The following is a 72,089-nucleotide window of genomic DNA, read 5'->3' on the forward strand; positions in this document are numbered from 1 at the left end:
ATGGATATTGTATTTTATTTTACTCAGCCATAACAATTTATTTTCTGTTAACCAACTTGCTGGCTGGCAGGCAGGCAGACAGCTACTCATAGACAGGCAGACAGACAGACAGCTACTCATGGAGAATTGGACAATATTGAAAAAATGAAAAAAACGATGGGTTATATTGAAGCGTGCACCTACACACGCACAGGCGCACATGTATATGCACACCTGGACCTGTAAATGAACAACACAAAAACTAAGGCACTGGTGTCGGACTTCTGGTTTACCGGAACGGGGTTCAACTCCCTGCAGTGCCCTGCTCAATGTGTTGTATTTACCGGAAAGGATGGGAAACATTAGCAAATTGCGGAGTGTTAGAAAAAAAAGGATGGCTTATAGCCCATGTTTTTTTCATTTTCCGCAATTTCCGCAATTTCCGGATAACTTTTTTGATTTGAAATTGCGGGAATTGCGGAATTGCGGAAATGGAAATTGCGGAAATTGCAGAAATGGAAATTGCGGAAATTGCGGAAATGGAAATTGCGGAATTGCGGAAATGGTAATTGCAGAAATTGCAGAAATTGCGGAAATGGTAATTGCGGAAATTGCGGAATTGCGGAAATGGAAATTGTGGAAATTGCCGAAATTGCGGAAATGGAAATTGCGCAACACTTAATTTTTCCGGTAAATACAACACATTGAGCAGGGCACTGCAGGGAGTTGAACCCCGTTCCGGTAAACCAGAAGTCCGACACCAGTGCCTTAGTTTTTGTGTTGTTAATTTACAGGTCCAGGTGTGCATACGCAAGTGCGCCTGTGCGTGTGTAGGTGCATATGTGCATTTGTGTGTGCACGCTTCAATGACCACTGTTGGACCCCATGGGGATCAAGGACCTCTGGGAGCCACCCATAATTCACAACGGTCACAGCTGTCATGAACGGACTTAACCATGACAAGAATGGGAGACGACACACAGGAGTAAATGCCAAAAAAGTATAAGTATTTATTTTAAACTAGTCAAATAATTATAAATCATACTTAACAGTTGAAAGTGGGGTGTGAGTCATCAGTTAGATCAGTAGTGTATTGCATGTGTGGATGTGTGAAAGTATAGTGTAGGTGCAAGTGCATCAACTTAGATCAAAACAAACTTAAAGGAGCAAAAACCAGACATTGTTCCCTAGGCAGGAGCCCATATCGTACGGCATACTATAGCGCGCCGTTTTTCATCATTTTTGAGGATTTGAAAAAAATGACGAAATGACAAAAACGATGGGTTATAGCCCATGTTTTTTGAAATTTTGAAAAAAAAATGTTATCCTCGTTTCTCATCATTTTGGACCATGGGCTATAGCCCATATCGTACGGCATACTATAGCGCGCCGTTTTTCATCATTTTTGAGGATTTGAAAAAAATGACGAAATGACAAAAACGATGGGTTATAGCCCATGTTTTTTGAAATTTTGGAAAAAAAAGTTATCCTCGTTTCTCATCATTTTGGACCATGGGCTATAGCCCATATCGTACGGCATACTATAGCGCGCCGTTTTTCATCATTTTTGAGGATTTAAAAAAAAAGACGAAATGACAAAAACGATGGGTTATAGCCCATGTTTTTTGAAATTTTGGAAAAAAAAGTTATCCTCGTTTCTCATCATTTTGGACCATGGGCTATAGCCCATATCGTACGGCATACTATAGCGCGCCGTTTTTCATCATTTTTGAGGATTTGAAAAAAATGACGAAATGACAAAAACGATGGGTTATAGCCCATGTTTTTTGAAATTTTGGAAAAAAAAGTTATCCTCGTTTCTCATCATTTTGGACCATGGGCTATAGCCCATATCGTACGGCATACTATAGCGCGCCGTTTTTCATCATTTTTGAGGATTTGAAAAAAATGACGAAATGACAAAAACGATGGGTTATAGCTAGTGGTGTCAAAAAATATCGATATGAATCGATAATCGATTTTAACATTAACGATGCGACTACATCGTGTGTCTGGATCGGTCAAAATAGCGTCTGCATCGGACGTTGGTTCGATCCTAAAGCTGCGAATCGATATAATTCAACTAACTGCGGGAAAAACACAGATGTACAAGCCCAAAGCGCCGTGCATTGCGACGGGTAGATAGCTTGTAGATCTGCTACTTCCAGCGCAGGACGGGCGCATGCTTATGATGACGCTCTATATGCATCAGCAGCCAGCAACAACAGACGAGCACTATAGCAGCATAAACCACTCGTTGTCAGACGGAATACACACGCAGATACGAGTCACGACACAGCATTATTGCACATCTGTGCTTTGCCTTTCATCCACGCTTCTATAGCCTTTTACATTTCATTTCCCATCCACGGGCACAAGCAACGTGATATCAACAGCTTCCACCCGATCTGGATGGTCGTGTTGTTTCTGACGAGGGTAGCAACGCTTCCACCCGATCTGGATGGTCGTGTTGTTTCTGACGAGGGTAGCAACTTTAGCATGGGAGCTAACATTAGTTTAACTCTGGTCCATATCGTTAGAAGGAGTCCTCCTTAATAACTCTATGGTCCATTCGTTCCCCAACCCTCACACTCGATGCTGCGTTTACACGGGCAGACACAAAGACGAATGGGAATATCATTTGGAGCAGGCCGAGCAGCTACTGTACACGTCTGTTTGCATCGACAGTATGACTGTATCGTTGCGTCTGGTTTCACTGTCCACAGCAGGCAGACCTGTCAAAAGAAAACAATGCACTTCCCAAAGCTCAGAGATATGCCACCACCTATAAATTCAAACCCAGAATCTCATTCCACTTTCATTTATTTTATTCCATAGTCTTAGTTTTTCTCTTATAAAGTTGTTTTTATTCGTTTTCCAATGTTCCCCTTGAAAAGCGTCTAAGTACTCAGAGAAGCATTATATAAATAATAATATTATCACTATTATTATTACTACTTTTTTAATTGCCTATTCATTCATTGATTCACTCGTATCCAAATCCATTTGAAAAAAAAGCTCACTGATCAGTGATCAGGTCAAATAGGCCTATTGATATGCGATTAAAATGTGATTAATTGAGATTAATTAATCACAAATCCTCCAATTAATTAGATGTTTTTTTTAAGTCCCAACCCTATTCTTTATAGATCTAGCTTCAAATTAAAAATCTAAAAGAGGTTAAATGTGTCAGATCGCACCGTATCGTATCGAATCGCATCGAATCGCCTCAAATTCCACAAAATCGAAATCGCATCGAATTCCACCGAATCGAATCGAATTCGAATCGTTCTGTGTATAAATGTATCGTCTCTGAATCGCATCGTAGCCCATGCATATCGATACGTATCGAATCGTCTTGTAAAGGAGAGATGCACACCCCTAGTTATAGCCCATGTTTTTTGAAATTTTGAAAAAAAAGGTTATCCTCGTTTCTCATCATTTTGGACCATGGGCTATAGCCCATATTGTACGGCATACTATAGCGCGCCGTTTTTCATCATTTTTGAGGATTTTTAAAAAATGACGAAATGACAAAAACGATGGGTTATAGCCCATGTTTTTTGGAAAAAAAAGTTATCCTCGTTTCTAATCATTTTGGACCATGGGCTATAGCCCATATCGTACGGCATACTATAGCGCGCCGTTTTTCATCATTTTTGAGGATTTGAAAAAAATGACGAAATGACAAAAACGATGGGTTATAGCCCATGTTTTTTGAAATTTTGAAAAAAAATGTTATCCTCGTTTCTCATCATTTTGGACCATGGGCTATAGCCCATATCGTACGGCATACTATAGCGCGCCGTTTTTCATCATTTTTGAGGATTTGAAAAAAAAGAAAAACGATGGGTTATAGCCCATGTTTTTTGAAATTTTGAAAAAAAAAGTTATCCTAGTTTCTCATCATTTTGGACCATGGGCTATAGCCCATATCGTACGGCATACTATAGCACGCCGTTTTTCATCATTTTTGAGGATTTGAAAAAAAATGACGAAATGACAAAAACGATGGGTTATAGCCCATGTTTTTTGAAATTTTGAAAAAAAAAGTTAGCCTCGTTTCTCATCATTTTGGACCATGGGCTATAGCCCATATCGTACGGCATACTATAGCGTGCCGTTTTTCATCATTTTTAAGGATTTGAAAAAAATGAAAAAAATAAAAAAACGATGGGTTATAGCCCATGTTTTTTGAAATTTTGAAAAAAAAAGTTAGCCTCGTTTCTCATCATTTTGGACCATGGGCTATAGCCCATATCGTACGGCATACTATAGCGCGCCGTTTTTCATCATTTTTGAGGATTTGAAAAAAAAGAAAAACGATGGGTTATAGCCCATGTTTTTTGAAATTTTGAAAAAAAAAGTTATCCTAGTTTCTCATCATTTTGGACCATGGGCTATAGCCCATATCGTACGGCATACTATAGCACGCCGTTTTTCATCATTTTTGAGGATTTGAAAAAAATGACGAAATGACAAAAACGATGGGTTATAGCCCATGTTTTTTGAAATTTTGGAAAAAAAAGTTATCCTCGTTTCTCATCATTTTGGACCATGGGCTATAGGCCATATCGTACGGCATACTATAGCGCGCCGTTTTTCATCATTTTTGAGGATTTGAAAAAAATGACGAAATGACAAAAACGATGGGTTATAGCCCATGTTTTTTGAAATTTTGAAAAAAAATGTTATCCTCGTTTCTCATCATTTTGGACCATGGGCTATAGCCCATATCGTACGGCATACTATAGCGCGCCGTTTTTCATCATTTTTGAGGATTTGAAAAAAATGACGAAATGACAAAAACGATGGGTTATAGCCCATGTTTTTTGAAATTTTGAAAAAAAAAGTTATCCTCGTTTCTCATCATTTTGGACCATGGGCTATAGCCCATATTGTACGGCATACTATAGCGCGCCGTTTTTCATCATTTTTGAGGATTTTTAAAAAATGACGAAATGACAAAAACGATGGGTTATAGCCCATGTTTTTTGAAATTTTGGAAAAATAAGTTATCCTCGTTTCTCATCATTTTGGACCATGGGCTATAGCCCATATCGTACGGCATACTATAGCGCGCCGTTTTTCATCATTTTTGAGGATTTGAAAAAAATGACGAAATGACAAAAACGATGGGTTATAGCCCATGTTTTTTGAAATTTTGAAAAAAAATGTTATCCTCGTTTCTCATCATTTTGGACCATGGGCTATAGCCCATATCGTACGGCATACTATAGCGCGCCGTTTTTCATCATTTTTGAGGATTTGAAAAAAATGACGAAATGACAAAAACGATGGGTTATAGCCCATGTTTTTTGAAATTTTGAAAAAAAATGTTATCCTCGTTTCTCATCATTTTGGACCATGGGCTATAGCCCATATCGTACGGCATACTATAGCGCGCCGTTTTTCATCATTTTTGAGGATTTGAAAAAAATGACGAAATGACAAAAACGATGGGTTATAGCCCATGTTTTTTGAAATTTTGAAAAAAAAAGTTAGCCTCGTTTCTCATCATTTTGGACCATGGGCTATAGCCCATATCGTACGGCATACTATAGCGCGCCGTTTTTCATCATTTTTAAGGATTTGAAAAAAATGAAAAAAACGATGGGTTATAGCCCATGTTTTTTGAAATTTTGAAAAAAAAAGTTAGCCTCGTTTCTCATCATTTTGGACCATGGGCTATAGCCCATATCGTACGGCATACTATAGCGCGCCGTTTTTCATCATTTTTGAGGATTTGAAAAAAAAGAAAAACGATGGGTTATAGCCCATGTTTTTTGAAATTTTGAAAAAAAAAGTTATCCTAGTTTCTCATCATTTTGGACCATGGGCTATAGCCCATATCGTACGGCATACTATAGCACGCCGTTTTTCATAATTTTTGAGGATTTGAAAAAAATGACGAAATGACAAAAACGATGGGTTATAGCCCATGTTTTTTGAAATTTTGAAAAAAAAAGTTAGCCTCGTTTCTCATCATTTTGGACCATGGGCTATAGCCCATATCGTACGGCATACTATAGCGCGCCGTTTTTCATCATTTTTGAGGATTTGAAAAAAAAGAAAAACGATGGGTTATAGCCCATGTTTTTTGAAATTTTGAAAAAAAAAGTTATCCTAGTTTCTCATCATTTTGGACCATGGGCTATAGCCCATATCGTACGGCATACTATAGCGCGCCGTTTTTCATCATTTTTGAGGATTTGAAAAAAATGACGAAATGACAAAAACGATGGGTTATAGCCCATGTTTTTTGAAATTTTGAAAAAAAATGTTATCCTCGTTTCTCATCATTTTGGACCATGGGCTATAGCCCATATCGTACGGCATACTATAGCGCGCCGTTTTTCATCATTTTTGAGGATTTGAAAAAAATGACGAAATGACAAAAACGATGGGTTATAGCCCATGTTTTTTGAAATTTTGAAAAAAAAAGTTAGCCTCGTTTCTCATCATTTTGGACCATGGGCTATAGCCCATATCGTACGGCATACTATAGCGCGCCGTTTTTCATCATTTTTAAGGATTTGAAAAAAATGAAAAAAACGATGAGTTATAGCCCATGTTTTTTGAAATTTTGAAAAAAAGAAGTTATCCTCGTTTCTCATCATTTTGGACCATGGGCTATAGCCCATATTGTACGGCATACTATAGCGCGCCGTTTTTCATCATTTTTGAGGATTTTTAAAAAATGACGAAATGACAAAAACGATGGGTTATAGCCCATGTTTTTTGAAATTTTGGAAAAAAAAGTTATCCTCGTTTCTCATCATTTTGGACCATGGGCTATAGCCCATATCGTACGGCATACTATAGCGCGCCGTTTTTCATCATTTTTGAGGATTTGAAAAAAATGACGAAATGACAAAAACGATGGGTTATAGCCCATGTTTTTTGAAATTTTGAAAAAAAATGTTATCCTCGTTTCTCATCATTTTGGACCATGGGCTATAGCCCATATCGTACGGCATACTATAGCGCGCCGTTTTTCATCATTTTTGAGGATTTGAAAAAAAAGAAAAACGATGGGTTATAGCCCATGTTTTTTGAAATTTTGAAAAAAAAAGTTATCCTAGTTTCTCATCATTTTGGACCATGGGCTATAGCCCATATCGTACGGCATACTATAGCGCGCCGTTTTTCATCATTTTTGAGGATTTGAAAAAAATGACGAAATGACAAAAACGATGGGTTATAGCCCATGTTTTTTGAAATTTTGAAAAAAAATGTTATCCTCGTTTCTCATCATTTTGGACCATGGGCTATAGCCCATATCGTACGGCATACTATAGCGCGCCGTTTTTCATCATTTTTGAGGATTTGAAAAAAATGACGAAATGACAAAAACGATGGGTTATAGCCCATGTTTTTTGAAATTTTGAAAAAAAAAGTTAGCCTCGTTTCTCATCATTTTGGACCATGGGCTATAGCCCATATCGTACGGCATACTATAGCGCGCCGTTTTTCATCATTTTTAAGGATTTGAAAAAAATGAAAAAAACGATGGGTTATAGCCCATGTTTTTTGAAATTTTGAAAAAAAGAAGTTATCCTCGTTTCTCATCATTTTGGACCATGGGCTATAGCCCATATCGTACGGCATACTATAGCGCGCCGTTTTTCATCATTTTTAAGGATTTGAAAAAAATGAAAAAAACGATGGGTTATAGCCCATGTTTTTTGAAATTTTGAAAAAAAGAAGTTATCCTCGTTTCTCATCATTTTGGACCATGGGCTATAGCCCATATCGTACGGCATACTATAGCGCGCCGTTTTTCATCATTTTTAAGGATTTGAAAAAAATGAAAAAAACGATGGGTTATAGCCCATGTTTTTTGAAATTTTGAAAAAAAGAAGTTATCCTCGTTTCTCATCATTTTGGACCATGGGCTATAGCCCATATCGTACGGCATACTATAGCGCGCCGTTTTTCATCATTTTTGAGGATTTGAAAAAAATGACGAAATGACAAAAACGATGGGTTATAGCCCATGTTTTTTGAAATTTTGAAAAAAAATGTTATCCTCGTTTCTCATCATTTTGGACCATGGGCTATAGCCCATATCGTACGGCATACTATAGCGCGCCGTTTTTCATCATTTTTGAGGATTTGAAAAAAATGACGAAATGACAAAAACGATGGGTTATAGCCCATGTTTTTTGAAATTTTGAAAAAAAATGTTATCCTCGTTTCTCATCATTTTGGACCATGGGCTATAGCCCATATCGTACGGCATACTATAGCGCGCCGTTTTTCATCATTTTTGAGGATTTGAAAAAAATGACGAAATGACAAAAACGATGGGTTATAGCCCATGTTTTTTGAAATTTTGAAAAAAAAAGTTAGCCTCGTTTCTCATCATTTTGGACCATGGGCTATAGCCCATATCGTACGGCATACTATAGCGCGCCGTTTTTCATCATTTTTAAGGATTTGAAAAAAATGAAAAAAACGATGGGTTATAGCCCATGTTTTTTGAAATTTTGAAAAAAAAAGTTAGCCTCGTTTCTCATCATTTTGGACCATGGGCTATAGCCCATATCGTACGGCATACTATAGCGCGCCGTTTTTCATCATTTTTGAGGATTTGAAAAAAAAGAAAAACGATGGGTTATAGCCCATGTTTTTTGAAATTTTGAAAAAAAAAGTTATCCTAGTTTCTCATCATTTTGGACCATGGGCTATAGCCCATATCGTACGGCATACTATAGCACGCCGTTTTTCATAATTTTTGAGGATTTGAAAAAAATGACGAAATGACAAAAACGATGGGTTATAGCCCATGTTTTTTGAAATTTTGAAAAAAAAAGTTAGCCTCGTTTCTCATCATTTTGGACCATGGGCTATAGCCCATATCGTACGGCATACTATAGCGCGCCGTTTTTCATCATTTTTGAGGATTTGAAAAAAAAGAAAAACGATGGGTTATAGCCCATGTTTTTTGAAATTTTGAAAAAAAAAAGTTATCCTAGTTTCTCATCATTTTGGACCATGGGCTATAGCCCATATCGTACGGCATACTATAGCGCGCCGTTTTTCATCATTTTTGAGGATTTGAAAAAAATGACGAAATGACAAAAACGATGGGTTATAGCCCATGTTTTTTGAAATTTTGAAAAAAAATGTTATCCTCGTTTCTCATCATTTTGGACCATGGGCTATAGCCCATATCGTACGGCATACTATAGCGCGCCGTTTTTCATCATTTTTGAGGATTTGAAAAAAATGACGAAATGACAAAAACGATGGGTTATAGCCCATGTTTTTTGAAATTTTGAAAAAAAAAGTTAGCCTCGTTTCTCATCATTTTGGACCATGGGCTATAGCCCATATCGTACGGCATACTATAGCGCGCCGTTTTTCATCATTTTTAAGGATTTGAAAAAAATGAAAAAAACGATGGGGTATAGCCCATGTTTTTTGAAATTTTGAAAAAAAAAGTTAGCCTCGTTTCTCATCATTTTGGACCATGGGCTATAGCCCATATCGTACGGCATACTATAGCGCGCCGTTTTTCATCATTTTTGAGGATTTGAAAAAAAAGAAAAACGATGGGTTATAGCCCATGTTTTTTGAAATTTTGAAAAAAAAAGTTATCCTAGTTTCTCATCATTTTGGACCATGGGCTATAGCCCATATCGTACGGCATACTATAGCACGCCGTTTTTCATCATTTTTGAGGATTTGAAAAAAATGACGAAATGACAAAAACGATGGGTTATAGCCCATGTTTTTTGAAATTTTGAAAAAAAAAGTTAGCCTCGTTTCTCATCATTTTGGACCATGGGCTATAGCCCATATCGTACGGCATACTATAGCGCGCCGTTTTTCATCATTTTTGAGGATTTGAAAAAAATGACGAAATGACAAAAACGATGGGTTATAGCCCATGTTTTTTGAAATTTTGAAAAAAAAAGTTAGCCTCGTTTCTCATCATTTTGGACCATGGGCTATAGCCCATATCGTACGGCATACTATAGCGCGCCGTTTTTCATAATTTTTAAGGATTTGAAAAAAATGAAAAAAACGATGGGTTATAGCCCATGTTTTTTGAAATTTTGAAAAAAAAAGGTTAGCCTCGTTTCTCATCATTTTGGACCATGGGCTATAGCCCATATCGTACGGCATACTATAGCGCGCCGTTTTTCATTATTTTTGAGGATTTGAAAAAAAAGAAAAACGATGGGTTATAGCCCATGTTTTTTGAAATTTTGAAAAAAAAAGTTATCCTAGTTTCTCATCATTTTGGACCATGGGCTATAGCCCATATCGTACGGCATACTATAGCACGCCGTTTTTCATCATTTTTGAGGATTTGAAAAAAATTACGAAATGACAAAAACGATGGGTTATAGCCCATGTTTTTTGAAATTTTGAAAAAAAAGGTTAGCCTCGTTTCTCATCATTTTGGACCATGGGCTATAGCCCATATCGTACGGCATACTATAGCGTGCCGTTTTTCATCATTTTTAAGGATTTGAAAAAAATGAAAAAATGAAAAAAACGATGGGTTATAGCCCATGTTTTTTGAAATTTTGGAAAAAAAAGTTAGCCTCGTTTCTCATCATTTTGGACCATGGGCTATAGCCCATATCGTACGGCATACTATAGCGCGCCGTTTTTCATCATTTTTAAGGATTTGAAAAAAATGAAAAAAACGATGGGTTATAGCCCATGTTTTTTGAAATTTTGAAAAAAAAAGTTAGCCTCGTTTCTCATCATTTTGGACCATGGGCTATAGCCCATATCGTACGGCATACTATAGCGCGCCGTTTTTCATCATTTTTGAGGATTTGAAAAAAAAGAAAAACGATGGGTTATAGCCCATGTTTTTTGAAATTTTGAAAAAAAAAGTTATCCTAGTTTCTCATCATTTTGGACCATGGGCTATAGCCCATATCGTACGGCATACTATAGCACGCCGTTTTTCATCATTTTTGAGGATTTGAAAAAAATGACGAAATGACAAAAACGATGGGTTATAGCCCATGTTTTTTGAAATTTTGAAAAAAAAAGTTAGCCTCGTTTCTCATCATTTTGGACCATGGGCTATAGCCCATATCGTACGGCATACTATAGCACGCCTTTTTTTAATCATTTTTGAGGATTTGAAAAAAATGACGAAATGACAAACTATGGGTTATAGCCCATGTTTTTTGAAATTTTGAAAAAAAAAGTTAGCCTCGTTTCTCATCATTTTGGACCATGGGCTATAGCCCATATCGTACGGCATACTATAGCGCGCCGTTTTTCATCATTTTTGAGGATTTGAAAAAAAAGAAAAACGATGGGTTATAGCCCATGTTTTTTGAAATTTTGAAAAAAAAAGTTATCCTAGTTTCTCATCATTTTGGACCATGGGCTATAGCCCATATCGTACGGCATACTATAGCACGCCGTTTTTCATCATTTTTGAGGATTTGAAAAAAATGACGAAATGACAAAAACGATGGGTTATAGCCCATGTTTTTTGAAATTTTGAAAAAAAAGGTTAGCCTCGTTTCTCATCATTTTGGACCATGGGCTATAGCCCATATCGTACGGCATACTATAGCGTGCCGTTTTTCATCATTTTTAAGGATTTGAAAAAAATGAAAAAATGAAAAAAACGATGGGTTATATCCCATGTTTTTTGAAATTTTGAAAAAAAAAGTTAGCCTCGTTTCTCTTCATTTTGGACCATGGGCTATAGCCCATATCGTACGGCATACTATAGCGCGCCGTTTTTCATCATTTTTAAGGATTTGAAAAAAATGAAAAAAACGATGGGTTATAGCCCATGTTTTTTGAAATTTTGAAAAAAAAAGTTAGCCTCGTTTCTCATCATTTTGGACCATGGGCTATAGCCCATATCGTACGGCATACTATAGCGCGCCGTTTTTCATCATTTTTGAGGATTTGAAAAAAAAGAAAAACGATGGGTTATAACCCATCGTTTTTCTTTTTTTTCAAATCCTCAAATGGGCTATAGCCCATGTTTTTTGAAATTTTGAAAAAAAAAGTTATCCTAGTTTCTCATCATTTTGGACCATGGGCTATAGCCCATATCGTACGGCATACTATAGCACGCCGTTTTTCATCATTTTTGAGGATTTGAAAAAAATGACGAAATGACAAAAACGATGGGTTATAGCCCATGTTTTTTGAAATTTTGAAAAAAAAAGTTAGCCTCGTTTCTCATCATTTTGGACCATGGGCTATAGCCCATATCGTACGGCATACTATAGCGCGCCGTTTTTCATCATTTTTGAGGATTTGAAAAAAATGAAAAAATGAAAAAAACGATGGGTTATAGCCCATGTTTTTTTAAATTTTGAAAAAAAAAGTTAGCCTCGTTTCTCATCATTTTGGACCATGGGCTATAGCCCATATCGTACGGCATACTATAGCACGCCTTTTTTTTATCATTTTTGAGGATTTGAAAAAAATGACGAAATGACAAAAACGATGGGTTATAGCCCATGTTTTTTGAAATTTTGAAAAAAAAAGTTAGCCTCGTTTCTCATCATTTTGGGCCGTGGGCTATAGCCCATATCGTACGGCATACTATAGCGTGCCGTTTTTCATCATTTTTAAGGATTTGAAAAAAATGAAAAAATGAAAAAAACGATGGGTTATAGCCCATGTTTTTTGAAATTTTGAAAAAAAAAGTTAGCCTCGTTTCTCATCATTTTGGACCATGGGCTATAGCCCATATCGTACGGCATACTATAGCGCGCCGTTTTTCATCATTTTTGAGGATTTGAAAAAAAAGAAAAACGATGGGTTATAGCCCATGTTTTTTGAAATTTTGAAAAAAAAAGTTATCCTAGTTTCTCATCATTTTGGACCATGGGCTATAGCCCATATCGTACGGCATACTATAGCACGCCGTTTTTCATCATTTTTGAGGATTTGAAAAAAAATGACGAAATGACAAAAACGATGGGTTATAGCCCATGTTTTTTGAAATTTTGAAAAAAAAAGTTATCCTAGTTTCTCATCATTTTGGACCATGGGCTATAGCCCATATCGTACGGCATACTATAGCACGCCGTTTTTCATCATTTTTGAGGATTTGAAAAAAATGACGAAATGACAAAAACGATGGGTTATAGCCCATGTTTTTTGAAATTTTGAAAAAAAAAAGTTAGCCTCGTTTCTCATCATTTTGGACCATGGGCTATAGCCCATATCGTACGGCATACTATAGCGCGCCGTTTTTCATCATTTTTGAGGATTTGAAAAGAATGACAAAATGACAAAAACGATGGGTTATAGCCCATGTTTTTTTTTATTTTGAAAAAAAAAGTTAGCCTCGTTTCTCATCATTTTGGGCCGTGGGCTATAGCCCATATCGTACGGCATACTATAGCGCGCCGTTTTTCATCATTTTTAAGGATTTGAAAAAAATTAAAAAAACGATGGGTTATAGCCCATGTTTTTTGAAATTTTGAAAAAAAAAGTTATCCTAGTTTCTCATCATTTTGGACCATGGGCTATAGCCCATATCGTACGGCATACTATAGCACGCCGTTTTTCATCATTCTTGAGGATTTGAAAAAAATGACGAAATGACAAAAACGATGGGTTATAGCCCATGTTTTTTTAAATTAAAAAAAAAAAAGTTATCCTCGTTTCTCATCATTTTGGACCATGGGCTATAGCCCATATCGTACGGCATACTATAGCGCGCCGTTTTTCATAATTTTTGAGGATTTGAAAAAAATGACGAAATGACAAAAACGATGGGTTATACACCATGTTTTTTTTTAATTTTGAAAAAAAAAGTTAGCCTCGTTTCTCATCATTTTGGGCCGTGGGCTATAGCCCATATCGTACGGCATACTATAGCGCGCCGTTTTTCATCATTTTTAAGGATTTGAAAAAAATGAAAAAATGAAAAAAACGATGGGTTATAGCCCATGTTTTTTGAAATTTTGAAAAAAAAAGTTAGCCTCGTTTCTCATCATTTTGGACCATGGGCTATAGCCCATATCGTACGGCATACTATAGCGCGCCGTTTTTCATCATTTTTGAGGATTTGAAAAAAAATACGAAATGCTAAGACAATAACTGAAATGTTTCCGTGCTGCAAAGTGCTACTGTTTGTAGAATCGTCCTCAGGTCTAAATGGGTTAACAATCCCCATTTCCTGTCAGCCTACTTTCTATCCCTTCATAAAAATATATAAAATAAAAGGCGAAAGACAAAAAAAAAAAAAAAAAGAAATGGCCTGTCTTGGTTTAAAGCCCACTCACCACGACAAGGTGCAGGCCGAGAGTGGGGAACACAGCACAAGAACACATAATAATAATAATATTTTTTTATTTATAACGCACTTTACATTTGAAGCAAATCTCAAAGTGCTACAGGCAGAAAAATGTAAAAGAAAAATAAGAATAAAACAGTTAAAACAGCACACACTTTATGAGCAGTCCAAGTAGCATGACTGTCATTAGCAATAGTGGTTAGGAGTCAAGATAGGTAGCATCATCTGTTGTAGTATGTGATCTGTCACTTAATATATAGCTTCAACCTATAGGCTCTGTAACCCTGAGAGAAAGAAAGAGAACAAAACAAAAGAAAAATGCTCATTATTAGCAGGTTGTTGTTCTTGCTTACTGTAAATTGTTCTGGATTACGGGCCTCTGTTAAATGCTTAAATTGTACATTGTTGATAAAATATTATAAATATATACAGACCTTGCTGTGTGTGTATATATTTAATATTATTTAATGTACAATTAAGGCATTTAGCAGATGCCCTTAATCCATATAGTAAAGGTAATAGTTACCTTGCCATGATGGGAGTCAAATGAATGATGGGAAATTAAATGAAATTCATGGATTGTCTTGAAGAAATGAAATTCGTCAATTGTTTCATTGAATGAAACACACGCACACACTCTCGTATACACGCATGCACGCGTGCATTAACATCCACACCAACACAACGTCCTAATAGCTATAGGGTAATACGGTACAGAGCTGCACTACGGTAATTAATATGTTAATTATGTCACTAGAAAAGTGACACAAATTCAACGTTTGCCACCTGGAAAGTACTACAAAAGGGGGTTAATCAAACAGAAACTACAACATTTGGCCAACCTGGCGGGAAGGAAAGTACGGGATAGGGAAAACATTTGGCCAACCTGGCGGGAAGGAAACAACCTTGGGAAGGAAACAAGATATTCAACAGTTGGTACTTTGAAGAGATGTGAAGAGATGAAATCTGAAACCTGAAACTAGAGAAGAGAGAAAACTAGACTAAAGACCTTGGTACGGGAGGACGGGTAGCAGAGCACAATGGACGGGGGTCGCACGAGGGACCGCTGGGTACGACCCGGTTCCTGCACAACCCAGTTCCTGCACGACCCGCCTGTCCATTATGCCTGATTATCCCAGATTCAACCCATACCCCGGGGAGAACTACACTATAACTGACGTAGATCCAGCGTCGTCCAGCTCGTAGATTCAATGTTGTCAACGTCGGGCCCCAAATTCAACATGCTCGTAGATTACACGTCGCGTCGGGCCAATCAAAAACAGATTCAACACACACACGGCAAACACATGCACGCACACAGACACAGACAACCCCCCCCCCCCCCCCACACACACACACACACACACACACACACACACACACACACACACACTCACACACACCCCCACACACCCCCACACACACCCTTAGGCCCATCACAATTACTACATAATAAGTATTTGTGATAATCGCAATACTTTTGGGATAATAGTCATAATCGCTCCCATGTTAGAAAGTAGTGGAAGTAGCAGATCTAGGAGCTCAAAACTGTTTTGATCTCATAGATCTGCTACTTTCACAATTCATGTATTTGTTTTTGCAATTTAAATAATTTATTAATACTTGTGACAGGCCTAATGTACCTCAATGTACCAGCTTGAGCGGTTCATTTGCATGGGGATTCCAGACAACATAGCGCGCCCACTATCGTTGACCGGGCGGGGAGACCCCCCAGGCATCTCGACCCTATCCCCGGCGTTCGGAGGTCACTCCCCTGGCGTTCCCAAGGAGCATTCCAGACATCAAGGACAGCCGGCATAATTTTCCTTAATAAATAATGCCTATAAATAAATAAACAAAAAAACAAAAAACAAGTGTTAGAAATGACTACACCTGTACGTGCCCATCGGCCTACTTGAGAACGATGCAACTAGGGAACCTAATAATACCCGTTGTCAACTTGTCATAGCACCCGTTTTAACAGGTCCCTTTTGTGCCCATACTGTATATGGAGGTCTCTACTGTATCTGTCTGTCTGTGCCTGAAGAGTGCAAACTGACTGGAAAAAGTGGACTGGTTAAGTAATCAATTGGCAGGTGTGGGGTTGCCATGGCAATCAATTGGCTGAGGCAGAGGCTGGAAATTGCACAGGTGAGGCCGGGGACTGATTGGGCCCACTGGCAGAGCCTGACCAGGTGTGCTATGACAAGTTGAAAATAGCCGATCTACAAGCTCACAACAGCTCGCAGTGCAAGGTATTACCACTGCAATGCTGTAGCTGTAGCTAACAGCAATGATGAATACTATTTAAAGGTATTCATAAGCAGTGTTGGAATAAATACTCTCATTTCTGACTTGAAGGACAACTTTAGTTGTTTTCAAACACGGTTCATGTTTTAGGCTGTGATTAGAGAAAGTAAAAGATTAGTGTTCATTTGTTCATTTAATTTGCTTTCTTTCGTTTTAAATTCAAACATGGGGCTACAAAATGTTATGATGATTTCTTTAATAATATTTACTATAGTCCTACTAGACCCCTGGAAATGACATCTGGCCTCAGAATATCACGGGATCAACTGAATGTGAAGGAGGATACTGGGGGGGGGATGCCATACTGTGTGTCATAGGCTCAATATGTCAGTTTGTCACCTCACCCATGACATTCAACAGATCCGTGATCTTTTGTGGCCAGATGTAATTGTATGGGGTCTAGTAGGACTTCACTATAGTGTAGGAAAACAAATCGCTATAACATATTTAGCCCCATGTTCGAATGGCCCCCGCCCATGTCAAAAATAGGTAAAATCGCTAAAACGAAAGAAAGCAGCAAATGAAAGAAAATGTATGCTCATCTTTTACTTTCTCTAATGACCTAAAAAACATGAACATTGCGTGAAAAAATAGTCCAGAATTGTAAATGTACAAAATATTTGGTTTTAAAAATGTACATAAAGTACCAAAAGTAGAAAGTATAGTAATTCTACAGAATGTCCCATTACAAGTTTTCAAATGTGAGCTTGTAGATCGGCTACTTTTGTATACATGTATACAGGACTGAAGTGGTTAATGCATGTTTTGTAATACATATTTTAATAAATCTGCAAAGTAACTAGTAACAAATGTTTTCAAATAAATGTAGTGGAGGTAGAAGGATAATATTTGGATCCGAGATGTAGTTGTAGAAGTAAAAAATATTGGGGGAAAACTTTCAAGTGCAAATACCTCAAAATGTAAAGCACAACTTTAGTTTTTTTCAACCAAGGTTCATGTTTTAGGTTGTTATTAGAGAAATTAAAAGGTTTCATTTGCAGCTTTCTTTCGTTTTAGGGATTTTAGCAGTTTTTTACAGCGGGGCGGGGGCATTCGAGCGTAGGGCTAAATATGTATTTTTTTACAAAATGTTATGGCAAACACAGGATCTACTGAATGTGACTGACATATTGAGCCAATACACACAGTGTGGCTTCCCCCAGTAGGCTACCTTCACATTCAGTAGATCCTGTGATCTTCCGTGGCCAGATGCAATTTCCTGGGATCTAGTAGGACTATAGTAAATAATAAAAAAATAAATCACCATAAAATGTTGTACAAAAATACATATTTAGCCAACATGCTCGAATAACATTCATCTTTTACTTTCTCTGATAACCTAAAACATGAACCTTGGTTGATCAAAACTAAAGTTGTCCTTTGAGGAATGACCGAAGAACTCAAATTCCCTGGAAAACTGTTTTTGAGTGGTGTCACTCCCTTGGGTGGCTGTGTCTGAGCACAAAAACAGCATGGTTTTTTTTCACCACCTGTGCGCAGCCTAACGCACACACAAACACACACTCACGTATTAACTGTAAATATGATGATTTCGGGTGTGCCAGTACAGTACAGTACAGTACACATTAGACTAGAGACCCCCACACGGTAACCATTTCGGACACGGGGTGGCACGCGGGAACCGGGCCGGCACACTGGGTGCGTTGCTGTAGGTCTGGAACTTTTTGCGCAGTGAACACTGTAATAACTAGTGATCGACCGATATGGATTTTGGCCGATATATCCGATCACCGATTAGTGGACAATCAAAAAGCCCGATAGCCGATATTATGACCGATTATGAATAGTAAAAAAAAAAAAAAGTAAAAAAAAAACATATAAAAATAACATAACTTTCAACACAAGAATTCCTTTAAATGTATTGGAGAACATTTATTGCTTAGCAAGCACAAGAACAACAACATTGTGTTCAGTTACTTCAGTTACTTCAGTAACACTCCCCCCCCCCCCCCCCCCCCCCTGTAGCACAGTAGCAGCATGGGACATTCAACACAGTGAGTAGTACAGTATGAACAACAACATTGTATTCAGTTACTTCAGTAACACTCCCCCCCTCCCCCATCAAATGCATTTTTTAAACAAGTGCATTTTTAAACGAGTGCAATGTACTGTAGCACAGTAGCAGCATGGAACATTCAACACAGTGAGTAGTACAATAAACTAAAGTGCAGGCTGTGTTTAGTACAGCAACAGACTCCAACAGAGGTTTTTTGGTTATTTTTTTTCACAGCAACAATTCTCATAAATAGCTACAATTGTCTTTACAGCAGTTATACAACAGTGAACATTAAATCACATAAGGTCCAATGTTTCTTTTCTTTACACCAGCATTCCTCAAACCACAAATGGTTCCAAGAAGTAGTAGTTACTTTACTTAAAGTATTTTCTTAAACAATTTAACTCTAACTCTGCAGATTGTTGTGCCTGTTGCTGATTTTGTGAAGTAGTCCCAGACTACACTTCTACGCCGTCCTGGAGGAGCCATCTACAATAACAGGAGGTTGAGAGAGTCAATGATTATTTTTTTGTAATAATAAACATTTACAAACAAGTACATAAATACTGATAATGGCCCTCTACAAGCCTCATTAAAACATTGTGAGCTTGTAGATTGGCTATTTTTTATTTTACTATATTTTAATTAATGTATACCATACTATAAATGTAAAGTACTAAAATATGTCTTTGAGATATTGTGGGGCAGCCCTAAATGTCCAAAAATGCTAAATACAAATATGCCTACTGTGATTTCAGCATGGGTCAGGGATTCAAATGTAATCATGTATCACTATTCCGTAGTCTTCTTGTATTCTTACGTAGCCATGTAGTGTTACATAGAAAATGTTACCCTTATATAAATGTGCTACCTGGGGTAGCACATTTATATAAGGTCACATTTTATATGCACGACCGGCCGCACATTTCATGTATGCGTCGATAATAATCATGCGTTTATAAACAAAGCAGTTCAGTAAAGTTATCTTACTTTGTGGAAGAAGAAGAATGTCCGTCTCCTTTCACTCCGTTGATGGCGGTGGAACTGTAGCACACCGTGCCGTGGCTTCCCCTCCTGTAAGACGAGATAAAACATTCGGAAGCGAGTCAGCATGCAGTCAGACACATAATGCTATTATATTTTACATGATCGTTACATTACAACGAACGGATTACCTGAAAAACAAGCTCCGTGTTGCTTCTTGGAGAAGTTGAACTGGTGAGTGTTTAAGGCGGAATGTGATGTTTCATGGCTGGAAAGTTTTCTACATGTCTCTTTGAGAGAGAGAGAGAAAGCGAGACAGACAGACAGTTAATTATTTCCGAGATAATAATAAAGTGTAAATGTATAAGCACGCTGTGAAGGGTTATACAATTGTGTCTATCTTACTTGTAAAACAGCCAGTTTCTCCACGACAAAGCGGCAGGTGAGGGTGTCCCCAGCTCTGTGCACAACATGCTGCAGTGTTTACTTTTTTCTGTGCTCAGCACTGCAGACGCACTCGCAGAGGATTCATTCGTTTCATTGGCTCATGATGTACGTTTTCAACCAATCGAAGGATCTTTTGGTCGGCACATTGTTAGTGAGAGAGGTTGTTGCGACAATATTTGCGCATGAGAAAAAATAAAATAATCGGCCTCGATTATTATCTTTTACCACCGATACCGATATTAATAAAAAACATGAATATCGAAGTGCATGCTGATCACTAGTAATAACATAACTGTAACAGCGTAACATCATTGTAACAACACTCACCGGTCTGCCGGGGCCACAGGCCGGGAAGAGGCAGGGAGCCAAATCTGTACCTCTCCCCCACCGCAGTTCTGAGGAGAGTTCCCGACAAGGGTTCCAGACAAGGGTTCCAGACAAGGGCTCCAGGCATCGTTTTCCTTTAAAAATAAACAAAGAAAAAAGGATTAGACCTGAGGACAATTCTACAAATGCCTTCTAAATCCTGACAGTTTTCTGAAAAAACTCATGTTTCTATGTCAGTGGTTCTCAAACATTTTCATGTCATCTGAAAATATGCTGTTCCAAGGACCCCCCCGCCCCCCAGAAGCAAAGATTTGAGTTAAAAACGTTCGCTCTGAAATTATATATTTAAAGATTTGTGCCACATTTTCCAAAAAATAAAAAAACTACAAGCTCATCTACAAGCACATGAGCTTGTAGATCTAACATATTGCTTAACACCAAAAGGGATTCCCGCCCTCAATGTGTGAAAAAGAATCACACCTGTGTGAAGTGAGGGGCCATTTGAGCCACGGAACCACCATTTGGCCTCTCATACCCAAAACTAAGGAATATTTTGGTGTCGTTGGAGAAGATGTTGTGCATCATTCCATGCTGTATTGATGTTGGTACCATTATTATATTATATACTGTATGTATGTATGTATATATATAAATATATATATATATATATATATATATATAATTATACTGTAGGAGATATAGCAGGCAGATTATCAAAATAACAATTCTTTTACATTCTCTAATTGGGTAGACTTCTTGTAAATTAAGTAATGCAGATCTAGTTTAACAATAATTTAACTCTTGAGTGTAAAATTAAACCAAATATTTGGTTTCATTTTACGCTCTCAAGAGTTAAAGATCTATAGAGCGTCGCAGTCCCGCTCCCTCGAGAGACCCGGAATCTTTTTTTTTTCCCTCAGACTTTTCAAAAAGTATTCATTTAAAGACGTTTACGCCGTGGACAAAGCCAATTCGTCATGATTTCTGAACACTTGAGTTGGCTCTGTCCGCGCCTTTAACAGCTTTAAATAAATACTTTTTGAAAAGTCTATGAGGGAAATGAACGTTATTCTTTTCATGAAAACACCCTAGTTTGACATGTCACATGCTACTTAAAGCAAAAGGAAAATTTGAAATTATTTGCCTTATATACAGGATGTCTATGGTGGCCATACTGTACAGGCCATTTTCAACACTTTCCCCTCAGACAATTTCAGGCAACTTTTTGTATGTTATTCAGGACATATGTAAGATACAAAATCAGCTGAGTTTGGGTTTTTTGCAATTAGTTTGAGGTCAAATTACATTATTACTGGACTATATGGGAAGTTGCACTTGCACCTCACCATTAACTTATATGGTAAGATGGTTGCACCACTCAAAAAGACTAAACACCAAACAAATAAGAACATGAACACCCCTCTACAGTGCTTTGGCACCTTCCCAATCAACAGGATAGCCAACAACACTGCAGATCAGACAGGCCAGTGAACCCACAAATAATTTAGCTTCCGCACAGTGTCAATAAATGAACACATAAAAAAAACATTGTAGTTCTCTCGTGTTGTTACTTAAACATGGTCTATATGTTGTACACAAGGAACGAAACGTATGCAACACAACACAACGCTTCCAATCCAGCAGCTGGTGATGTCAATTAGTCATTTTGACTCAGGTGTGTGTGTGTGTGTGTGTGTGTGTGTGTGTGTGTGTGTGTGTGTGTGTGTGTGTGTCCAATCCAAATCACAATGGTGCACATTAAGCAATATCAAGATTTGTATGAAATGCATACAAATAGCAGCTCTACAAGCTGTCCAAATACACCTCAGTAATGGCTGCGCCCAGGGCACCCCTCTGTGAATTAGTCTATAGGAGTGGTTGCACAAAATCACACCCGTGTGAAGTGAGGGGTGCTCATCATCATCGTACATAATCATCACGAAAGGTGGTCCCTAGTGTTCCCGACATCTGACTGGTTAGCGGATTTGCTCGTCTACATTGACGTAAATTTTCCCTTCATTGTCAATGTTTAATGTTTAATGTTTAATTTACGTCATATTTGGCGGAAATTTGACCTAAATTCTCCTTTCATTGTCAAAGGAGTGAGCGGTGCTCTGGTCTTATCATCGTACATCATCATGACGCAACTTATGTCGATTTGCTCAGACACACATGATGTAAATTCTCCACTCATTGTCAATGGGAACTGGAAAAAAAACAAGACAAGTGTTTGAATTGATTTCGGGCCAAAATTGGGCACAGCTTCGCCGTCCAGAAAAAACGTGACGTTACTCCTTTAAAGCAGGGATATACCATTCTGGCACGATAGTTACAAACGTTTAGACGGATGTTATATAGGAAGAAAACATAAGTAAAACAGTAAAAAAAGAAAAAGGGTATTTTACATTTACTTCACTTTTACCACTACATCTCAGAGGCAAATATTCTACTTAAACTTTCACTTTTAATTTGAAAACTTTTGTTACTGTATGTACATTTAGATCAGTGGTGGTTTTCAACCCTTTTCATATCAAGGCCCATTATTTATTGGGCATTTGAGCCACGGAACCACCATTTGATGACATTTAGCCTCTCAGACCCATTTGAGCCACGGAACCACCATTTGATGACATTTAGCCTCTCAGACCCATTTGAGCCACGGAACCACCATTTGATGACATTTAGCCTCTCAGACCCATTTGAGCCACGGAACCACCATTTGATGACATTTAGCCTCTCAGACCCATTTGAGCCACGGAACCACCATTTGATGACATTTAGCCTCTCAGACCCATTTGAGCCACGGAACCACCATTTGATGACATTTAGCCTCTCAGACCCATTTGAGCCACGGAACCACCATTTGATGACATTTAGCCTCTCAGACCCAAAACTAAAGAATATTTTGGTATCGTTGCATTAGATTTTGTCCAACATTCCATGCTGTGTTGATGTTGGTACCATTAGGAGAGACAACAGGCAGATGTTGATCAAAAACACAAGTCTACACATTCTCTAATTGTGTAATGTAAAATAAGTAATGCAGATGTTTGACAATAATTTGTACAGGTCCATTTGGTTTCATTTTACACTCTAAAGAGTGGTTGAGGACCACTGTTTTAGATCATTACTACGAAACACACAGCCATATTAAGCCCTATAAGCCTATATACACTTCGGCCATTTGAAAATTGCTGATCTACAAGCATGCATTGTGACACATTGCGAGTTTGTAGATCTGCCATTTTCAAAATATTTGTATACAATTTATACATTTGAAAACGTGTCTGAAATGGGACATTCTGCATAATAATTGCAATTACTATGAAAACCTGTAAAACCCGTCTCTCCGTCAGTCACGCCACCATATACGGGCGTCAGTCCGTCACACCTCGTGACACAAGAAGCGAGAACAGAGCGACACAGAGGCTGCCATGACACTCCATATTTAGGCATTGCATTGGGACTCCAGAAGCCCTGAGAATTAAGCCATTTAGACCGAGGACGATTCTACAAATATCTCCTAAATCCAAGCGTTTGTTTCATAAAAAAACACTGTAGACATGTTATGAGCTGCTTTCTGTCAAGAAATGATCTGCAGATGATTAAGACAAGTGATGGAGTTTGGAAGCACTCGTTTTTATTAACGGGTCGTGCTGCTGCCTCCTGCATTATGTACCAATGCTCAACAGGTGGTACCCAGGGCCGTTCAGTGACTTCAACGAGTGCTTCCAAACTCCAACAATTAGAAAGATAATCACCTGCAGAGAATTTCTTGACAGAAAGTAGCTCATAACAACATGTCTACGGTGGATTTTTATGAAACAATTTAAACCAACGCTTGGCAGATTGAAAGAGGATCTTGCCCTACAGCTGCAATGTTGGTGAGTTTAAAGTCGTTTAATACTTGAGCAGATCGCAAAAGCAAATTGGATGAATGGGGAGTCAATGGAGGGTATTGCAACTCTAGATTCATCCCATTATGCCCAAAGCAAATCACAATGTTGCACATTAAGCTACATCAACTGTAGACCCGTGGAGACGATTTGTATATAAATAGCAGATCTACAAGCTCACACACACACACACACACACACACACACACACACACACACACCAAACAAACCAAAAATAGCCTCTGAGAAGTGTATTTTCAATGCATTGAAAATCTGAAATACTCCAGTAAAAGCTTCATATGTGATATGACACATCACACAAAACAACAATGCTTCTATAACTCAGTGGTTCTTAAAGTGGGGTCCGGGGACCCCCAGGGGTCCCTGAGGGAGTTCCAGGGGGTCCCCAGCTAAATGATAGTTTGGAACCAAATGGACCCTAATGGGTATGTAACTCTTAAGTATCCAAATGTAACCAAATGGATCCATTTATACACTCAGACTGAAATAAACATTGTTTTTATAATATAAATTGGGATAGAAATGCCATTAAATGGGGGTTCATAGACTAATATAATTAAACGGGTTGAGAATCACTGCTAGAGAGCCATCAAAATATTCTCATGGGGGTCCCTGGCATATTTTTTTCAATTGGGGGGTCCGCGGGCTAATTAGTGTCAATTTGGGGGTCCTTGGTATGAAAAGGTTTAATTGGGAACGAGTGGTCTAACCAACTATTCGCTGCTACATCAAAGTGAAATTACACGCAATTCGATGAATTTTGATGGATCCATCAACTCCTTGATATGATATGATATAAGCAGCTAAATAGCTAAGCCAGTCCACCATGAGTGGTTCCAGGTGGTCCCCATGTAATGCAGCTATGGAGTTTAACCAAATGGACCCTTATTAGATCTTTAACTCGAGATAGAATGAAACCAAATGGACCCGTCAAGAGTAAAACAACATTGTTAAATATACCTGCGTTAGGCTAATTAATTTACCAGAAGTCTACACAATTAGATGGAAATTAATTTTGATCAACGTTTGCCTTTTATCTGTCCCAATGGTACCAACATCAACACAGCATGGACCACGTGTGGACAAACTCTCTCCAACGAGACCAAACTATTCTTTAGTTTTGGGTCTGAGAGGCTAAATGTCATCAAATCAAACTTTATTTCTAGAGCACATTTGCAAAGACCAGAACAAGCTCAACCAAATTAAGTGCTGTAGGCTACACGATCATGAAACAAGCAAATCAACACAAACCGCATAATAAAACAACATCAAAGCAACACAAATATTACACAGGTTAATTAGGACAAACATCATTGAAAGCCAGGGAGGAGATGGGATTTAAGACATCAAATGGTGGTTCCGTGGCTCAAATGCCCAATAAACAATGGGCCTTGATATGAAGAGGGTTGAAAACCACCACTGGCACTGATCTAAATGTAGCCTACAAACTAACATTACAGGAACGAAGTTTTCAAATGAATGTAGTACAAGTAGAATATTTGCCTCGGAGATGTAGTGGTAAAAGTGAAGTAAAAGTCCTGGAAATTTAAATACTCAAGTAAAATACCCCTTTTCTTTTTTACCGATGAAATGATTAAATAATGGGCCTTGATGTGTAAACGGTTGTAAAGCACTGAGCTAAGCTAACAGTAACACCTGCACTGCAAACACTCACCTGGCTGAGTTTGATGATCAGCTGCTGGACATAAAGGCCTACTTCTGATTCCACAGCTTCTTGTAGAAGCGTTTCTTTTATTTTTGTCTATTTTTCTCACCAGCCTGATAAAAAACACCGTCGACTCTCATTAACTCCATGTCAATGAAAGTTACATTCCGAGGTGTTTAATATTAAAAGTAAAACAAATGGCTTTCTGTAACTCAAGCCCACCACACACCGGCTGCGTCCCCCTCCCCCTGGCCAGCCTGATGGAGGGGAAGAACTGGTTGGAATAACGCGTTCCTTCCGCACGCTACGTCCAACCAGGGAAACTCCCCCCCTGTCAGGTGTAAAGGAGCAACTTGGACAGTTACAGTCTGTGACTAAGAAAGACCATGTTTCCCGTTTAGTTTGCCTCTTCAGAAATGTTTTCGGAACGGGTCGGGACCGGTAAAATGACACACTATTGCTCAGTGGGATGGTCAAAAATGATGAAAAACGAGGATTAAAAAAAAAATCAAAAAACGATGGGCTATAACCCATCGTTTTTTTAGCCCTATAGCCCATGGTCAGAAATGATGAAAAACTAGGATACTCCTTGAGTTGTTGCAAGGAGTTGCATTGGCATGTGTTTTACTCACAAAATGTAGTGGTTTTTACACCATGCACACAGATGAAGCACTTGAGATGCAAGTATAAGGTGGCAGAGAGAATGTTAGGAAATGATGCAAATTTGCAATCATGGAGTACTTTGATGTTTCTCTATATGCTTGAACTGTAATGAGAGCTTTTCTTATCAGATTACTTATTTCGGTTCCTGTTCTCGATACGTTGCTGATGGCTATGGCTACACACACACCACTATGTCGCTACGGTTTCCTGTCACGTGTCCTTTGGTATAAGATGATGACAGGAAACTGGTGTCTGGTTGTGGCTGTGAAGTAATCGTCCCTTTGTAACGGTTAGCCATGCACACTCATTCTTCAGTGTTACTCAGTTCATTCCTTCGGCTTAATTCTGATGCATTTTGTTGAATATCATGCACGTTTACTGAAATTTGAAGAAGTAATACATTTATATTTACCAGGAATGTAACTTAGTGCAGGCTAAATTGAATTGACACAAACAAAGCAAAGCTTACATTTTCTATATATTGAACAATATTGGACAGTGCATAAATACAAAATGCTCAAATTGTGTTGACACTACAGTTTTACAGTACTATACTGTAAACCAGTGGTTCTCAAAGTGGGGTCCAGGGACCCTCAGGGTCTGAAAGGGTTCTAAATGGACCCTTATACAGGTCTGTAACTCTTGAGAGCATACAAATACTGTATTAGTACTGTACTAGTGTACTTTTGTACACTCTCACATATGGAGTTATGGGGGTCCTTGACAGTTAAACGTTTGAGAACCACTGACTGCTGTAGACTGTAGTCTAATGTCTTCTCCTGGTAGGCGTTTTGAGCAGTAGGTCAGCATCGTACAACACTGTTGTACGATAAATGACATGAATTAGGCCTGAAGCCCTAACCACACCAAAGGGTTGAGACGGCTTTAGCGTTGTCCCAGCGGTGTGATATGTCCTGTTGCACGTTGACGCACGTCGTCCCAAGTCATTCAACGGGTTTAATTCAATGGCAAAAAAAAACCACACCAAAGGGTCACCATGCAACTCCTCGCAAACCGTTTGGAGCCAAGGAGTTGCATGGCAAACCTTTGGTGTGGTTTGGGCTTTTCTCTGACTGCACATTTGCTCTGAATAAGACTGTCTGCTCAATGCCTAAATTGTAACATCTGTAATTAATCTAAATTATTCACAACATCGATGTATGTATTCATTAAGGCACTTACCACGAAGATTACACAAATGAAGACAAAACCATATACATAACGGTGAATGTCATCTTTATGAGCATGCAAAATATAACAAATATTAAAGGAAGGCATTCCACATTTTACAGAGATTCTCCAATTACATTTTTCTTGTGAGATGCGGAGATTAAAAACTCCTCATGAAGAAGACGTGATTTACTTATCTTTGTACAAAAGAAATACGTGCTGATGTATCCAAAAATGCATATATACTGTACCACATTATCCTGACTGCTGAACATTATCGCAACAGTCAAAAGCCATAGGACAAGCTTCTTTCTGTTGTCAATAATCAGCTTTTGTAGAAGAAATGACCCCTGCACACTGTCTTCTCCATAAAAAATAAAACATATTGTTGGGGAATGGGAATGTTTCGATACATAGACCTTCATCAGATGTCTGAAACGTTGTTCCCGTTACAAATTAATATTGTCATCGTGTGGCCCTGTGTACAGTATGTACAAAACAGTTGCTTTTCAGGAAATGGAACGGATTTCTCATTTCAGAAATAGCAGATCGACAAGATCGCAATGCACAGCGAATGGGAAAGGACTGGGAAAGCATCTGTGCCATTTTAGATTGAGCTAAAAAGTATTATTTTATATACTTTGGCTATTCAAAAATATCAGATATGCAAGCTCATAGCAGTCACTTATTGCTGCACTATGAGCTAAATAATTATTTGTCAATATAATAATATTATTTTAAAGTGAACATTTTTAACTCCAATCTTTGGGGGAGGCTGCCAAAATGCCGTGACATGGGCTGCCTTGACATGGCCACGTTTGAGCACCACTGACATAGAAACATAAGTTTATCCGAAAATGCTGAGGACACGGCCTTAATGGGTCTGCTTGACAGCGACGATATACAGTATTAGTATTTGCAAGTGAAGAAGATGGGGTGCAAAAGAGTCCTTTAGTAAACCTATGGTCTTTTCCTGTTGATATGTAGGTGTGCAAAGGTTCTGCTCTTACTAAACAAGTTAAAAGTAACCATCCATACATAGTTAATGGATGCATTAAACATAAGTATAGGATTGATACAAATTATGAATCATTAAAATCATTGAAAATAATGATTCTGTCCATACACGCACACACGCACTCACGCACACACACACATGCATGCACACACGCTCTCACGCACGCACACGCACACTAGCAGAAAGCAGAAATTATCATTATAATGCAGGCACTGAACACTGTACACTGTAGCAAAAATCCCTGGTTGTAGTTAACAAATATAGTTAACAAAATAGTTTTAACACAGACAACTTAAGTAACTTCAAATATATGTTTTGTTTATTAGTGAGTAGTGGTTTTGTGTAGCCTAAATAGAGACCTTTTTTTGTCATGCCAATAAGTGACACCTGGGAATGTCCAAAGACATTCGTTTTTATTCCTAGATTAGATTCATACCTAACATCACATTCACTTTTCTTATTATTAGATTATTCAGATACTGTCCTCTCTAATTCTAATATTGAGCCTAAAATGAAAGCAGTAACATGGCGGGTGGGTGTTCCAGTGTTTGAACACAAAACACAAAATCAGAAAAGTGTGAATCCCCGCTCATCCAGGAGGAGATATTTAGCGAATGAGCTTCAGGCAGTACTGCTTATCAAGCGGTGGGTGGCGGTCCTACCCAGACGTTTCTTCACCAAAAAGAGGAAGAGGCAAAAGGAGAAGAGGAAATGAAATAGTGAGGAGGCACAGGATGTGAGGGTGGAACTCATACGCTACAGTATACTGAATAGCAACGAGAGCAATAACAATGTTGATTGTATTTTATGCAAATATCAGAAGATAAACTATCTTGTGTGTACTTGATTCATTAGTAATGGACAGGGTTCGATTTGTAAAAAAGAAAGAACAAAGAAACTGAGCGGGGGGGCATGTTCTTAATTTAGGCCCTATATACTCCTCTATAAATAGAAACTCACAACGCATCGAATCACGATGCGATATAAGCTTGTAGATGTGCAGTTTACTTTTAACACATTTTTACTTTAAAATGTGCCCAAAATAGGGATGCCAGCATTAATGTGGTTAACATACATTTGAAAGGAAATGCATGTATTTAGTCTGAAATGAATGTCCAGAGGGAGATAGGCATGGTTCCCCCTCCGACCCCCGCAGCAAATCTAACCCTGCCAATATAACAGTTACCTTCAGTTTGACCTCAATCAACTACAACGGACTTCAACTACACAGAGAAACGTGTCGGTGTTGTTGGAGGTCTTTATGAGGCGTTACGTGAAGGCTTACTGCTGAATCAAAGTCTCGGAGTAGAAAGCTCTGTCGTCGTGAAAGAAAACTTCACAGCGCTTCCATAATACCTTAACTAGAGAAAGAGAGAGCTTCAAATACAATTCATCACACTTTGCATAGACCTTAATATCCCCCAGAGGCTCAGCCCAGGGGGCTCCAGCTCAGGGTGCCCATGGAGATGAGAGTCTGACAGGTGCTGGAGGGCAGCCAGACCGACTCCATCAGGCTGAAATGGAACAGGCCGAGGGCGTAGCCGCACACCATGTCCGTCAGATGGTGTCTCCCCAGCATCACCCGCGAGACGCCCACCAAGAGGGCCCAGAGGTACAGGAGGATGCGGAGGGGCACGGCCAGCACCAGGTGAGACAGCAGGAACTTGGAGACCATGGCCGCCCGGCTGGCGTGCGCCGCCGGGAAGGAGTAAATGTCCATGGAGACAAAGTCGAGGAAACCTGGCGTCATCTCGTAGGGCCCTTTGCGCTTGATCAGCCTCTGGACTCCGGCCACGGTCAGGATGTCAAGGAGGAGGGCTGTCGGGGGGGAGGAGAGGAGAGGTGTTGATTTGTTAGATCCCACACAGGTAAGACATAATAATGATATTAACCAGGTGTCATCAATATGTCCGTAAAGGACAAAATGTGTCCATGGCAAAGACTTGGTCTTGTCCGTGGCAAATGTTTGAATTTATTTTTTACACCCAATTACTGAATGCCAAGTCTCCAGGATATGTATGACGTTGACGACACTTATTTACTATGACACTATGGCATATTAGGAGTCCAACTAGGACTAGTGGTTCTCAAATGTTTTATTTGCAAGGACCCCCTTAACCTTTGAGAATGTACATAGAGAACCAAATGAACCATAAGAGTTACTTACAGACCTGTTGTGGTCATTCAGGCAGGTAAGTAATATTATTGTCCATTGTGCAATACTATTGTCCGCTAGCTTTGTCCACCACAAGCTAGCATGGTGATGCACCCTGATAACATAACATAACATAACATAACATAACATAACATAACATAACATAACTATTTTCAAAGTCTCACTTCTCCCCAATGTCCCCCATAAACACATCGCAATCTCTCTCAGAATGTCTGCTTATATTATGACAAGCGAATTTGTCTTAAAACAAAAGGTTTCACTATTTCCACACAAAAACACTGAAATTGCATCTCGCACTGAACTGAGGGAACCCCTTTTGGTGTTAGCATCATGTTATGCTTTAGCTATTGAATAATAGCAGATCTACAAGCTCATAGCGCGCCACCGAGCTTGTAAGTCTGCTATTTTTGAAAAATCGAAGAACCACTGACATAGAAACATAGCTTTTTCAGAAAACTGCCAGGATGTAGAAGACATTTTAGAATCTGATCTCAGGTCGAAATGGGTACAATGTCTGCACCCGCTTAAACTCAGACCTCTGTTACATGACGGGACCAATTCATTTGTACATATCGGACTGAGCATCATGATGAAAGTCATGAGAACCAGCTCTGCGGCCTCAGTGATGCCTGACAGAGGGAAGGAGGACAAGAAAAAGCGTGTTTGTGTACAGTATGTGTTACCAAACCCCACCCCCCATCTTTCATGGTGCATGATCTGGAATGAGGACAGTATCTGTTTATACAGTACTATTCAGCGATGGAAGTATGTAGTTAGAAAAGCTTATACGGTAATCAAGTGGATGGTTCGTTTGCCACACACACACACACACACACACACACACACACACACACACACACACACACACACACACACACACACACACACACACACAGTTAGTGGAGTATATAATGCTGAGCAATACTGCTGGTCTTGGCATGTTATGGCGTGTCTATCTTTTTATAGTTTCTACATATCCACTTTCAGGTGGCTTTTTATACACAGTGAAATGAGCAAGTGTCTCTGGGAGTATATCAACATGGCCCAGTAAGAACCCATGCTTTATACACTCTCAGAGTTAAAGTAGCATGTGTAGCTCCATTGCACTGCTAAAAATACCCTGACAATCACTAGCCTTCACTTCTGCTCATGTCTGTCTGTCTGTCTTTCTGTCTGTCTGTCTCGACCTCTGAACCCCACTGTACACAAGAAGGTTGTCAGCAGTCAGGCAAAAATAAGACTATGCTGTCCCCTTATGCCAAATGTATACAGATCATAGCCGTAGCCGATCTACAAGCTCACATCTTGTCAGGATGTAGATTGACTATATTTTGTACAAATGGAACCATTTGCTTCCATCTGTATAGTTTTGTACACTAGTTTTGCGTAGCCAGATGAGAACCAATGAAAAGATTTGTAAATCCAAACCTGATAACACAGTCCTTCCAGCAGTGTTAATTTTGTCGACTTAAACTGTGATGAAAAATGTCTATCGACTACCCTTTTTCACTGACGGAAACTACATAAAACAATATCGTCAACAAATAAAAACTAGACTAAAATGTTAGGGGGGGGGGGGGGTGACGACTAGTGGAGAAGAGATTCAGTAGAACAGACAAATCATGTTATGATTTGTTGCACTCTGAGACTAGTAGATCTACAAACTCGAGCTTGTATCTGCTATTTTCAGCATGCGATCATTTGAAAAATCAGCCATCAACGCCATGCCAAAACTACATTTAGTCGACTAAAATCTTATATTTATTTGACTAAAACTAATAGATGACTAAAATATGAACTGAATTCAATTTTATTCAAAAGACTGGCAAAACTAAATCAAAGTTTGCTGTCAAAATGAACACTGCTTGACAGTTTTCTTTTAATCTTTGGAAATTGCCTGCATAGGTGGTTTATAAGACATTATTCTGGTGTGTGACCAACTGAAAGAATACATTATGAATTATTACTGCTTTTCGGACAAAAAAAATAAAGATAAAAATGTCACCATTGTGGGTGACACAGCTGTTGCCTCCTCAGCAGTACTAAAGCAGAATAGGAGCCAAGTGATGACACATCACATTGTAAACTCAAAAGACAGCTGGTGCCCTTCAAAGGAACAATCAGACAGAAAAAAACACCTGCCAAGTTTGTTTTTGTTTACAAACGTATCACCTCAGATAGACTCAGCTGCTTCCTTCCTAAACACAAAAACAAAATGCTCTAATTTCACGTGTGTCAATCAAGTTGTAGTTGTTCGTTGTCAATTTCATGGTTTACTGTAGATAGTAGATACCACAGGTTAATGAGCTTAGTCAATGTTAAAATTAATAATAATAGTAATAACTAAAATTAGGAGATAAGCTGTTTTCGCAGTCAAACTCAGTGGGGGTGTTAGGGTGGCACACTTGAACAGTTCCTGCCCACCACTATGGAGCCTGGAGTTCACATCCTCCGCAGTGACCAGAGGCTCCATCAAACACAAGGATAGGTATATGCATAGCAGCCATTTTGGAAAGAACTCTTCCTATTTCCAGTCAAGGAAGCTTTGAGAAGGAAAGGCAATGGTCACGTGACTGGGCTGTGCCATGACACTTTCATGGACACTTTCATGGGAGCAAAACTTCACCCGGAAGTTCAGCAGAATGCACTGGAGTCAATGAGAGCTCAGTGACCAGCTCATGAACAAACACTATTTATACTTTTGTAAAGTAATCGCTTCTGGCAAATAACAGAAGACATTATTGTCTGCTGTGTTGCTTTTCGATGTGTACACTGTGTAATCTTATAGAGGTATGGTATCTAAAGAGCACAAGGTACCTTTCTGAACGTACTACTACCAAGTATCGCAAGACTTCCCGTCGTTTCCTGTCTGGCAGCCAAATCTCGCGATACCTCCGCCAATCAGCGGAAATGTTTTCTGGAATCCAGGAAATGTTTTGACTGTTTGGTCTTGTTCATCTGTTCACTGAACTGACTGCCGGGACTCGGCAACGGTGGAAAAAGCAAAATATTTAACCAAGCAGTCTTGGGTGAACGAGCGGGTCCATTTGGTTACACTCCCAATGTTAAATTACCGTCTACAGACAATCTACGCGCGACGCGAGCGAAGGCACTGAGTGGCTCTGGAATTGCATGATAGCAAAAATGGCGTCGGTGACCTTACCTTCTTTTTCATATACCTTGCCCGGAAGTAGGAAGATATTATTCTGTGTGCTGTGCATTTATACCCTAATACCCTATTGGCCCTGCTGGGAAGGAATACTTTGAAGATTTTTCTTTGATAAACGCGGTGTGTTGAACTTGTGATGGCCCCTTCTGTCATCTTGGACTGTGTGTGTGTGCGTGACTCCCTGGTTTCTCTGCAGGTGGCTCGTTAGAATAACCTGGTACACCTGAGGTACCCAGGTGCACAGCTATTACAAGGGAAGATCATGGGCATGTCCACTCCACCCCACCCATCACTCCCCAGACCATCTTTGAACAAGCAGTGGTGAGACAGGCTCGGAATATTGTATCTGACCCCTTGCATGTACTGTACCGAGAGTACGAGCTAATGCCATCCGGTAGGAGGTATAGAACTCCACGATGTGTATATAATAGATTTAAACACTCTTTTGTTCCCCTGTCAACTAAAATGCTCAATCAGGGATTGCCGAATGCACTTTAACGACTATAGTTGCACTTTATCAAGGGAATGTGTGCAATATCTCTGTTTTGTGTATGTGGGTGTTTCATGGTGTTTTTTTCTTTTCGTATGTGAACATGTCTGTTATTTGTATGCAGCTGTGACTCTGTCTCCAAGACAAATTTCTCCCAAGGGAGACAAATAAAGATAACCTTGAACCTTGAAGGGCGTGGTATAGTGTCGATGTCTAGTTCACTTCCATTCAATTCAATGGGATGCGGATGGAGCATGCAGCCGTTGTGGCATTTTGACACGACACTTGCCAATGTATGTTCAACAATGGTTAACTTTACCCGGGCATCAACCAATAGGAAATAAGTGCTGTGGTTGACCCACTTCAGGCATAGTATAGTTTTCTTTCATTGAGCTTGACTATACTCAGAAAACTACCAGAAAATGGCAATGAACACAGCCTGCAAGACAACATCCAAAATTGACGTATATGATGCCTCGGCATGCGTTGGCACCAACAGCACTCATGACTATTATCGCAGCGCATTGTGGATGTTGTGCATTGTTGTGCATGGGCTTGTAGGTCGGTTAGTGTCAGCATGCGATATCATCGAAAGACGAATAGTTAATCAGGTTTAAGGCTGACTGCTGCACTAGAGAGTATCTCTGGACTTCTGGTCTTCAAGATCCTAGAATAGATGCTTCTGTTCCCAAATACTTGCTTAATAAGCTGCCAAGAGAAGGGTGCTCACGGGTACTCAACCAGGGGAAGATTATCTGATCTCGTTCCTCCCAGTTTCGGGGCGCTTAAGATGGAGCCACTTGAGGTCATTCTTATATCTTGCAAGAGAATTTAGGGATTTCGGGGCTGAAGTGAGGGCATTCCACAGAACACGCGCGCGCGCACACACACACACACACACACACACACACACACACACACACACACACACACACACACACACACACACACACACACACACACACACACACACACACACACACACACACACACACACACACACACACACACACACACACACGCACACACACACACACATGCACACACATGCACACACTCTCTCTCTCTCTCCCCAAATGTTAAAACACAAACAGCCTGTTTCTTTATACCTAAAAATGAGTATATTTAGAGGTCCCATGACTAATCTATGTCAACACACTTTGAATAGACGCAGTGGCCTACTTAGGCTGTTGAAGAAGACTTTGCTATAGCTTAGTGACCAAGTTTGTACATTACATCAGTGGTTCTCAAATGGGGTCTGGCGACCTCCAGCTATGGGTCCTCGAGGGGTTTCCATGGGGGTCCCTGAGTGTGCTGACCCCTGCTAATTTGCTAAATGATGGATAGCTATAAGAAACCAAAGGTTCCCATATACATACAGGTCTGACATGTAACTCTGAAATGCTCACATGGTTCCACCTCTACACAGTTATCTGTAGTGTGTGTGTGTGTGTGTGTGTGTGTGTGTGTGTGTGTGTGTGTGTGTGTGTGTGTGTGTGTGTGTGTGTGTGTGTGTGTTATAGTGCAGTGGTTCCCAAAGTGGGGTCCAGGGCGGTCCCCAGCTAAATGATAGTTATAGGAACCAAATGGACCCTTATGGGACTGTAACTCTGAGAGTGTAATGGAACCATAGTTAAATTAACTTTGATTCAAACTGGGGGTCCATTCGAGTGTCAATTTGGGGGTCCTTGAAATGAAAGCCCATGGGTATCGAGGGTCCTTGACATGAAAAAGTTTGGGAACCACTATTATAGTGTGTACACCAACCTGGTGTACAAAAAATAAAATAAAAAAAAAAGTTTGAAAGCCACTGCATTAGCCTACGTTTTAAAAAAACAAAAACAAATTAAAGCAAGATGAACAACAGATCAAGTGCATTATATTTACCCAGCAGCAGGTTCACCAGCACCTCCTGTCCTGCCAGCGTGTTGCTTCGCGTGAGACACACGATAGTGCCAATGATCCACGTGATGCCGTGCCCCGTAACCGCGAGCAGGGTCACCATGGATCGGCAGCCGCCCCAGGGCGACGACGTGTAGGCGCAGACCCCCATGCGCTTGGACAGGCTGATGTCGATGGCGAGCAGCGAGCCCAGGACGATCCCCTTGAACGAAGGGTTCAGCTGCATGCAGTCCTCCTCCGGCATCTTGGCGCCGCCAGCTCCGCCGTCCGGCTCCTTATTCCTGTCCTTGCTGCCGTTGCCGGTAGGTTCCTCCTGGCTCGACTGGGCTTTGGCTTGGCCGCGGCGCCGGCCCGTGGCGCCGCCACTGGCGCCGCCGCCCCGGCCGTTGTTGTCGCCGCCGACACCACCGCCGCTGCCGCCGCTGCCTCGCAGGGGTTGGTTCAGGGACATGAATTCGGGCCTGGTCAGGACGTTTCGGTCCCGCGCCCTGGGTCTCGAACTGTGGGTCGAGGGCATTCTGGTGGGGAGGGAGGTGGGGGCGTTATGTATCAGGCCGACAAAAGCCAAGTATTTTATTAAGCAGATAACGGAGATAAAACTGGGGATAAGGAGATAAAACTGGGGTATCTAAGGCTCTAAGACACGCGACGGTGAGAAATGTCCAAAGATATCAGCTGCAGGCTCTCGCCCCGTCCTTCCCCTCCCGTGGCCCGAATAAGATATATTTAGACGGGCTGGAATGTGCGCTGATGGCCCGGCTGGTTATAATACCACCAGGGCGACCCCCATGCAGGCATGGAGAGGGGCTTGGTGAGTGGCATCTGTTTCGGCCAATCCAGTACAACGCGATCTACACAGTGGGGACATAAAATGACATTATCAGCATCTCTGTGACACCATTAACGTCGCACACAGTCACACACTGCGCTGTCAAAATGACAGGTGTTGTGTTGCTGTAGCCTATTGCTGCGTGAGGCTATATGCTGCAAATAGCTCGGCATTAGCTATAGGCTATACTCTCCCTCCATATATCCAAGGAAACGTATGGCCTATATAATACACACACGCAATATTAAGGCGAAGACAACATAATGAGGCTAATGTCATCATCTGTAGCCATACCTGAAGGATGCGATGCGAAAGTCATCACTCAAATCTCTCTCGTGCGCTCATTGCCTGCATTAATATATCCCCGTTAAATTCAAAGAAACTTCGTGAGGAATTCTATTCACCGACATTCCTAAAAGCACAAACTTTGAAGAAGCAGCGTTAGCAGCCCCACACACTACTGTATTATAGGCTATTATTATTCGCGGAGGATGAAAGGAGCCGACGGTTCTTTCTGTCTGTGCCGCATCTGTTTTCCTCCCCGTAGATGACGTAGTTTACGCACAATCCCAATTCAAGTGCCCGGGCAGCGTGCGGCTTTTACGCAGTGCACGCACGGGACGGGAGTTGTCCAAGGTCCTTAAACCGAACGGACAGCGACACTGACTGGAGTAACGGTGCGCTCAGCAGCTCCACCTGGACAGAAAGAGCCTTGCCTGAGTCATGGGTCCTCTGGGATATATATTAATATTTGGACTTATATAATGCAACGGATGTGAATTGATACCTAAGTTTATTTGCCATTATGCCATATCTAATCTGGCGAATGGCAGCGCAAAGCGTAGGCCGCCGCCTAAACAACGTCCACAACATTTATAAGTATATAGCCTAAATGAATGTCATATTATATGGCTTACAAAACATGCGTTCCGTTGTTCCTGCAGCATCCTATATCTACTCTTCCAGTTTGGCTATCATTCATAACCACAAACTGTGATCAGACCCCCCCTCCCTGCCTACAATTCCCAGCAGCCCACGCACGCAGAGCGGAAGTGTCGTCTCAAGGGTACTTCTAATAAAAGAGCTGGCTGGCTGCTCGATCCGCTGATAGACCGATGCATGCGTGGAGGGAGGGAGGGAGGGTGAACCTGCCGCGGCCGCGATGGGACGACAAGAGCACACAGAATGACAGTGTGTCCGTGCAGGAATCTGGGCTAGGTAGATTGTTTCACACACAAAGTGAAGAGTCGAGGAGGTGTCGGGGGTCCGTTGTCGAATTATGTGACAACTCACAGCAGCGGCAGCATGCAGGGGGGCTTTGCGTTCATTTAGGCTAAAGCCCGGTCCATTAGAATATATAAAGGCATGGACCCCGGCGTCGGAGGGACTAAAGTTGACCCGGTTGCCTTTGGATCAACTGACTGACTGTCTGTCAGCGTTCGTTTTACATTATTATTATTATTATTATTATTTATTTATTTAAAATTAGAAGTCGAGCGCCGGATCATTATCCATCCATGCCGTTTGACATGCTGCCTCTGTGGGAGTCGGACCTTATTGGAGTGATTTACGGCGACAGATCGAGGCGGCATGCAGTCTGTTATACGGAACGGGACCGAGGAGATATGAGGGAATAATGAGCCGTCTCTGTCTGACTACCACGCAGGCACGCAGCTAGGACTGGAGGAACTGTCCGAGCCGCGGACCGTTGCCTCACTCAGATGGTGGGACGCGAGCGTCTCCGAGGATTGCTCCTAGCCGCGTGAAATTGGTGAATTCCCCGTGAATTGTTTATTTACTTATTATTATTATGATTTTTTTTTTTTAAATAGCTTTAGACTTCTTTGCATGTTGTGATTATGGTGGCTAGACATCGAGCACATTTGGAATTCGTGACCCTTTTACTCCGCACATTTTTGTAATGAATCGAGTTAAGAAACGAATACCAGCCTTTTTTTTGAGCCAACTGGCTCATTGGAATTAATACATTACAACGCTAGTGTGGTTTGAATTTGCAGTTGAAAAATGCCACTTTTAGTAACAACATAGAAGCTTTTTTTTTTGTCGTAAACATCCCTGTCCACACTGGAGAATATCTGAGGAATATATATAACTCACTGGAGAGAGACTGATGCCTTCATTGTCCTATAGCAGGCCTAGCATGACATTATTAACATTCGAGATGACAATGACATGCACTATAAACTGAATGACCAAATAAATATATACCTACGACGTCAAGATAAAGGCCTATAATGTAGTTTCTGAAAATAGTTGACTCAATTAACGTGGCTCTTTAATTAAGCACAAAGTCAAAGAAGTGCTGAACCTACACCCAGTTCCCAAGATATTCAACGTTGTCAAAAAAGGTCGAGGGACCTCACACAGCCGAGTGCACATCTCTCTCTCTCTCTCTCTCTGTAGTCTATACGCGGAAAACAAAAGTTGCACCTGCGCTCCCCCCCCCCCCCCGACTGAGAAGTGGCATTTTTACAGCCCGGAAAGCATGCGACTGTGAATGTCATGATGAAGAATCCCGTTCTCTTTTGTATTTGAGCTTTTAATTTCTTCCGATGTAGGCCTATATCGGATTAAAGAGACGGACGGGTTGCAAGAATGCATGGCTTTTGATTGAAACATGTCTGCTATGCCTATGATGAATCACACACATTTTTGATTTTTTTTTTGGACAACCATGTGGACCCATGAACTCTGGTGACTTTAGCTGCTGTGTTTCTCCATATGCGTCTCTCTCCTCCCGCAGACCTCGGGACGTTGTTGTGGATTGTGTTGCTCTTTAATGCAATGGGCTGTATCCAGAGTATCAGGTGTAAGCCCAAGAGTTTCCGAGAGAGTATCGTCGTGCTTGAGGTGAACTCCTCCATCGACTCCAACCCCACCAGCATCGACGAGTCCAGCAGCGTGGTGCTGCGCTACCGGACGCCGCACTTCAGAGCCTTCGCTCGGGTACTGGTGCCACCCGTGGCCGGGAAGGAGACGTGGACCATTGGCTGGATTCAAGCGTGCAACCACATGGAGTTCTACAATAAGTATGGAGACAAAGGGATGTGAGTATGATATGATTACATTGGCATCTTCTCTAGCCTATACGAATTGCATTATGATGTCAATAGTGATGCTGGGATGATGATGATGATGATGATGATGATGGATGGAAGTCTATCAGTCGAATTCGATTCATTGATTGATTGATTGATTGATTGAATGAATGATTAACAACACGTTTGTTAACACAGTCAAACAGGCAATGCAAAGGGTATCACAAATATATCAAAAAAGACAAAAAGCCCCAGGGGCTTGTTTCCATTGTTGTCCATGATTAGTTGATATGATTGGTTGTTGTTGTTGTACAGTTCTCAAACATTTTCATGTCAGAGACCCCCAAATTATATACATTTGTCCATCCATATAGTCCAACACAAACATTAAATTCAACAATGAATGTCATACAGTGTGTGTCTGAGCAAATCGTCTATTTTCGTCCTATACACAAACATTCAATTCCCATCGACAATGAATGGAGGGATTTGTTGTTGCTTGTAAATGGGCTATAATCTATTTTTAAAGTGTATGATTTTAACATTATGAAAGTGTGCCCAAAAGAGGGATGCCATGGTTATATGCAGTCATTGCATTACAGTATACACTGTCTACACTCTACAGTATGTAACGCAGAAGAGAGAAACGTAAAGTAAAAAACATAACACCCTGAAACTGTCAAAAAACAAAGCAACCATTGTGTGGTCCTGTCACAATTAGTGTGACTTCTCTTGGTCTTTATTTTTAATACATTGTTGATATCCCAGTGCCCACCCCACCTTGTATTATGTCTTTCTTTTAGTTTGAGCTAATCCTTGAAGCAATCCAAACAGTCACTGAAGGCCAAGCTAGAATACTGTCTCCTTCATTGGTAGACATAGCTATACTACAGGTTGGTACTGTAGGTTTATACAAATATAAATAAAAGAAGTTGGTGTATTCGTGTGCTTTGACTGTAGAATCAAGGAACAGAATACATTTTGGAGTTTATCCACGTAAACCCTAAATTATCTGTTGATTGGGGTTCCCCAGGGGTCTATTATATGTAATACCCTCATTTCCCCCCTCTATACCAATCTCTTGGCCAAAAATATCTACAAATCACTCCGCTGGTGGGCGTAGAAGCATATCCTTGGTCAAAGTGGAGAGTGACCCTGGCTTAGAGTGCAATCAGTAGCCATCAGGTGACTTTTGATTTGATTTGATTTGATTTGATTGGTGACCTGTCCTATTGGTGACAGGCATATTATTTGTAGGAAGGGCGTCAACAGTTAATCAAACTAATTTAACCGATTATAAAAAACAAAATAATCTATTAATAATCTATTCCCATTTTGGGCATGTCATTATAGGTGAAAAACCTTCCAAACTTAAAATAAATAAATGAACAAATAGTGAATAAAGTGCCTGCCCATCCACCGCGGAGGTTGTGGGTTCGAATCCACTGTGGTGCATCTGGCTTGTCTATAGCGCCTTTATCCAAGGCGCTTTACATAGATTGTGCATTACATTCACCCATTCACACACCAACCTGACAAACAGGAGCAATTAGGGGTTCAGTGTGTTGCTCAAGGACACCCTCGACACTAACTCAGGTGGAGCCCGGGATCTAACTGGTGCCCTCACGGTTCCCGTCCGGCCGCTCTACCCCTGAGCCACTGCCACCCCTACACGAACACAATTGGCCCATGTTCAGAGTAGGGAAGCCGGGCGGGGAGGGTGACAATAGTCACGGCTAGTAATCCTACGGGATGGGGCGACACCTGTTAGCAGGGTGTGGTGAGAGAGAGGAGTAGAATGAAGGCTCTACGTCCTCCCGGTGGGGGCTTCTCACTGGTACAGTAGGTGAGTCAGTAGGATACAACAGCAGTGAACACAGAAATGTTTGTGGGGAGGAATCAATTCACCCTTTGTCAGACTTCTGATTGGTCCCTGACTGACTAACCAGCAGGCTCTTTCTGACTTGTTCCGCCCTGGTTCCGCCTTGTTTATGTTGAATTTGCTATAACATCATTTTTGGAAAAAACTAAAAACAAACATGATATGCCTGCAGTCACCATGCTGTGTCTGTGATGTTCCTTTTTACTGACACCAAGTTTAAAATGAGAATTGAACGCACAGAATATCAATACGAAGCAACTGAAAAACACGTTATTTCAATGGTAGTGGATGGAGAGAATGGATTTTTGGAAACAACAACCAAAGAAGAGCACAACCATGGGCTTGACAAAGGGTGAATTGGCATAACGACTAAATTGGGGAGAAAAAAGGGTAAAAAATTGCTGATCTACAAGCTGCGTTGCCTTGTGAGCTCTTATATCTGCTCATTTCACTTTTTTCCATGACACCGTTGAGCGACAGAAGTATATCATGATGCTTAAGTGGTACTGGTTAACCAATTTGTTGATATATTAAATATATATTTTTATGTTTTTAAATGTACTTCTTACAGAGCCCCGGAGAGGCCATTTAGAGAATAAATATATAATAACTTGTGGCCCCTTAAAATAGTATTTTCTTGCCTCGAATTCAAGTAAATTCGTGGGCACGAGATAGTATTTCGAGGCCACGAAATAGTATTGTGTGTGTTCGCTAGTTTACTTCAAAATCAGCCCAATGTTATATGATCAATATCTTGTTTTCTTATTAAGTATTGAACTCAATAGTCTAAAATTTCTGTCTCTGGCTTTAAAATCTGAAGTTATAATTTCAACACTATGGATCACACTGATCACACTATCTTCAGTACAGGCAGCAGGTGATGTAGAGCCTGAAAAGATACATTTCCACCAGGCTAGCACTAATGGACCCACCTGTCCACAGGGTATGCATGTCTCAATAGAAGAGAAGGTTAACGTTTTATTCACTAAAAACAGTTATGGAATGGCAGTGCTAACCTTTTCAAACGGCTGCCAGCCCTATAGAAAAGATCAAAACAACTCCATTGTCAAGTGCCTTCCTATAGTGTCCTAATTGTCTACGAGGTCACCCAGCATTGTTTTCCAATTACCATGCAAAGAAACCCTGACTTACCCTGACATGGTCTCTCGTAATACAAACTATACTATACAAATGTTGGTGATGGTGTGTGAAACTTGACAGATGGTGGTGTGTGCAATTTGTACTCATGTTACACAATGCCATACATCCTGTAGTGGGCGACCACAAGTTGATGCATGTCCAAAATACACCTTATCTACATCCATTGCAACAGAAGATGTTACAGGGCTGCACATCAAAGATTACACACACTGTTCCCTCCCAACACCCCCACCCCAGTCTAGCTGTGTCTATTTATGAGAGTGAGATCGGAAAACTGAGAGAGAGAGAGAGAGAGAGAGAGAGAGAGAGAGAGAGAAAGAAAGAACCATATTTCTAAATGTATACAAAATTTCCAGCTACAATTGGACATACTGTATGTCTCTCATGGTATTGAATCCTAGAAAAAGAAAACCGGTGTTTTAGGAGCTTCGGCCTAAAGAAAATGATAGTAGGCCTATACTGTAGTAGCAGTCTTAATATTGTTCAGATTTCAGACATTTCGTTTTGAATGATAACAATGCTTGTCTGCCCGCGAAATTGTCGGACAAAATCACAAACCCTTCCATAGTCTACAGTACACTATGTCCAGTAATGTCTACAGCTGATGTTCTCAAAAATTCCCATTATGATTTATATTGTCTCCATCCAAATACTGCTATTTTGTTTGCCTATAATGACATAATAGAGACTCTAGGGTTCATGTTGTTATCAGAGTCAAGGAAGTCATCGTTGCTGCCAGACATACGTGTCCATCCGGCACGTATGCAGCAAAAGTTTAAGCAGGCAGCAGCAGGTGTGTGCAGCAGCAAGTAAGCAAGCAGATTGAGCAGTGAAAACTTCCAGTTGAAATAGCCGGTATGAAGATGGAATGAGTGTGCAATTGGATGAAGTGAATCATGTGAATGAGAACGTGATGCTGAGACAGCAACTGCACTGAGTTTCCTGACTGAACTTGCTCTGCCTGTCTGTGACAGGCGCGATTGCTCATTCTTTGGTATGACCCGGGGATCAAACCCCAACCTCCCAGTTTCAAGGCGGACACTCTAACCCCAAGGCCACTGAGCTGGTGCAAGTGTGGGGACGTGGCCTAAAGACTAAATTGGAGGAAAATAAATGCATACACTAATGATTACGGGGAAAAAATGTGTACAGTTGGATACAAGACGAGAGTGCTGCCATCTCTGTTGGGACTCTCATTCCACGGACGTAATGCCAGTTTATTTAAATGAAGTAAACTTTCAGGATGCTGTAATAAGTGTAATTGGACAGAATGGCTCAGGTTGTTTCTGTGGATGATTTGTCAGTTGGCTCTGAATACGTGTCCTGACTTCAAAGCACACCATAAACACTGAGTTCCCTTCTCTCTGTGTCTGTCTGTGTGTGTGTGTGTGTGTGTGTGTCTCTCTCTCTCTCTCTCTCTCTCTCTCTCTCTCTCTCTCTCTCTCGTGCGTTCCTCCACTCTTAATGGACCACTTCACCACTTTTCAACCTATCTTCATATAATAGGTCCTCACTAACTAATAATGATAAAATGGCATTTTTTGGCACCACAGAAACCCGTCCACCAGTGACATCATCAATGGGGAATCCAAGCTAATAGAAACTGCAGGCTTTCTAGTCCTGAAAAGTTGCAATGCAAAAATGGAAGCCATCGTTCTCATGATAATAAAAATCTGCCTAATGATGATGTCACTGGTGGACGGGTTTCTGAACTGCCCACAGCCCTCCTATGAGACTCCATTTTTATCATGATTATTAGTGAAGACCTATTCTCCCTTTTTTTAGCCAAATGGGACAAATATTTACCAGGTTTATCCCCCGATTCATATATGCGTTGTTTGGCAAATTTAAGACTCTTATCTGATTGCAAGGACAGCATGGATTCAAGAGCAACACGAGCAGCAGTCACTTCCTTTAGCTTGTCACCAGAGTGGTCTGTCAGATAGCTGTGCTTTGCCTCTAATAGTAGTGAAGACCTATTATATGAAGATAGGTTGAAAAGTAGCCTCGGAAAGTGGTCCTTTAATCACTTGAACTGCAGCGTCCATATTCTGGGGGGAGCATTGACCTTCAACAAGATTTGGAGAAAATAGCAGATGTACAAGCTCTTAACGTGGCACAAAGTGACACGCATTGAGCTTGTAAATCTGCTATTTTTGAATAGCCAACGCTAAAATAAAAAATGACGCAGTGGTTAAATAGAGCAGCTTTGTTGTCAGAAGGTTGTATGTGTGTTTGTGTATGAGTGAATTTGGAACACATCCACAGGCACACACACGCACACAACACAAACACATGTCATGTACACGCACGCACACACACACACACACACACACACACACACACACACACACTCACAACACAAACACATGTCATGTACACGCACGCGCACGCACACACACACACACACACACACACACACACACACACACACACACACACACACACACACACACAGGCTCAAGGATGCAGTGAATAACATGCCCTATCTCTAGGCCAACCTTCCATCTCAGTGTCAGAGTACCTCCACTCTTATACATTCACCTCACACACTTTTACTTATTAACGCAGAGGGTCTGTCTCCCTGAATCCCTGAAGGTGCAAGACAAACAACATAAATACAACTAAGGTCTGCACACTGGTAAAATAAGAAACACTTGTTTTTCTTTTTGTTCACAGTGCCAGTATGCCACACAGGGGGGCAGTCAGACAGGTATTTTGTGAAGCCACTAAGGAAATCGGGACTTCCTGAAAGTTCATATAATGGCCTGTTGTGGCGCTGGCCCTGTTGTGGCAACTTCACCTAGACTGTATTACCTTAATAAACATGGTCATGGATACTTTCTGCTTCCAGTCACTAGTTTAAAGTCTCATTTCTCATGTCATAATATTCTTTTTGGAAAATTATTAAAAAAAATGACCATAAAGTTGCGTATGTTCTGAGGGGCGTGGCTACCGTTACAGTCTATGATCGGGAGCCACCCCCCGTTCGAGTCAAAATAAAAACCAACGAAGAAGAAGGGGGGAAGTCCCGCCTCGTTGTCTGAGCAAGCCAATGGCCAGCTGGGCCCAAACGGATCTAGAAAGATGGCGATTTACAATTCAAGGACTGACTGGCTTCATCTTACGTCCATATCAGACCCGAAGAACGCTTTGTCCATATTTTTTTAGTACCTCCTCCAATCTTCCCAACTTTTCAAATATTTAGCCACTCGAGAGCCCCAGCATCCCTATTCTGGGGGGAAACATAGCAGATCTACACACTTGCTTGACACAATTTTGACACAAGTCTACACAATTTTCTTGTAGACGGAAAAACATGACAATTCAATCACATTTGTGGCTATGGTAGTTTTTAGCCCAATGAGTGTTTTTTGTGCAAACCGAATGCTTATATTGGTTGTAAATCCCCTAAAGTTCCCTAGGGTGGTTGAATAGAAACCAATGTGGCATATGTTAGTAGACACCTTTACAAACACATTGGTGAAGAAATTTCTTTGGTAAGAAATCTATTCCCAGATTTAACATTATTCTGACACATTTCTAGGAGTCCCTACCAGTGTGGTTTGGGCTTAAAATCTAAATATTCTCTCTCATAGGAGAGCATATGATTTGAATGGTACTATTCAATGCTTTTGTTATGTTAAGTGCATTATGTAGTATGCAGGTAATCATAATTATCATACGCACATCCACATACAAGCTGCTAGCTGAGAGAAATCATCATTTACTTGTCAAGTATGAACTAGGCTTTAGTCAGTTCATATTATACTACTCAGTCACTACTCATTGTTTTGTTAATTGAGCACTAAATGTAAGCGAATGGACCTTTACGGGTACATTTGGTTACATTTACATTTGGTCTTTGATACACGTTCTTGTTTTCTCGTTATAGGGTTTGGTTGAGGTTGCTTTTCTTTCCATGGAAGTTATTCTAATGAGTTCCTCCCAGTGGGGTTTGCTCAGCAGCAAAGGACTGGGGAGATGCTCTTTACATTTGAATGAGGGAGAGGGGGGGGGGGGGGAGAGAGAGAGAGAGAGAGAGAGAGAGAGAGAGAGCTCATGTTGGTTGGGTATTTTATAAAATTGATTGAAGAACTGAATGATTTATATCAAATTTTAGGTGTTCATGAGTGATGAATAATTGAACGTATTCTGCGGCAGAATCTGGTGCTTGCCAGGTGGGAGTCGTGAAGTCCACATTTTGGCACGCTGTCAAGATAATGCTTCAGACAAACCTATGTATGAACAAGATTCAGAACTAACTAGACAATATACTATACTTTATATGCCATTTGAAGACTGCATAGGACATTTTGGAGATCAGCCCTGAGGGTCAGCATTTAAAAAGAGACAGAAAATACAGACAAAAAGGGATTGATTCAGAACTAGACAAAGTCGATCTCCAGAATACAAATGCACACGTATATATGTACGTAAAAGGCTAGTTATTATCATGCTTATCAATTGACAGTATCCATATTTGAACTCCATTTGGTTACATTTACACTCCGAGTTTAATTTACCCATTGAAACCAGGAAAGCACCCGTGTCATTTTAAGATTTTAGCATTGGCTGCGGGCTTGTACACCCGATATATCTGAACATTTTGAACATGAAAAACCTTGAAAGTGTAAGGCATCCTCAGGTCTTAATGGCCTCTGAGGATTGGCTACTGTGCGTGTGTGCACGTGTGCCTGTGTATGCGCGTGTGCGTGTGTGTGTGCGCGTGTGTGTGTGTGTGCTGCGCTGAACCCGGTTGAATGCATACATTGCGGTGCAGCCTCAGACCAGGCAGGAGGCATGTCATGTGATCTCACCGTTTTCTCCTCCATTCTGCTGATCGCACAACTTCAGCACAGGAAAGGTCATCTCCTGCGAGTCCTGCCGCTGTAGAAATCGATAGACAGACCGGAGCGTTACACGGTTCCCTAGCTGGCTCTCCGGTGTCTTAACAATGTTCTAAGCAGTTTCATTTTTACCCATTTTTACTCAGATCTGTCTGTCTGTCTGTCTGTCTATCCGTCCATCCACCCATGGCAGTATCTAAAGGCAGTTTCATATTTACACTCACAATGAAAAGGCAGTTTCATTTGGATACTCTGCAGTATCTTGAATTAAGCTACAATCAGAAATGATAAATGAATTTGAGCCAGGGTCGTTTTAATATAAATGAGTGGCATTCACTGAATAAATGCAGGCTTTGTTTGGACTACACAAAACAAAACAAAAGCACATATTCTTGATGACTTCAAGTTTGTGATGAATGTGTCGTTTCTTCATACAAAATACAATTTTCGGCTAATCTGCTTATTTTAAGGCTTTAGTGAAGGCGGGTCATAATTTAGACCCGCCTTTGGGACAGTAATGTTAACCCTGAGAATTTCACACTGTAGATTAAATTTTTTGTATTGTTGCGCAAAAAAGCCTCACCTTCCGATTCCTTTTTCCATCCTCCTCCCCAACCAGGTCGAGCTGGGAGCTTCCCGACCTGCGCGACGGCAAGATCCTGGCCATCAGCGACTCGGACGGCGTCAACTACCCGTGGTACGGCAACACCACGGAGACCTGCACCGTGGTCGGGCCCACCAAGAAGGACTCGCGCTTCACCGTGAGCATGAACGACAACTTCTACCCCAGCGTGACGTGGGGCGTGCCCGTCAGCGACAGCAACGTGCCGCAGCTGAGCGGCATCCGCCGCGACCAGAGCTTCACCACGTGGCTGGTGGCCGTCAACCAGGCCAGCGCCGAGACGCTGGTGCTGCAGACGGTTCGCTGGAGGATGCAGCTGCACATCCAGGTTGGCACAATTGGTTTTTACTCATTGGTTTTCCCTCCCATTATAGTTTAGTTTGAGTTCGTTTTGACTTTTTTTTTTCTTTTTCTAATTCAGTTAGTTTTTAGTTTTTTTAAGCCCAAACCACTGCACCAATGGGTCACCATGCAACTATGCGTACAGTACAGTACAGTACAGTACAGTACAGTAGTTATCGTGTTAGTTCTTTTATGGTAGTTTGTCATTTTGTTCGTTTTCGTCTATAACTATATTAACCCATTCTGGGCGGGAACCCCTTTTGGTGTTAGCATTATGTTATGCTTTAGCTATTGAAAAATAGCAGATCTACAAGCTCATAGCGAGCTTGTAGGTCTGCTATTTTTGAAAAATCGAAGAACCACTGACATAGAAACATAGCTTTTTCAGAAAACTGTCAGGATGTAGAAGAATCTGATCTCAGATGTGTGCCCATGCAGGTGGACCCGCAGCGGCCGCTGGGCCAGCGGGCCGCGCTGCGCGAGCCGCTGGCCCAGGATCAGCCCCGGATCCTGGGCAAGAATGAGCCCATCCCCCCCAACGCCATGGTCAAGCCCAACGCCAACGACGCCCAGGTGCTGATGTGGCGGCCAAAGATCGGCGACGCCATGGTCGTCATCCCGCCCAAATACTGACCCGAACCTATTGTTCTTCTAATTATTATTATTATTATTATGTGACTGATTCAAACTGACCAGACTGGCCTTGGATACCTCGACGGTATCAGCCTCGCGGATTTATTTTCTTCTTTTTTTTTTTTTTTTAATCTTTTCTGTCGTTCCTCTTTTTTCACCTCGTTACTCTTTTCCTTTACCCGCTTCCTTTTTTTTATATTCCTTCCTTTTCATGTTTTGCCTCTGAGTTTCTCTCACTGCTCTCTTCTGCATTATGGAAAAGCCATGGAGAGAGTAAAGGGCTCGACGTGCGTGATTGTGTCACGTGCGACGTTGCGTACCGAAGACGTCGGGACGCAGTGTGAGCTTGGCTTTTTTTCCCCCTCCGATCTGCGACACCCCGGCGCGTGGCTGAGTATAACTCTGGCTGAAGAGAGAGATGTGAAACCAGGAGTGGAACTGGAGAATAACTGGAGTAAACAAACTGCAACCATTCTACCTTCAAATTGGGTCGGGCCTCACTGTGCTAAAGTATTGCAAAAATGAAGAAAAGAGACTATGATTTATGTTTTTATTTTATTATATATTATTATTATTATGGGTTTTTTTTGGGGGGGGGGATCTAGGGATCCTGCAATTAGGGAGTGTTGCTGCATTTAAGAACAATTTGAAGTATTTATATATGACCATGTCTATGTACAGTACCTATTGTACATGGTTCATACATGTACATGCACAAAGTTTGCGTTTAGGTACGAGTCGCAATTTTATTATTTATGGGCTGGGAGAGAGTGCATTTACCTTTGTTTCCGTTTGCTGTTGTTGTTGTTGTGAAGAAGAAGAGGAAAAAAGCACTACTACTTGGATGTGCTCCACACGAGGCAATACGCATCGTGTTTGATGACGTCGTTTTCTTTTTGTAAAACATGCAAGACATTCACTCCATGCTGCCTTAAGTTTACATTGCTTCCCAACTGCAAACTTTTTTAAATTTGTTTGTTTTTTGCCTTAAACGAAGTGCAATGCAGTATCTAGGCCGTCTGTCTCTTCTCCTCCAGACTGCTGGTGCTTGTTGGGAGTGGACGTGTTGGTTGCTTGTGTAGGACAGAAGAAGTAATTCCACAGAGGAATGCCTGGCTGCTCCACAAGCCTTCGCTGAATTGTAGTCGAATACATTTCTCTGCTCTGTCAGCTGACGATCTGTGTCCACGCCATTTTGGGCCACTTCCCTACTTCACAGGTGTTACAGAGGATACTAATGAAGGCTCGGTTCCATTCTAGTCAAACCAGAGTCAGGGTGCGGCTATTGTGCATAACAGACCCTTAATTAGTATCATCGGTGACACCTGTGAAGGAAGTAAGGAAGCGGCCTGGAAGTAGGAATGTTATTCTGTGTGCATAGAGCCTATTGGAACTAGGCCTTAAAGAGTCCTGCAGTAGGTCATACCAGTGGTGGAAGAAGTTTGGGAAGTGAAATTCCTGTATTCAAAAATGTTACTTCTGTTACTAAAGTTACAGAGGTATGGGCATTAAAATGTACCCGCCGTTCCAAAGTGAGAGCACTCAGATTGTCACAATGTTTTGAAAATAGCACATCTGCAAGCTTGCAGAACAGCTGTTTTTGAATAGATGAAGTATAAAATTGAGCTTAATTTGTAAATATATGTTTTTGCAATAATCATCTAAATCTGCAAAGTTAAAAAAAGAAATCAAGTAAAGTAAAAGTTGTACAGTAACAGTACTCGAGTATACAGTACTTGAGTAAATGCACTTAGTTACTTTCCACCACTGTGTCAAACCAAGACATTTTCATGATATTAAACCATGATATTATCATTATAATGTTCCGGAATTGTCATTTGGTCATTATAGAGAACAGTTAATGGAAACTGTGGCCCATTTTCAACCTAAATCCCTTTAGGAGATTGTGTGAGGAGAGCTTAATACGAGGGTGACAAAAATAGCTTTGTTATGTCTTCTGTGTATTCTACATGTCGCACAGAAAGAGAGTTCAAGACATTTCAACTCTTCTGTGTATTCTACATGTCGCACAGAAAGAGAGTTCAAGACATTTCAACTCTTCTGTGTATTCTACATGTCGCACAGAAAGAGAGTTCAAGACATTTCAACTCTTCTGTGTATTCTACATGTCGCACAGAAAGAGAGTTCAAGACATTTCAACTCTTCTGTGTATTCTACATGTCGCACAGAAAGAGAGTTCAAGACATTTCAACTCCGACATCGGGCGGCCGTGTGCGTGTGAGACAAGCACAAATTCGAGAGTTTCACAGGAGTGCGCCTGCTAGTCGCTTTTGGGCGGGAATCCCTTTTGGTGTTAGCATTATGTTATGCCTTAGCTATTGAAAAATAGCAGATCTACAAGCTCATAGCGTGCCACCGAAGAACGACTGACATAGAAACATAGCTTTTTCAGAAAACTGTCAGGATGTAGAAGAATTCATTTCTTTGAATCTGATCTCAGGTCAGAATGGGTTAAGCCTGTCAGATTGCTCCCAATTGCCTCTCGTTGGAAATTAATTGCGTTCCGCGTCAATCTCTCCCTGTGAAAAGCCCCTAAATGTGTCCTTTCATGTCATGTCAATGATGCTCGATGACGTGAACAACACATCACATGTCGCAGTGAAATACACCAAAGACAAAATAAAGAAATATATATATATATATATATATATATATATATATATATATATATATTGCCACACGTTATTATTGATGTCACGTCAGAAGAATGGGGGTTCAGGTTGAAAATGGGCAACGGTTCCCCTTTAATTCAAGCCAAGTCATTTCAAAGGCATTTGAAGTTCACATGTTCGTGCAGTAAGAGGCTATTGGTATGGTGGAGTCTAAAAAGTACTGTTTCTTTCCTTCACACGTTATTGTGCATGTGGTTGCATTCAGGACTCTACAGCCAGCCAGTGGATTCAACCATAATATACAGTATATACACATGGATAGATACAGCATTGGCCACGGCTGTTCACTGGATCAATGTGTCGACACGTACGGGTCGGAGCGAGCCATGCGTCCTAATGCATGTATGCCCCGTGTACTGAATGTGTATTGAAGCAGGACGGCCTCTCCACAATTGTTATCATCATAACTTGCTGAATTTCCAACCGATTTTCAAGTGGTTTGGTTTGCTACAAACGTCAGGCGTGTAGTTATGCTATGATACAGGGTACTTAGTTATATTAAATGTCAGTTTTCACAACAAAATATCTTAACCCATTTTGGGCGGGTAGTAGTTGGTGTTAGCATTATACAATGCTTTAGCTATTGAAAAATAGCAGCTCTACAAGCTTGTAGGTCTGCTATTTTTGAAAAATCGACTGACATAGAAACATAGCTTTTTCAGAAAACTGTCAGGATGTAGAAGACACTGTTAGAATCTGATCTCAGGTCAGAATGGGTTAAGTAGTTACAGTAATAATGGCTATGAAACAGGAACAAAGTTTTAGTCTCAGGTATTTATTATATGACTCCGGCATATCTCTTGCAGTGAGTGGACGTACAGGCAAGTTGGCCCTACCAATATGGCGGCGACATGGACGTACAATCCCTGTGGCCAGTGCTATGTCTATGTATGTCTATGTATGTCTATGTATGTCTATGTATGTCTATGTATGTCTATGGTTTCAACAACCTCACAGTGCTATGTCTATGTATGTCTATGTATGTCTATGTATGTCTATGGTTTCAACAACCTCACAGTGCTATGTCTATGTATGTCTATGGTTTCAACAACCTCACAGTGCTATGTCTATGTATGTCTATGGTTTCAACAACCTCACAGTGCTATGTCTATGTATGTCTATGGTTTCAACAACCTCACAGTGCTATGTCTATGTATGTCTATGGTTTCAACAACCTCACAGTGCTATGTCTATGTATGTCTATGGTTTCAACAACCTCACAGTATAGTGACAAAACCAGTGCTATGTCTATGTATGTCTATGGTTTCAACAACCTCACAGTATTGTGACAAAACCAGTGCTATGTCTATGTATGTCTATGGTTTCAACAACCTCACAGTAGAGTGACAAAACCAGTGCTATGTCTATGTATGTCTATGGTTTCAACAACCTCACAGTATAGTGACAAAACCGAAGCCTGATTTAACCACTTAAATAAACCCCAGCATCCTTACTGGGCTTTCACAAGAAAAGAGCAGATCCGACGCGTATTTTTGAAAAATCGCCTTTTCAGAAAACTGTCAGGATGTACAAGACATTTTTAGAATCTGATCTCAGGTCAAAATGGGTTAGAAAACTAAAAACTAACGCGAGCTTGTCGGTCTGCTATTTTCCCCGCGAAAACTTACCCCAACAATAACACAAAGCGGGAAAGACACTGGTATTGGTATTGAGCACTGCGGTTACCCATATGGGGTTTACGTAAATGGGCTCTATATGCACACAGAATAACTCTTCCTACTTCCAGGCCGCTTCCCTATTTCCATCACAGGTGTTACCGATGATACTAATTAAGGCTCTGTTGCATTTAGTGTGCAGTGGTTCTCAAACTGAGTGTACAAATGGAACCACATGGACCCGTACACACCTGTACGGGGCCATTTGGAACCCGCTCAAGGACACTTTGAGATCGACTGTAGCACCCTGACTCTGTTTGACCAGAATGGAACAGAGCCTTCAGTAGTATCGAAAGAAAAAAAACAGGTGCGCTTCCTCTTGAAACTGCTCTTTGTTTAAGGCAGTCTGTGCTCACATTTGAAAATAACTTATAACTCATAAACCAACTAAATGGAAAAGGCGGCACTCCAAAATAAAAGATGCAAGATCTCATGTTTATTCGAGAACGCTGACGTGTTTCGGCAGAGCCTCCTTCAGAGCAGACTAAAAAGTCTTCATTGGTATCATCGGTAACACCTGTGAAGGAAGCAGGGAAGGGGCCCCAGTTCTTTCCAAAATGGCGTGTGTGCATGGAGCCCATTTATACTTTGTTGTGCAGCACAGCGCCGAACGTCCGGAGTGTAAACACAAGTCTTCCATCCTGTTTGTTTTTCTGAATCACTCCATCTCAGGGGCCCTCCTATGCGCTCAATGTGCAGCTTTATGTCAAGAAGACCTCTGTCTGTCCACCTCTCTGTCTATATGTGTGTTCTCCATGGTTTTTACCTCATGTCGTCTCTCCGAACACTGTCCGTGGCGACGGCATCGCTCGCACCTCACAATCAATAAAGTTGTTATCATGCAATCCAAGTACCGCCGCGGCCAGAAATGCATTCATTGTGCCTTTTTATTACAACTGGGGGGAATCACAAAGTAATTGTTCCCATGAAATAAAACATATAAAAGTTGAGGTTTAATCTACTCTCCCTCTCTCTCCCGGTGTGTGTCAGTGTGGGTGTGTGTGTGTTGTGTGTGTGCGTGCGTGTGTTTGTATGTTGCGCGTGCGTGTGTGTGTGTTTGCGTGCGCGCATGTGTGCAATGCTTTGAAATATCTTTCTTCGCGGTAGCATCGCTACTCCTGTCACTTCAGCCCAACGTCCCACAAAATGTGCAACAATTCATTTCATACAACGCTCGCCCCAAAACACGCTCTCCCTGGGTCAAATCCGGAGACCTCGGAATGGTCGCCAGTGCCATCAGGTATTCTAACCTCAGTAAAACTATGCCTGGCTAAACCTAACCTTATTACTCCTCTTAACCTCAGTAAAGCTATTCCTAAACCTAACCTTATTCCTAAACATAACCTCAGTAAAGCTATGCCCAAACCTATACCTTATTCCTAAACATACAAACAAGCGAGCCTAAAACCAACCAAGTTCCTAAACGTAATCTCATGAGTAAAACTAGGCCAGCTGACCTATAGCCTATAATTCCTAATCAGTCAGTAAAACAAATTCAAGAACTGCTGGAGGGGTTGAGCCGTCCGTGGAAAAGATGGGGGGCGAGTGTGTTTTGGGGGCGAGCGTTCCGGTTTCCTCTGAGAGTAGAGAAATATAGGGTCGTCCGGACAATGATAAAGACGTGAGCATCCACACTGACCAAAGCTCTGTACAGTACAGTGTACACATGTGGAGCATGACGTCCTGTAAATTCGGCCGGATGTTGATTGGATGTGAATGTTTGTGTAGTTCGACAACTCGCTCTGAAAGTGCCCCCCCCCCCCCCAAAAAAAAAAAGTTATGAGCTGTGAGCTTGTATGTCTGCTATTTTTGAACAGCAAAACGCAAAAAAACGCAAAACTCTAAACTGATGCTTTCCCGTTCTCTTTGTGGTTCTCAAACATAATGTGATATCAACGACCCTCAAATGAATAAATATCTGACCACAGACCCCCCCATCTGAAAATAATTTGTGTCAGGGATCACATACAAGATTTGTGTTAAATATTCCAATATTCACATTTCTTTTTCAAATATCCAATGTGAGTGAAAGTGGTTAAGCTGATTGTGGTGCTATATTAACCCATTCTGACCGGGCACCCATTTTGGTGTTAGCATCATGTTATGCTTTACCTATTGAAAAATAGCAGATCTACAAGCTCATATCGCGCCACCGAGTGGCGCGATACGAGCTTGTAGGTCTGCTATTTTTGAAAAATTCGAAGAACGACTGACATTTTTAGAATCTGATCTCAGGTCAGAATGGGTTCATCAGACCAGTGTGTGTCCAGTGGAAACCTCGTATGAATCTGATCTCAGGTCAGAATGGGTTAACACATTTTACTGCCGACCCCCCCCAGGATCAAAGAACCACCCGACTAAGCTACGGCCGCGCCCCAAATTCACGTAAATACATGATCCATCTTTGTGGTGTCATTTGAGCACGACAGCTCAACACATGGTCTGAATAGTGAATACCGGTACGTAGATTTAAGGGTTTATAACTCACAGTGTACAAATGTAACCAAATGGACCGTTACGGGTCCCCTTGTGTACACTCTCAGAGTTACATTTTACAGTGCATTCTCTCTGGCATTGCACACACACACCGTCCGTTTTTTCTTTTCGGGTGGAGGAAGGGCAGACAGTGGGCATGGTCGGCTGCCTGGTTGGTTGGCATTATACTAACTAGATGACCCACTTCCAGATGTGTAGCTCTTGCAGCACCCCTCCACCCCCACCCCTTTTATTTCATCACCACCGGCGGCCATTAAACAAACAGGAAACACACACACACACACACACACACACACACACACACACACACACACACAACATTAGGTGTACCAGTAACAAACTACTTGAGCCCTGTTTTCAAATCGTATAAATAAATTGCAGGTCTACATGATGCTGTTGTGAGCTTGTAGATGTGCTATTTTAATTTTTGAACATTTCTGGAATTGTTTTTAATTCTTTTTTTTCTTTCTACATTTTAAATACAGCAATGCATTGATATACAAAGAAAACGTACTGTGTATTTACTTGAGTATGGACTACCACTGTATGTGTTACACTGATTAAGCATACAGTATTGCACATACATACAGTTACAGTATGCATACAGTATATTGCACGCACACAGAGCTCGGGTGGTACAGTAGCTAGGCTAAATACCCCTGGAAGCGAGATGTTGCCCAGTCAATCGTTAATCTTTGGGCCGGGCAGCAGAGAGAGGTGGTAGGGGGAGGGGAGACTGAATTTGGCATCTGGGCCTTTTTTTTTACATTTAAATCCGCCGTGGCGGCAGACGAGCAGGTTTATTTTTTCACATTGGCAGTTTCCAGTTCTATTTTTAGACTTCTCTTTTTACTTTGCTTTATTTGTTCTTAAAGGGGGTGTTAAGTGTAAGTGTAAGTAGTTGTGTACTGTATACCGATAGTAGTCATTGCTATAGTATATTATAGAGCACTGGTTCCCAAACATTTTAGCACGATGACCCAAAAGAGAAATCTGATGTCTGCCCTGCAGGACCCAAATATAGCGAAAATAGCAGATCTACAGTTTACACTACTTCTTGTTTTGATGTCTGCCCTGCAGGACCCAAGCTAGCGAAAATAGCAGATCTACAGTTTACACTACTTCTTGTTTTGATGTCTGCCCTGCAGGACCCAAATATAGCAAAAATAGCAGATCTACAGTTTACACTACTTCTTGTTTTGATGTCTGCCCTGCAGGACCCAAGCTAGCGAAAATAGCAGATCTACAGTTTACACTACTTCTTGTTTTGATGTCTGCCCTGCAGGACCCAAATATAGCGAAAATAGCAGATCTACAGTTTACACTATTTCTTGTTTTCTAATTTATGGATTTCTTTTTTCTTTTGTCCAACCAAGAGATAATTCAATACAGGATACGCCCAATGAGGACAAACAAGTGCAATTGGGAAGTGATGAAACAAATAAATGAGCACACACACACGCGCACGCACGGAAGTGGAACACACATCAAAGCTAAAGTTAAATGATCTTTGTGGGGTTCTGTCTCCTGCTGAATGATGAATGTTCTGTTTACTAAAGAGCTGGAGAGAAGGATTACTGAACAGACACTATATATTCACACAACGATTAGGCCTACTATCGGAATATGGAGCCTTTGACTTTTATTTTATTAACAAAAACATCACTTACATCAACTTTAAACACATTATGCGTGTTTAACGTTTAGTGTGTGTTTAACGTGCGTGACTGTGTGTAGAGCTCAATTAGTTTGTATGAATATCTACGTTATTTAAATGACAAAGATGTATGAGGTATTACATTGCTGCAATATTCGCTGTCTAAAAAGGTCTATAGCAGTCTAAATAGATGTATTTTTCCATCTATATCCGTCCATACACTTACTGTATGTATAAGGCAATCATACTTTTATTCAAGACCTTACCATGACTTAGCGCGCCCCCCACCAAGACCTTAAATACCACTAGCTTGTCTCTGTTTGAACCCATATACATCACTCAAACTAGAATGAATGAATGTCATACACTGTTCCTCATACTAAAACAGATCAGATATTCCGTGGCTTTGCAGAGCAGATTGATCCAGCTATATTAAACGATGATTCAAGCTGAACCAGAGCTCAGATGTCACAATGTCAAATGTGCACATTAACCGCTGGAAGCCATAGTGCTTTCATGACATCATAATTGCATTTCAGGCTCACATATTAGCCAAATCAGATGCCCCCATTTGTTCTGGTTTTGTGTGTAGGATCTAAGTTTTCCTCTGGGCTCAATTATTGGGCATGGAGAAGGAAATATGAGATGGGGGAAGGGGTCTGGTTTTACAGTGGTGGAAAGTAACTAAGTACATTTACGTACTGTACATTTAAGTACTGTAGGGCTACTTAAGTATAATTGAGATATTTACGGACTGACAACGGACAACGGACTGACCTCAACGGACTGACCTCATGCTTCCTTACATGCATGAGGAGTCCAAGCTGCTTCTTTTCACCTGACAGGGGAGGGTTTCCCTGGCCAGACGTAGCACGTGGAGGGAACACGTTTTTCCAACCAGTTCCTTTCCCCTCCATTAAAGGCTGGCCAGGGGGAGGTTGTTTAGAGACCAGGATTACTGCATGTTTTTGTGAGGTATATCCTAGGACCTAGGTGACACAGGGAGAACATGTGAGGTATATCCTAGGACCTAGGGGACACGGGGAGAACATGTGAGGTATATCCTAGGACCTAGGTGACACGGGGAGAACATGTGAGGTATATCCTAGGACCTAGGGGACACGGGGAGAACATCTGAGGTATATCCTAGGACCTAGGGGACACGGGGAGACCATGTGAGGTATATCCTAGGACCTAGGGGACACGGGGAGAACATCTGAGGTATATCCTAGGACCTAGGGGACACGGGGAGAACATGTGAGGTATATCCTAGGACCTAGGGGACACGGGGAGAACATGTGAGGTATATCCTAGGACCTAGGGGACACGGGGAGAACATGTGAGGTATATCCTAGGACCTAGGGGACACGGGGAGAACATGCAAACTCCGCACAGAAAGACCCTTTTGCCAAACCCACCAGATCTGCTATTTTCAAAAGATTTTTTATACAATTGAAATTATGGGACATTCATGCATAAATAATTCTACTTTAGGTACTTTATGTACATTTTGATACCAATAATTTTGTACTTTTACTCAAGCTAAATTTGAATTCCAGACTTTTACTTGTAAGAGAATATTTCTACATTGTAGTATTGATGCTTTTACTTAAGTACTTTTTCCACCACTGCAAGTGGTTTATACTTGCGTGTCGCCAGCTGAAGATGAAACAGCTAAATGTACAAGCTCTAGATGGGCTGTTTGTAGCCGGTGACACACAGACATGCAATGAAAGATTAATGTGGTAAAAGAGGGCCTTGTGGGGCATATTGTCACCATCAGATCTGTACTGTAGTGTACAGTAAGGGCTAACTGGAGTGATACATGAGATGTCACTGAGGTCAAATAGCAAATGTCAGAATGGGTGTGTGTGACCGTGTGTGTGTGTGTGTGTGTGTGTGTGTGTGTGTGTGACCGTGTGTGACCGTGTGTGTGTGTGTGTGTGTGTGTGTGTGTGTGTGCGCGTGTGTATACGCGTATGCATGTGCGGGGGGCTGAGTATTGCTCTCATACTGCCAGAAAATCCAAATGGATCTGGGGGAGGGGGTGGGGGGGGTGGTTGGGAATGGGCGATTGGGTGACACATTTTCAATCCATACTGTATATACAGTACATACATACATCATGTACAGTCGTTAAAGCTGGGTTGAACCGCCAACGCAGTTCAACTCTTTGGAAAAGGTTCAACTTCATGGTATTTCAACCACAAATATTTTATCTGAAATATTTGTGGTTGACTTTTTTCAAAGCACAATCGCACGACGAGCGATTTTGTTCGAACCGAGAGTTGCATTGATGTGGTGTTGGTGATGTTGTTGGTAAGTTCTCTCTCTCTCCCTCTCTCCCTCTCTCTCTCACACACACACACACACACACACACACACACACACACACACACACACACACATACAGAGAGAGATCAGACAGACTGTATAGAGGAGGTTATGTCCTTGTCATAAAACAGGGACAGAGGCACCCCCAGGGGGGAGGTGCAGCCTTGGTGTGGCTCAGTACAGTACAGTCTATCTGATTGTCACAGCACTGTCACACTGGGAGAGTGAAGTGCAATTCATCAGTAGCACGTGTGTTCACTGCCTGTGTCACATAGGCTATTACTATACTGTCCTACTATACCATATACTGTACACCTGTTTTTACAATTTACAATTGAGGCATTTAGCAGACGCTCAAAGATTTACTTTGACTTTGATGTCAGTGCTTGAAAATCAATTAATGCATGGAACTCGTTTGCATTTCCAGAGGCACACAATATGTAGCCTACACAGCAAAATACAGCATTCATTTAACTCCTTTTCATACATATATGAAATATTTGATTGTCCCCAGGGGGGAGGTGAAGTGACTTTTACAGCTTCATCCAGCAGATGGTTGCTCAGATGGCTTTGATGAGTGCACAGAGGAGGAGGAGGAGGGGTTAATTGTCTTGCTCAGGGACACTTCCAACACGTTGATTGGGTGAGCTGAGGGTGGAACCGTCCACCTCCCTTCCAGATGGCCTGTCTGCCCATTCTGCTGCAGTAGAACCATGATGAACCGTCCACCTCCCTTCCAGATGGCCTGTCTGCCCATTCTGCTGCAGTAGAACCATGATGGATGTGAACCGTCCACCTCCCTTCCAGATGGCCTGTCTGCCCATTCTGCTGCAGTAGAACCATGATGGATGTGAACCGTCCACCTCCCTTCCAGATGGCCTGTCTGCCCATTCTGCTGCAGTAGAACCATGATGGATGTGTCCACCTCCCTTCCAGATGGCCTGTCTGCCCATTCTGCTGCAGTAGAACCATGATGGATGTGTCCACCTCCCTTCCAGATGGCCTGTCTGCCCATTCTGCTGCAGTAGAACCATGATGGATGTGTCCACCTCCCTTCCAGATGGCCTGTCTGCCCATTCTGCTGCAGTAGAACCATGATGGATGTGAACCGTCCACCTCCCTTCCAGATGGCCTGTCTGCCCATTCTGCTGCAGTAGAACCATGATGGATGTGGCTGTCGGGTGTGACACACGAAAGCATCAAAAGAAGCAGATCCACAAGCCTGTAGATAAGATAGATATAGAGCCTGTAGATAAGATAGATATAGAGCCTGTAGATAAGATAGATATAGCCCAGCAAGCCAAATGACGTCATGGTGGCATTATGATGTCGTCCTCCGTTGACTCCGGTGACGTTCAGGACTAGGCCAGATCACAGCCCATATGGGGATGATCTTTACGTTCAGGACTAGGCCAGATCACAGCCCATATGGGGATGATCTTTACGTTCAGGACTATAGGCCAGATCACAGCCCATATGGGGATGATCTTTACGTTCAGGACTAGGCCAGATCACAGCCCATATGGGGATGATCTTTACGTTCAGGACTAGGCCAGATCACAGCCCATATGGGGATGATCTTTACGTTCAGGACTAGGCCAGATCACAGCCCATATGGGGATGATCTTTACGTTCAGGACTATAGGCCAGATCACAGCCCATATGGGGATGATCTTTACGTTCAGGACTAGGCCAGATCACAGCCCATATGGGGATGATCTTTACGTTCAGGACTAGGCCAGATCACAGCCCATATGGGGATGATCTTTACGTAATTTCCAGGACGTCTTCACCAGTTTAAATAATATAGCTTATTCTGGGCCAGATCTGACTAGTTATGATGTGACTTAAGTTGATCTGGCCTGCCCTCTATCGGACTCTCTCTGATTCATCCAGGGGCGTATCAGGTGATATTCTGGGCCAGATCTGGCTAGTCTTGGTTTGACTTGATTTGGCCCCAATAGAGCGTTACAGTCCCTCCCCCTTTCAGAACAACGAGTGGCCCAGGAAATGAATCCCAATGCTTTTGTCCCATAGGCATTTAAAAACGTATTTATTTAAAGATCTTTTAAGCGCCGTACGAAGCCAACTCTCTACTTTCTAATTCTTTGTTTGGCCCGAAAAATTGTGTTTGTCGTCATGTTTCGCTGCGCACGATTCTGCATCGATGCAGCAATATGACATAATCGATAATCGAAGCCTAAATATAATTATAATATATAATTGAAATACTGTATTTAATATTATATGTTGTTCAGTATATCTGACTGTTTGTTGTGTAGTAATATTTCATTATAAAGTGTGATAAAGAGCGAATCGCTTGATAGTGGTATACCCTACGGCTACGCGCTCTACTAGGTGAGTATGTGTGTGGATACTTTTGCGCATGAGTAAAATACTGCGATATAGAAATACTCTGTTAGAAGTAAAAGTCTGGAATTCAGAATGTACTTGAGTAAAAGTATTGGTATCAAAATGTACTTAACGTACCATTATGTAGAATGTCTCATTTCAAGTTTTCAAACGTATAAACATCTTTTGACAATAGCCGATCTACAAGCCCACAATGCGTCGCATCGCATGCACTCGCTATAGTGAGTTGGGATGCGCGCTGAGCAAGGCTTCACTCACACCTTTCGATCTAGCATACAACATTGATGCATGCTAGATGTAAAGAAAGGGTTTGTTTACATCTTGCCCCCAATGCATTTCCAATGGAAGTCACATGGTTTGACACAACATTTGTGTTGTACGGCTTTCGGCTGTGTTTCGACTGCCCCCCCCACCCCCTCATACAACACAAATGTTGTGTCAAACCATGTGACTCCCATTGGAAATGCATTGTGAGCTTGCATCAGTCAATAAGTACATACAGTACAACAAGCATACATCAATCTGTTGCGAAGGTGTGAGTCAGGCCCAAGAGTGCACAATATGAACATCCCCAAGGCTATATACTGTATAGTAACAGTTGAATGGCCATGCTGTGCAGCCACGCACTGTGACAGACACACACACACACACACACACACACACACACACACACACACACACACACACACACACACACACACACGCACACACGCACACACACACACAGCTGAGCATTAAGTTGGCTGGATTGCACTGGATGATGCAAGCCTTGCCTTTCAAACGAGAAGCCCGAGAGCACCAGAGAAGAACAAATGATTGGAATAGAAAACATGAGAGACTATCAAAGCCAACAGACAAAAGATGGGTCGGAAAGACATGCGGAGCCGGAGACACGGATCATTCCTTTTCCATCTTGTATGATTCAGAGAACTATAAAGTATGACCTGAATTCTAAATTATTTTATCCTCTTACAAATGTATTTTATTCATGCATTGACTACTGTATTCTCTCTAATAAAAAGGAAACTATCTGCAGCCAGTTCAGAATGCAGCAGCTCTACTTTAAAAGTGTTTAAAGTATAACGAAATGTTATACTTAATTATCCAAAGAATGAACTAGTGAGCTTCTCTTCTTATTTCTTTCTTTTTTAAGAAAAGTTAAATAAATAATCCACAATAACAGTGTGACTCCAAGTGGATTTCCTAGAAGCAAAGAAGGTGGACAAAACATACACCTACTTTACTTTACTGTACACTGTAGTGTACAGTGTACAGAACCATGATTCTGTATCCATGTTTTGGTTTAGATTGTAGGACAATGAACATGTATGTCACCTGTGAGTGGGGAGTGTTGGCTGATGAATGAATATCAACATCCTAATACGTCCTGATACACCCCCCCCCCCCCCCCCCCCCGAGTCTAAAAACACGTTGTTTGAAATAGACACTCATGCTTTCCAAGGTGTGATTTGGGCTGGGAGGAGGAGTAGGACTAAGGCCCTATACGTCCTCTCTGGGGGGGGGGGGGGGGGGGGGTGTACTACCTGTGAGTGGGGAGTGTTGGCTGATGAATGAATATCAACATCCGATTCCTAATGCATCCTGATACTGGGGGGTCAAATTATGACATATGTACAGAGAGAGAGAGAGAGGGGTGAGAATAAAGGGTGGTATATTGACCACTTAGGGAAACGGTGTGCATTTGTTAATGAGTCCACACTGTCATGTGAGCTGTCTACTGTATATGAACGCAGCTCTGAAGCAGAAGCATGTCCCACAGCAAATCCAGCCCTCATCCAAAACGCTCCATATTGGAATGGACATCAGCACGACATAACTGACACCCTGTGGTATCAGTGACTTTGTAGTGAGCAGAGATAAAACAGTGTGGCTGCGTGGCTTGTCTGTCTGCTGTGTGACGAATATGCAGCATGTCTGCTATACTTTTGAGCTGAAGCAAAGCCGAGGCACAGAAACACACCAGCGATTCACAGCCTGTGAGCCCATTGGTGGTAGGTCGTGTGGCCCCCCAAAGATTGCTATGATATAACATGAATCTAAAAAAATATATGCATATATTCAGCTATAGTGTAGATTCTCGTCTTACACAAACATCAAATTCCCATTGACAATAGGAATGGAGAATTGTACGTCATATGTGTCTGAGCAAATGGGTATTAAATTCCCATTGACATACGATGATAAGGGCGCCCCTCACTTCACATGGGTGTGATTTTTAATATACTATGTTAGTTCCATTGATCCAAGCGGGAACACAATCGATGTATTGATCATCGTCACAATTTGCAGGTGTTCAGTGTTGAAGCTGCACTGGTCCGTCTGTTTGTGTTCATGTGACATGTCAAAGTGTGCTGTGGTGACGAATACACACAGGACCACAATGGAACTTTTTGTGTTATCCTTTCAGCACCATTGTATAATCGTATACCACTGTACTATTTGCAAACCGCTAATAAAGTATTCAATCAATCAATCAATCAAAGTCTCTAAAACAAATTAAAATTGTGATTTTTATAAACACTTCACTAATAACAACAAAAGTCCTTCACAGGAACAATGTTGATGAAATTTGTTCAACATGCAATGCATACAATATCACCTTACAACCCAACTTTCACTTTCAATATTGACCACTTGACTCTGACTGAGTGGTCAGTTGGGTCGGCCGCGAAGGATTGGGAACCAGTGCCCTGAGAGGTTGTTAGTGCAGGGGAGATATGGGCCCTGAACACACGCATCATGCTCTCAGACAGGTGTTATTGAGAAGCCCCTTGATGTTCCAGTGGTCCTTTGGCAAGCTGTCTCTTCCTGTCACTGCTCTGCTCTGCTCTGATAGCAGGGCCAGGGAGAACTGACATGGAACATGAAACCCCACAGGTGCCAGTCAAAGATGGCCCCCTTTCCCCCACTTTGACTAACGGTCAAAGTGGTTAAAATCTAAAATGACAGATGCTTTCCCTGTTTGGCACTAGTTTTTCAGGCTGCTATGTGGCTTTCAAATCTAGACCTACACTACAGTATATACTGTATATTGCGATGATCGGAGGCGGAGCAATGGTTATGGAGTCAGGTTTGGTGTGGATTGGAGCAGGGTGTGCCTGTGGGCCCTGGGTCTGCTGGGACCATAGATATAAAGCTAGATTGCTCAAAAAATTAAGCAGATAAGCGTCCTGAATCATAGCCACATCGACAACGTTTGTAATAAACCAACCCGTTTGTTTGGGGGGCGTGCACTATGCTAGCGGCACTTTTAAACTCTTTCCTCACTCGGAACACCCCCGATAGCACTATTTAACGACATTCCGTGGAGAATTAAGATTCAGATAATTACATTTGAGAGGCACATGATATCCAACCATCTGGGAATACACATTAGAACACATTAGAATAATACAATACACTGGCTAACACTGGAAGTGCGGAATCAGCCATTTATGCTGCGACTCTCTGAGGAATTGTAAAAATCAATTCCGTAATGGCCTATGGAGACCTAGCATATCATCCCATTATGCACACATAAAGAGGCTTAGAATAATCTCTAGACCACAGGATAAGCAGAGGACTGACACTCTGGCTTCCAACACAGAGCTTAAGGACACTTCTAAACCTCAAGATCCACCAACATTACATTAGCCACTTTCAATGTCTATTTTTGGGCATGTCATTATAGGTGTGGATAATTTATTAACTTTTCTTTAAGAAAAAATAAAAAATAAAAATAAGAAAAGCTCACAAGTTCATTCTTTGGATAATGAAGTATGATTGGGATAGAGTGGCAAATGAGCCCTGTTGTGCAAAGAGCATTAATATCGTTAAACTTTTTTTTAAATTTAAAAGTAAATGCCCTACTTCGTCATACAAGAACACTACACTACATCTACAAGTTCACTACACTTGTAGATTGGCTATTTTAAATCGTTTTCTTTTTAAAATAATAACAAAACCGACTCGACACCGGGCACTGCACTCCCTGTGATGGTGTGGAACGCATGTGTCGAATTTGAAGTCGGGTGGGGCGAACGGTTCTCGAGTTACGTGGATTACACACGTACAGACAGACAGAGACATGGTGCATTTATAGATAGATTATAATTATTCTTATCATCCAGGCACACGTTTACAATTCTAGTTCTAGTACTGTACTACAAACATCAAACGTCTCTGACACGAGTAAACATTGTTAGGGAGCTCTCCATTATATTAAACCTTGTGGACCATGGTCAGTCTGGCTAGAGTAACCCTGGATCAAGCCAATTAAGCTCTTTCCTATAGTATGGGATCTCTGGCCCAAACCTAGTAGGAGCCTCATTAGTCTATTCTGTGCTGACTGCAACTTGACCTTGAGAAGCGTGGCTGACTTGCTTTTTGTTGCAATAAGTACAGTACAGTACAGTACATGACTATCCTTGCAGTGCAGCACATGACAGATGTCATATAGGCATATAGAAAGTGCCCCAAACACTGGGTCGGGAAGGGGAACCATGTTTGGGTTGCGGACCGATTTTTATGCGTCCCGAGGAAATGTCTCTTTTAAGTATTTTTTTTTAATTAAATTAAATTAAAGTAATTTCAAATGTTCTTTTTCAACAGAATTTCATAGTTTTCAAGTGAAATGAAAATAGAACTGCGTCGCTTCACGACGAGTTGCGAGCTTATAGCTAATTTCACTATTTTGGGTCCCAGGGAGACTAAAACGTTTGGGAACAACTGCTATAAGGGGTGGTGGTGGTAGCCATATGAACAACTGCTATAAGGGGTGGTGGTGGTAGCCATATGAACAACTGCTATAAGGGGTGGTGGTGGTAGCCATATGAACAACTGCTATAAGGGGTGGTGGTGGTAGCCATATGAACAACTGCTATAAGGGGTGGTGGTGGTAGCCATATGAACAACTGCTATAAGGGGTGGTGGTGGTAGCCATATGAACAACTGCTATAAGGGGTGGTGGTGGTAGCCATATGAACAACTGCTATAAGGGGTGGTGGTGGTAGCCATATGAACAACTGCTATAAGGGGTGGTGGTGGTAGCCATATGAACAACTGCTATAAGGGGTGGTGGTGGTAGCCATATGAACAACTGCTATAAGGGGTGGTGGTGGTAGCCATATGAACAACTGCTCTAAGGGGTGGTGGTGGTAGCCATATGAACAACTGCTATAAGGGGTGGTGGTGGTAGCCATATGAACAACTGCTATAAGGGGTGGTGGTGGTAGCCATATGAACAACTGCTATAAGGGGTGGTGGTGGTAGCCATATGAACAACTGCTATAAGGGGTGGTGGTGGTAGCCATATGAACAACTGCTATAAGGGGTGGTGGTGGTAGCCATATGAACAACTGCTATAAGGGGTGGTGGTGGTAGCCATATGAACAACTGCTCTAAGGGGTGGTGGTGGTAGCCATATGAACAACTGCTATAAGGGGTGGTGGTGGTAGCCATATGAACAACTGCTCTAAGGGGTGGTGGTGGTAGCCATATGAACAACTGCTATAAGGGGTGGTGGTGGTAGCCATATGAACAACTGCTCTAAGGGGTGGTGGTGGTAGCCATATGAACAACTGCTATAAGGGGTGGTGGTGGTAGCCATATGAACAACTGCTATAAGGGGTGGTGGTGGTAGCCATATGAACAGCTGCTATAAGGGGTGGTGGTGGTAGCCATATGAACAGCTGCTATAAGGGGTGGTGGTGGTAGCCATATGAAAATAATTTAATTTGAGGCCAAAATAATGCGATTAGAATATGGCCCGCCCGGTCCAGTTGGCTATGTGTCTTGATAGCTGGATTTAGCTCACTGACCTTTGTGACCTCTAGTGTCTGTATGCTATCGTGGGTACACACACATTCCTCAACTGCACGTTCATGGCTATATTTACACAAAACACACACCAGTGTCAGTGTGTGTGTGTGTGTGTGTGTGTGCATGTGTTTCCCTGTATACCCCCCCCCCCACACACACACACACACACACACACACAAATCACTGCTCTCTTCAGTGTAACTGTAACTCTGGCAGTTGCAGGCATTACTATTAATACCCCTGTGGTGCTAATGTTACACTTGCAATAGCCCTCTGCCATCCCTTTGTGATCCCAGGGACAATGCTCCGAGCCACGATGGAAAGCTGTGGGATCTGCTGCCATATTGGCTCTGTGGGGCTTACGGGTTTACCTGTGTTGACCTCTGTGTTGTCATGACTTCTCTGTGTGGAGCGCCACTTGTACCCGACCTACTGATCTGCATAGAAAGATACAGACTAGGGATGTCCGATATTGACTGTTTTACCGATATCCCGATATTGTCCAACTCCTATAATCTCCGATACCAATATCAACCGATATCAACCGATACCGATATATGCAGGCTTTTTCCAGTGGTGGAAAAAGTACTCAAAATATTTACTTAAGTAAAAGTATAAATACTGCAATATAGAAAGTAAATGCATCATGTACTTGAGTAAAAGTACAAAAGTATTGGTATCAAAATGTACTTAAAGTACCAAAAGTAAAAATAGCAGCAGTGTGTAAGCTCAGTGTGTCTCATTGCAACACATTGAGCTTGTAGATCTGCTATTTTCAAATGGCCGAAATAGAGGGCTGAAGTATATAATGTATGATTTGTAATAATAAAGTATTGGAAATTGTTAATACTCAATTACAGTGCAAATACCTCAGAATTGAACTTAAGTAGGCCTACAGTAATTTTGTTGTTAACCTTTCAGAAAAGGGGGCATGTTCCAATTATGTAGGCCTAGTTGTTATTTAGTCACAATCTCTTGTTCGTTATTTTCATTGGTTCAATATATATATAAAGCCTACTTAGACTTAACAACTTTCACCTTTTTTCTTTGTAAAACTAGCAACCAATGTGAGTTATGAAGGAATACTGGAGAACTCGCCGGTTTACCAACTCGCCGTGGAAAGAAACAAGTTTCAATGTCTTCATCGTTATGCTAACATGCCGTCTTCATCAATGTCTTCATATATGCTAACATGCTGTCTTCATCAATGTCTTCATATATGCTAACATGCTGTCTTCATCAATGTCTTCATATATGCTAACATGCTGTCTTCATCAATGTCTTCATATATGCTAACATGCTGTCTTCATCAGTGTAGTGTGTCAAACCCACAGATGAAATAGTTCATTTCCAAAGTGATCAAATTATTTTGTGCAATGAAATGGTCAGCTAGATAATGATAAAAAAAAGGTTTATGTGTATGTGAATATGTGTAGTATGTGAATACCAATGATGGTACCAATGATCTCTCGATATTTCAGGATAATTGTTTAGGCTACTAATGAATTACATTGTTTCAGTACTTTGGTGTTTAAACTCTAGCATTCCTACTTCATTTAGTACTGTAAACTATCCTCTCTCTCAATTACCTACTGTAAATGCATATTTAGTGGGCTGAGGGGAGGAGTAGGCTAACATGCTTTGTGCTACAGTATGCGGATCCTCTCATATAGCTGGAGGTTAGGATTATGTTCCTCGCCTGGACAGCAAAAGGAGCTCATATATTAAGGGTCAACCTTACTGTGTGTGTGTGTGTGTGTGTGTGTGTGTGTGTGTGTGTGTGTGTGTGTGGTGAGGTCCATACAATAGTTTGAGGGCATGTGGAAAGAATGTATGACTGAGGATTAAATCCAATAAACCAGCGCCTTAAAGCATGTTGTACCATTTTCATTCAACACTGCAGGCATGCCAGTGTAATTATGTGGTGCACAGCACAGCAACATGAACACACCAAAGCACTTTGCACTGAGTCTTTCATTCTGAGATGTATCCTTGAGCTTTGTTGTAGAAATTATTTACTTCTCCATCCTCTTTTTACACGAAACAAAGTCAAATTGGCTAGAAGTGCCCCCCCCCCCCCCTAAATAGATAACAGTAAAAACGCAGAAGCGATAAAGGATGGCAATGGCATTCATTCAGGAGTCGTGTTCAAGGACAGTACGTACTGTATAAAGTGCCAGACAGTTTATTACAAGCTAAAACAACACTAGAACTGACTAAAGTCTGACTGAAGGGTCAAATCCATCAACTCGATCTTTATTTGTCACATCACAAGTTTATACTGTAGGTATAAACTAGGGTGGTGAAATAGTTTTTTGTACATCTACTTTTGAATACTTGAGGGTATTTGTCCACCACTGGTTATACCTAAGTGGATACAGTGTGTGTGTGTGTGTGTGTGTGTGTGTGCGTCTGCGCGCTGTGTACAACAACCAGCGCTGGCATAATCTGTGATTAAACATGAAATATTTAGAAGCCATTATTGTAAAAGCTCTGCTGGGCCTGTGATTCCGCTGCTCCGCTTCACTGAGCAATCAGGGCGCAGATTTAACGACATTAACTGGGAGAGGACACAGCTGTCCGTCACTGTGGTGGGTGCTGGGCCTGTTTTAACACAATCCCCGCCGGGATTAATATATTTATTTATCGCGCATTGCCAGGGTTTCAACCTGGCAACCCTTATTTTGAAGAGCCAAATATCCATAACCGGATGTTACGATAACGTAATGGCGTGTGTGTGTGTGGTGTCTTGACCGGTTGTTGTTCTCTCGATTTGGAGATAAAAGGCATTGAAAGCAGCGCATGGACCGCACGTGGATGCGCGTGCAACTTAAGATGGCGCCATCCAGTGTCACACTCGACATTAACATGCTAACAGACCTCGGCTGTCGACTCGATACGATCAAAACATGGAGAAAATAATGTTTAAACTTTAGACCCTTATCACATAACGTAGGAGATCGGCGGGCACCCAGACTATAGCTTATTTACGGTTTCCATGGGAACGGCAGGCTTCAAATTAAGTAAATATGGTGTGCCAAAAAGAATATATAATATTTCAGAAATATATTTAATTTATTTAGGCATTTTTTTTTCAATAAATAGTGAAAACAGCTTATCTAGATCTACCTCTGTGATTCGTTCATTGATTGATTGGAATATTTATT

General features: G+C 41.2%; 2 protein-coding genes across 3 annotated transcripts; one reads left to right on the top strand and one right to left on the bottom strand.

The window, feature by feature from the left end:
• Nucleotides 1-27,789: 27,789 nt before the first annotated feature.
• Nucleotides 27,790-37,852, bottom strand: LOC308310091 (inactive phospholipid phosphatase 7). The gene is made up of 3 exons (XM_080756182.1): nucleotides 37,619-37,852; nucleotides 36,481-37,346; nucleotides 27,790-30,576 (listed from the first exon to the last, which is right to left on the bottom strand). Exons 2-3 carry the CDS (start codon nucleotides 37,010-37,012, stop codon nucleotides 30,188-30,190), a joined length of 921 nt encoding a protein of 306 aa, XP_080612308.1. The 5' UTR covers nucleotides 37,013-37,346; nucleotides 37,619-37,852; the 3' UTR covers nucleotides 27,790-30,187.
• Nucleotides 37,853-38,485: 633 nt separating this feature from the next.
• fam78ab (family with sequence similarity 78 member Ab) lies at nucleotides 38,486-51,926 on the top strand. 2 transcript variants are annotated; one of them, XM_080756184.1, is made up of 4 exons: nucleotides 38,486-39,095; nucleotides 40,089-40,392; nucleotides 48,896-49,226; nucleotides 49,679-51,926. In XM_080756184.1, the coding sequence occupies exons 2-4, from the start codon at nucleotides 40,130-40,132 to the stop codon at nucleotides 49,871-49,873; spliced, it is 789 nt and encodes a 262-aa protein (XP_080612310.1). In that variant the 5' UTR covers nucleotides 38,486-39,095; nucleotides 40,089-40,129; the 3' UTR covers nucleotides 49,874-51,926. The 2 variants fall into 2 exon arrangements, with proteins under 2 accessions (XP_080612310.1, XP_080612309.1); XM_080756183.1 differs by lacking the exon at nucleotides 38,486-39,095 and having other exon boundaries at nucleotides 39,730-40,392.
• The last annotated feature ends 20,163 nt before the right edge of the window (nucleotides 51,927-72,089 follow it).

Source organism: Protomyctophum bolini, assembly GCF_963924005.1.
Source record: "Protomyctophum bolini genome assembly, chromosome: 22".
NCBI lineage: Eukaryota > Metazoa > Chordata > Actinopteri > Myctophiformes > Myctophidae > Protomyctophum > Protomyctophum bolini.

What these genes read in the sequence shown, in the direction of transcription:
- fam78ab (XM_080756183.1), top strand. Translation starts at nt 40,067, where the DNA reads ATGCGTCTCTCTCCTCCCGCAGACCTCGGGACGTTGTTGTGGATTGTG. An exon ending in AAGTATGGAGACAAAGGGAT is followed by an intron (nt 40,393 to 48,895) that starts GTGAGTATGATA and finishes CTCCCCAACCAG; the next exon opens with GTCGAGCTGGGAGCTTCCCG. An exon ending in GGATGCAGCTGCACATCCAG is followed by an intron (nt 49,227 to 49,678) that starts GTTGGCACAATT and finishes GTGCCCATGCAG; the next exon opens with GTGGACCCGCAGCGGCCGCT.
- LOC308310091 (XM_080756182.1), bottom strand. Translation starts at nt 37,012, where the DNA reads ATGCCCTCGACCCACAGTTCGAGACCCAGGGCGCGGGACCGAAACGTC. An exon ending in GCTGGTGAACCTGCTGCTGG is followed by an intron (nt 30,577 to 36,480) that starts GTAAATATAATG and finishes CCCCCCCGACAG; the next exon opens with CCCTCCTCCTTGACATCCTG.